Source organism: Urocitellus parryii, chromosome 6, assembly GCF_045843805.1.
Source record: "Urocitellus parryii isolate mUroPar1 chromosome 6, mUroPar1.hap1, whole genome shotgun sequence".
In the NCBI taxonomy this organism is placed as follows: Eukaryota; Metazoa; Chordata; class Mammalia; order Rodentia; family Sciuridae; genus Urocitellus; species Urocitellus parryii.
This window is the reverse complement of record NC_135536.1, coordinates 113,441,679-113,513,767: the sequence shown is the minus strand read 5'-3', so window position 1 is coordinate 113,513,767 and position 72,089 is coordinate 113,441,679. Positions and strand designations below refer to the sequence as shown.

The following is a 72,089-nucleotide window of genomic DNA, read 5'->3' as shown; positions in this document are numbered from 1 at the left end:
TCGGGGATGGGGGACGTGGGCCATGGGGATGTAACTGGCCCTGAGGGTGCAGCCCTCACGAATAGGATTTCCCCCCTGGTTAAAGAGGCCTCAGAGGACTGACTGCCTTGCCCCTTCAACCATGTGAGGATACAGTGAGAAGATGGCATCTATGAGCCAGGAAGTAGGCCCTCACCAGGTACCAAATCTGCCTGTACCTTGATCTTGGATTTGCAGCCTGCAGAACGATGAGAGATTTTTGCTGTTTGTAAGCCGCCCAGTTTCAGTATTTTGTTACAGCATCCTGCATAGACTAAGACGCCTCTCTTTGATTCAGAGTTCTGCCATGTGGTTTGCTTTGGCCGGCAGGATGTTAACAAAAGTGATGGGAGAGAAGCTTGAGAGAGTGCTTGCGTGACCGAGTCTGCTTGTCTTTGCGCTCTGCCATCACCATGACAACAGGCCTTCGCTAGCCAGCTGGAGGATGAGAACACAAGGACTGGAGCCGAGCAGCCCCATTTGTCCCAGACGAAGTCAGCCAAGGTCACCCGATAGCCCACCTATCCCTAGATATGACAAGAGCCCAGGCAAGGCCAGAAAGACCCCTCAGCTGGCTCAATAGGTCAATGAGCTAAAAAAAAAAATGTAAATATTTCAAGCCTCTGAGTTTGGGATGGTTTGATATATAGTATAAATTGGCAGTTGATAACTAACATAATCACAAAATAGCACATAGTAGGAGCTCAAGAAGGGCTTATCTCCCCCATGGCTCAACCACCCCCATGCCTTCAGGGGCAAACCTAGTCCTTCCAGAGACAGTGGGGAGACATAAATTGTGGTCCTGGTACATTCTGAGCTTCAATCTCATTGTTACTCCCGCTTCAGATTGATTACAGACGCTGACTGCTCAATTTTGATTAAATACTAAATCATAAGCTGCTTACAAAATGCATGCAAAAAGCTGACATTTATGAAGTCCAATAAACTACTTGTAAGAACAGGAGTGCTAGATTGGGAAAAAAAAAATAAAATGTTCATCCAAACAAACATCGGTTGACAGCAGACAGATGGTCAGAATCCCTTACTTGTAAACTAGAAAAATTAAGATTTGGCAAGGGTTGTCTGAAAATAACTAGCAAACATCAAAGTTTCCCCTTTCTGTGCTGGTGTTTTTCTGGGCCCGACTTCAATATTTTCACAGGCTACTGCACGGAAAAGGTGTTGCCGGCCTCCGCGTTGCTGGCAAAGAAAGGCTAAGAAATACCAGCAACGATTTATAGGAAGCAAGGTTGCCAACATCCCAAAGAGTGAGTGAGCGTTGAAAAGCAGCAACTGCACATTCCCATAAATCCCCATAACTCAGCCTCAGACCTTCCCCTTAATCTGCTGAGGTGTGAGGGAAGGGAAGGCGGAATTCTCTAACTCGATTTTCCACTTGGATCAGCTTTCACAGGGTGACTGTGAGTTAATCTTTTGAGGCCAGCAACAGTCTTAATAGAAATGGAATCCAGCCCTCAAACCTCAGGGCTGGGCTCTCCTCACCTTTGTGAAATGGAGGAATAAGGGCGTGAAGAGGGGCTTTGGCTTGGGTTCAAACCAGTCCCATGCATCCGTGGTGGGGGTGGGGGGGAAGGGAGGCTGGGGCTTTGCTCGCTCTGGTTCTCATTTCCTCCTGGTCTCTCTGTGGCCTCGGCAAGGCTTGGCATAAGCGTGTGCGGAGGAGGAGGACTGGTGGGACTGTTTGACGGTGTGCACAGCAATGCCAGGCATGGGCAACCGACATCACCCCAAAGATGGCCCTCGTGCCACCCCCTTGATGCTTTGAATGTGGTCTAAGTGTGCCCCAAGGGTCCTTTGTGACTACAGTCTTGGTCCCCAAGGCAGTGCTACTGGGTGGCGATGGAATCCCTGGAAACTGTGGGAGGTCCTTAGGTCCCTGAGGGAGTGCCCTCAAAAGGGATTGTGTGACACCAGAGTATCCCCCGCCCACACACACTTCCTGTTTGGTGACGTGAGCTCTTCCACCTAGACCTGTGCCCGCCATGATGTGTTAATGCCCGCTGCCCTCACCAGGGGCCGAAACAAAGGGGACTGCCTGATGGTGGACTTTAAATCTCCCAAACTGTGAATTAAACGTGTCGTTCTTTCTTCATAATGGCCTTCATAAGTTAATCTTGTAGTAATGCAGTTGACTAATACAATTACACAAACCGCACACAAGTCCATGCCTCAACAAAAGGCAAAATCTGGAGTCCTGCAGTGTCCTGTGGTAGACATAGCATGGCTTGGGGACCAAATCCAGCATCCTTTGCCTCCTCTTGGCAAGGTCCTCAGCCACTATGAGCCTCAGGCTCCTCATCCTTCAACTGGGAAAAATTAAGCCTATTTTGCAGGATGACGGGGGTTGAGGAGGAGAGTGTGACACGGGCAGGACAAAGTCATAAACAGGTCATCGCAATATATGGCAAATGCAATAATAAAGATAATCTGGAGCCTTATGGGAATACAGAGGTCACTTGTCCATTCTGGGGTGGAGGTGAGAGGTTTCAGGGAAGGGAGGAAATGATTCATGAGCTGACTCTCAAAAGTTGAATAGGAGTTAGGACTAAAAAAAAAAAAAGGTCCAGAAAGAGCATTCCAGAAAGAAAAGACCAAATGAGAAAATTATTGTCAATTTAGCTTCTGTGTGCTCCCAGGCTGTTGAAAAGCCCATTCCAGCTAAGCCAGCTCTGACTATCTGAAAAATCCGTTTTCACAGTTATCCTATGAATTCTGTCACTGGTCCTCGCCCACTCACAGAACTTGCCGTATGGGTGGGTCCAGGCCTATCTGACATTGCTTGTGCCTCTGAGGATGGAGCCCCACACCGTGCTGGCTTCCTTCCTTCGTTCTAAGAGACGGCGGTCAAAGCCCTAAAGATACCAAATAGACCCATTTGGTAAATGAATGATGTTGGAATTGGAGCTGAACTTCAGGGCAGGAGGCTTGCTCAGGGTGCAGTCTCTCACTCAAGGCAGAGTGTCTAGCTAAGAACAGAGGAGCCTGCTCAGAGAGGAGGGTCTCGCATAGGGCATAGCTCAGGATGCAGGGTCTAGCTCACGGTGGAGGGTCGAGATCAAAGCAGAGGCTCTGGCCCAGCTCTGGCTCCCAAGGCCCATCAAAACTACAATCTGAAGTCCTGACCGTGAGCAGGGTTCATGGCCTTTTCAAGTCAATGGCCCAGAGGGAAGAAGATGATGTGGCTCACCCAATCCTTAGGTATGGATCCCCACCTGAGCTGTGGGGAAGCCCCAGGCAGCCCCCTTCCAGGGAGCAGAGGTAGAGAAGCCAGGTCTCAATCAACACATGCCAAGCATCTGAAAGTGCACCTGGTCACCAGCAGGGGCTTTACCAGTGATGTGATCCTTATCACCTCCTGGAAGTGGCCAGGCAAAACAAACCGGAAAGCCACCCAAAACAGTGACCAGCCCTCATTTGTCCCCATCCCTGCCTGCTACAGCCTGAAATTCACTATGGTTAGTCCCTTAGGATGACACAAATTAGCTAGCTCTGTGCCTCCTCCCCTAGACAGAGGACGTAAGAGTACTTCATTCACAGCATGAGGATGTTTGGGTCAATGACGGACCACATACACAACGGTGGTTCCATTAGATTCTATCACTTAGTGACGTCTAGCCGTCTTAGTTTGCATAGGCCACACCCCGTGATGTTCACACAACGACAAAATGGGCTGACATCACACTTCTCGGAAAGTGTCCTCATCACTAAGGGACGTGTGTCTTAACTTCTATGACAATTAAATGAGCAGATCAATATAAACACATGTGGAACGGTGTTTGGAATTCAGCACTCCATACATCTTTGTTAAGATTATTTTTATTCATTATTCCAGGTACTCAGTACACATGAATAGCCAAGAAAGGGGGAAAAAAAGGGACCTGCATGGTAGCTCAGAGGGAGCACTAAGGTTGGCTTACGTACCATGTGCAGAAAAAGCACACTGTGAAATATCACTCTGTTGAAAGACAAAGTTTGTCCTCACCTCCCACAGTTCATGCCTCAGTTCCGACTTGGTTGTAACTGGAATCAACGGCTCCTTTTTGCCTCCCCTGAGAGATGCTGGAAGCCACACGATGAAAGGGCTCCGTGCTTGGTGCCAGGAGGCTTCTGTTTGAGTTCCTTTCCTGCCAGCTTCTCCAACTCTGCCCCTCCCAGGGTCTTGGTGGTCTCCTGTGCAAAGGGACAATGGGTGGCTGTGGCCACGATGATACTTAAACACACTGCAATTCACCTTCCGAATCTCTCAGTAATGTTTCCTAATTAATCACCTTGTGTACTGCATTCTAAATTAATTGAATTAAAAGTAATTAAATCCAGGAAATTGAAATTAGTCTAATTAGATTACAGGCACATTCAGAGACCGTGGTGAGGGGTGCCATGTAAATTGGCCAATTTCAGTGGAGAAGAGATAAACTTAGATTATAGGCAGGATGTTAAGAGGGGGAGACAGCCGTACAAAGAATAAGTCAAGGTGGGAGCGGTGAGGTCATTGAGGAAATGATAATCACCACTTTTATCAGGGCTTGTTTGTGCCAACTCAACTATTTGTCCCCACAAAACCACTCAGAAGCGAGTGCTGCTGTTATCCCTGCTTGACGGATGGGAAAACAGAGACTGTGATACGTGGAGAATTGTGGTAGAAATTCACACAGCTGGACCCCAGAGGCTGCCCCCAGCCCTCCCCAGCCAACCTCCCAGAGCTTTATGTAAGATTGACTGCATGCACTGGGCAGAGGAAGAGTCGGGTGGTGACTGCCCCATGCCACCCAGTTCAGGCTGACACAACTTGAGGCTGGGTCCTCTGTTTTTATCTTCCTGGGATGCCCACAATAGATAATGTCCACATACACAGTACATTCAGGGTGGCCCCAGCCAGACACAGCCTGGACCTGTGAGGTATTTGAGATATCATCCTACTTCAAACGAACAATGAGCTTGCTGTAGTTGCATAGAAGCTGGCGCAAGATATAAGGCTCCCGGGTCAGAACAAAGGTGTTCATCTGGCAGAAGAGACAAGGCTCCTGGGTCAGAGACAAAGGAGTTCATTGCTCATAGAAGTAGCAGGGCCAGAGTAGCAGCATTTTCTTGTATTGGTTCCCTAAGCCCCAAATTTCATAAGACAACACAATCAGGGCCAGATGACACCTGCACAGTGGGTTGCATCACAGGAGAGAGACCCCCCCACGAAGGGAAGGTAAATCTTTTCAAATGAACACTAAGCCTGCCTGCCCTTGGCTCTGATGGGAGACACTATCTGCCAAGGTTGTTTGTAATACAACATCCTTGAAAAGATCATCTGGAACAAAGGCTGTCCATGCCTCTGCTCCAAAAACATGCAGAAATGCAAAAGACCCATGCAGAATTGTCTCCCAACAATATCCACTCCTCGTTTTTACAGTCTTAGCTTCTGGCAAATTTTCCCTTTGAGTAATTCTACTTGCTAAGCCACTCTAATTTGACCAAAAGAGGGTGGGACCAAATCTGTTCAGTTATTCTCCTCCAGCATTTAATGAAGGCCACGGCCAACAGGACTCCAGCCACACCCTCAGAGCGTCAGAGGCCCAGTCATCTAAATGGAAGGCACATGCATTCAGGGTCTATCTTAAAGGAACAAAGTAGAGTCCTCCTTCTGTCACTGGGCTCACTTTTCCACTTGGACCAGGCAGGGATCCAAGCAGAGAAGGAGGGATTGCACAGGCTCCACGTTGGCCTGCAAGGAAAAAGACTCGGGACATTCCATCGACTGTGACAGTACTGACCAGTGAGTCCAGGCTGACATGACTGCCTTCTAGGACCTAGGGCCAAATGGGGACAAATTCAAAGTCCCCTTTCTTGTAGGAGGACTCCCATTATAGAGAAAACGGTCCACAGGGTGCACAGGAATGGTCGCCCCTGTGGGGAGCTCCCGGGGGAACCATGGTCACCTTCCAGGGCTGCTTGCTTAAGCACTGGCAGGTCTCTTGGGACGACTTCTAAGGATCAGGCCAGGAGACAAGTTCATGTCTGGCTTCCACAGAAGAAGTGGAGTCCCAGGGGTACACATGGTAACCCTAAAAAGAAGGTTATTATTTAGAATGGTTGGGGACCCCCCCAGTGGGACCCACATCAGTGGGGGGCATAGGTTGGCCATCTTCAGTGCAGCCTCTCAGGAGTGGCAGGACAAGCGGTCAGAGTTTCAGCTGGCACAGCATGGAGTGCAGTCCTGGTTTCTGGAGCCTCCCCCAGGGTGTCCATCCAACCAGTTCTGACAGTCCACACCCCTCGTCAAGTGACACCCACCTCAAGGAGTGATGGGGTAAAGGCACTAAGAATACGGGTGGGGCAGATGTCCAGACACCTGTTAACATGTGCCTTGCTTGGGAAGTGCAGGACAAGGGACAAGGGAAATGGGGACCAAATCACTATCAGAGCCAGCTGCAGGGGACGGATAGGCCCAACAGCCAGTGAATGGAAGGCACTCGAAGGTCTGGGAGAACCCTACTAGGGCAGTGTCTTCTGTGATGAAGACTCCAAAAATGGTTCAGAAAGAAAAATCTCATTCATGTTCCACCATCCCAGACCTCTAAGGATGAGTACAGGCCTGAGGTCTCCTTGCCTGGGGGTGCCAGGACTGTGGCCCATCACATCAGCCCAGCAGATCCCAATAATCTCTTTCCAATAATCTGCTGCTCATACTCCTGCCCAGGTGTAAGAGAGTCAAGAGCACTATCATAAAACATGCAGAGACACATTATATCCCCAACTTTGGCTCAAGTGGACCAGGGGTCCAGGTCCACTCATCCAGTGGTCACTCTACGAAGGCCAGAGATCATATAAATCCATAAACAGAATCCAGGTGGCCAAGTCTGAGCCAAGTTGACTCTGCCAGGCCTCCATTTGGAGGAGGAAAGAAAGCCACATCATTCCTAGGAAGGATCAGGGTAAAATCTGAATACTGAGTGAAGCGTAGTCAAAGGCTAGGAAGGAAGGAAGGAAGAGGTGGAAACAGAAAGGAGTGACCCAGCTGTGGCATAAAGATCTGCCACAAGCTAATCTCCCTCACGCCCATCTAAAATATCTGCATTCAGTTACTTCCCAGCTTTTCCCAAAACAGTAGGCGCCAACTTACTTCCTGAACCCAAGGGTAATCTCAACAGCATGAGGACAAGTCTTCCCTAGAGATGAAACTCTGCACCTCTGTCAAGAGAGGAACCCCTGGGGATTTTGAAATGACACTTTTTCCATCTTCTGCCCATCACGGGATCAAGTCCCTCCCTGTCCCTTCTCTGGGGCAGGGGGACATCCCGACAGCATGTGGCGCATTCAAAACAGCTCTACAAAGGCCGCGAACAGCACAGGCCAGCTTCCCAAATAGCTGGTTGACATTTGATGCCGAGGTACATACGAGACTTTCTAGAGACAGGTGTGCACTCACTTTCAAGGAAGCTGCCATGATGTTAATTTTTACAACTGAGTTGTTGACCAAAAGAAGGCAGCCGAAATAAGCGAGGCTTTCCTCCTGGGCCATCACCTGAGCCGCTCAAGTTGCAAATAAACAGCAGCGTCACAGGGAATCTTGCTGAATGTGTCAACATTTGCTGCTCCTGTTGCCCTACGTGGACAAAGAGAACCTATCTCCCCTGCCTCGGGTCCCCCTACATGCTGAGCACGGTGCAGGACCACTGGTGGTTAGGGCAAGGGGCCTCAGTTTGTAACAAAGCCAGCCAAGTTGGCTCTTTGAGGATGCCAAAGAGCCATTACCGGGAGCAGGATGGAGCAGATGGGGGAAACAGCACCACCCATAGTGTGCCCCATCTCCATTAGCTCCTCACCAACAATTAGCCTGACCTTTTCCTGGGAAATTATACTGACTGCAACTTCCACTGCTGCTCAGCCTAATTTGCCTCACTGCTGGGGGGAAAACAAGTCCTGAAGAGGAATAAAAGCAGCTGCTTTCTTTCGACCATCAAAGGCAGAACTGGATGCTGCGTGGTGATTTTCAAGGCAATTCAAAATTAACTTCAAATTAGCAAGTGCTGACTCTCTCCCTGCCTCGCTCTCATGTTCTCTCTGTGCCTTTCGCCTGACTTTGTTCACAAAGCAGAACGGTTCTCAGCCTTCCCATGCTCCACTTTGAAGCCAGCCCATGTTTTTCCACTTCACCCCGGCATCCCTCTGGGCAGTGGCTCCCGCCTCCTCCAGAGGCATCAATGAGAAGGTCACACACCAACTGTGTGCTTTTTCCAAGAAGCGGTTCCAAGGTGCCAACGTGTTTCCCAGCCAAGGGACATGGGCTCTGGTGTGTGTTTTGCTGGAGATAATCACACATCAGCCAGGTAGGGCGCTGACGGGGCACAGCAAGGCATTCCTGCGTGCTCCCCAGCTGGGGAGGGAAATGGTGGGGAGACAAGAAGGACAGAGAAACAGAGGCTGCTGAAGACATGGATGAGATGGCCCCTTATTCCGCTGCTGCTCGTTTAAAGCCTGCAGTTTCGCTGGAATCCATTCCAAGTCCATCATCTGCAGGAAGACTGTTCTCACCTCCGGGGCTCCATGGAGCCCACTGCTCCCTGTCTGGGAATTCTGCCCTCAACGCCCACCCAGGCCCTTGGTTTAAGGCATCCCAGGCCTGCTGTCTCTTTGTCAGAAGCTCAAATAAATAAGCCCCCCTAGCACAGAAACTGAGGCAGCATGGGATCCCCATGGGCGTGTCCCCAGGCCCCCTTTCCTCTGCACTATCTTCCTTCCTAGATATCAGTCCCTGACAAAAGGGACCTTAGCACATCCCAGTGGCTCCAAAGCCTCGTCCAAGTCCTTCTGGCCACAGCCAGAACCCAATAAGTACTTGTAAATTGGATGATGGTTTCCTTCAAACAGTGTTGGAACTTGTTTTTCTCTTTTAATGACCCAAGAAAACACACATGTTAAAAACATTTCCAACCTCATCTTTGTTTCTGCTCGCCCCAGGCCGATAGACCCGTAACCAAATTTCCCTCATTGTTCCACCAAGGGCTGGGCAGTTTCCGGTGCAATTATAGATTCGGTGGTGAAGGGCTATTCTTTTCCACTAGGTGACTGTTTCACTGGCAAGACAAAGCCGAGTTATGCCTCCTGATTCCTCTATGCAGTGTCCACTTGGGAAGTGCCATAGCCATCTCCAGACGACCCTGGAATCCTGAAAATAGACCAAAGGACACAGCCTGCTGTCAGACTGTGATGCCAAAGGGAGGTTTGGCCCCAGGCTGCAAGAGGGAGCCTGGCCCTTGACACCAGTTTGGACCAGGGTCTCCATAAGAGTTGAACTAGAATAGTCAGGGGAGGCCTGACTAGGAAAGTGATGGGAGAGCTGAGGCTTGAATGGCAAGGAGGGCCCAGCAGGCTCCGTGGAAGTTCATTCCAGGCAGAGGGAAGAGCTACAGCAAGGGTTCTGGGGCGAGGATGAGCCTGACATGTTCAAGGCATCAAGAGAGAGCTGGTATGGCAAGTCAGGAAAAATATGGAGATTGAGATGGAGCCAACAAAATCATTCATGGTAATAAGGTAGGAATTTGTGTAAAGTACAGCAGAAGTGATTCAAGAGCTTTGCTCAGAAGAATATTTGAGGCCGTTCTAGCTGTGGTGTGAACAGTAATGGATGGCAGGACATCCAGGTCGGAGAGAGTCAGGGAGCCATGACAGGCAGCCAGGGAAGACTGATGAGCTGCTGGACGAACATGATAGGGGTGGAGTGGAGTCGACAGATTCAGGGTATATTTTGGTGGGAGGGCCAATAAATCCCACTGATGGATCGTAATTCAGGAAAGGGAGAAAAGGGGAGGATTGAGAATGACACCAACGATTTTGTCTAGAGCCGTGGGGTTGGATGTGGGTGCCACTCACTGTGGTGGGAAGGCGTGGGAGGACCAGGGTTCTGCACAAAGCCTCCAGCTCGGTGTAGGTGATCAATGGGTGGCAACCATGGTGGCCCTTCTTCTTATTATCATTCCTGAAGTGGACACTGTGGTTTGCTGCCAAGGTCTCCTCCCCAGAGCCAACGCACCAACCTTCAGCGGACAGTTTGGAAGACTCTGCTTCTCTCACTAGAAACTGCCTTAGGCTGCAGCAAACAGCCCATTCCAAGGTCGCACTCCTCCTGAGGGGGCCACGGCCGATGAATGGCCAACCTTCCTACCTCATCTGGAGACGCTCTGAAGAGCCATCCTAGCTCCGGAGCTCCCAGAGCACCAGCCTGAGCCTTGGCTGTTGCCTCGTCCCTCGGGTGGACCTGCCTCCTCCCCTCCCACAGGTGTGTCTCCCATGAGTACCCCAGCTTCTCACACCCCCACCCCGTCTAGGTCTGATTCCAGAGAGCCTAACCTATCACAGTGATCACCATCCTCAAGGACAGATCAGGTCTAGAATCTCATCCCATCCAAAAGTTGACTCTGAAGAAATTGGAAAGTGCCTCCCAAACTTCTCTAGCACCCCTCTCCTGGAATTGCCTAACTCCCCACACTCTACCCTGCTCGGCACAGATTCCTTGGAAATGGCCTCCCGGCCTGGGTTCGCTGGAAGTGACGTCTCTGTTTTCCAGGAATCTGTCTGCAGAAGCACTTCTCTACAGCACCTGGATTTGTGTCTAACATTTACGTCCATATATCAGAGTGCACTGTCTGTCTGTAGCTGGGCAGATGCAGGGACACTACACAGGGGGTGGGGATGAGCGTGTGGGCTGTCCCCTGTACGCATGCATCTGGTCAAGAGGACATTGGGGACTAAACTCCAGTCCCTAGTCCCCTGCCCAGCAGGACATCCTGGTGTAGCTCAGCGCCTTCCTCTGATCACCAAACATTCTCCCTGACACAGGTCACTTTTGCCCAGAGGGGCACTTTTTTCTTGCTCAAAGGCTCTCAGTGAGAGGAAGCAGGCTAGCTGGCGATTAACCCTTGCCATGACGCTCCCGGGGGCCCTTCACTCCTTCACTCTGTGGCACTGCAGGGGGTTCCTGCCAACCACACTGCCAGCTACTCACCTCCTGGCTCCCTCCTCGTGACGCTGGGAGGACCACAGGAAGCAGGAGGAGAAGGAGGGGCTGCATCCAAACTGTTTGCTTCCTATTCCTGGCAGCATCGCCCGCCAGCCTTCTTCTCACCAGCAGCCACGGTGGATTCCAATTCAACTCTCGTGTCACACACTCAGAACCAACCATGGCACGTGCCCCTCAGAGACACCGGCACCAGTCTGCCGGCGCCCCAGCCTCCAAGTAGTAGCTCCAGCTCTGCACAGATTTTTTCTGTGAGCTTCCAACTTCTAGAAACTCCCATCTCTTTCTTTGTCCCTGGCTCTTAGGGTGAAGTTACCGTCTCTGTTCTCCATGGCCACTGCTTCTTTCCGGTCCTCAATTCTCTGTTTTAAAACCTCTTTGTTAAAATAATGGGTTCTGCTGTTCTGATTGGCCGCTGTGGATGGCGTCAGGCTTCATCCCCCCTAACTGTCCCCAGGCAGAGATTCCTGCTGGCTTTAGGTATTCGTTTGTTCATTTAACAAACATTCCCACTAAAATTCCTACATACAGAAGGAGGTTTTGATGACACATGAATGTCTGTACATAGCAGGATGTGTGACAGGACACAACTGGGAGAACATGGGAGTTGGGAAGCAGAGGTATCAGACAGGAAAGAGCGTGTTTCACATAGCCATCGGAAGTTTTTACAACGAGCCATTTCTTAGCCTTACATTTTGAAAAGCTGAATCGAGTCAGGTGTTATAAACCAACTGTGAGCCAGGCTGAGGGGCGGCCTCAGACACAGAGGCTTTACCCTCAGCAAACCCCTCGCTGCTCAGCCCAGGAGGTGCTGCAAACCGGCAGTGCCCGTACCTGGGTTTCTACTCCTCCTTGTCCACAGATTCAGAAGAACATTCTTGAAAGATTCGAAGTTGAGGGTGGAAATCTAGACAGTGGTAGGAGCCCCCGGACAGTACGCTAACCTCAACTAAATGAGTGGGAGGTAACCTTTGTGCTGAAGGATCTTAAATATCCCCAAAGTCTTAGATATTGAAGGCTTGGCCACAGCCTATGGTGCTGCTGGATGGTGGTAGAACCTTGAGGAGACGGGACATCCTTGGAGGAAGCTGGTCGCTGGGGGCACGTCCTTGAAAGGATATGGGGACACCAAGGTGCATGCGCTCACCGTCTTTCTCCTTATCTCTTTATCTCTTCATCTCTATCTATTTGTGTTTCCTGGACTCCATGAGGTAACAGGCCTCCTCTACCAAGGGCTTGTGCCATGATGTCCTATGTGCCACAAGCCCAACACAGCAGGGACAGCAAACACGGACTGAAACCTCTAAAACCATAAGTCAAAGGAAATCTCTTCTCCTTTTGAGTTGATTCCCTCAGGTGTTTTGTTGCAGTGGCGGAAAGCGAACACACTTTGCAAGGTCGTGCATCAGAGGTTCAAATGTAGAAGTGAAGAAGAGTGAGAGAGGGAAGTGGGAAAGATAAAAGGGCACATTTTAGTTGCACCCCTGGACATAATCCCCAAATTGTTGCTACCATCCATGGTGCAGTAACCACACAGTCTGAGCAGAACTCAGTTTTAGGGGAGGTCCCAACTGTTCTAAGCCACCTGGGGCAATCCTAACTGCCCCCCACCCCCAACCATGGGCACAGGTAACTTAGGATATGGCAGTCAGCTTAAAATCCTAGACGTTTGCTTGATGATTGCTAATGATACTCTCTTTCCAGGAGTGATGGTCAAAATATTTTATAACTTATCTAGGCCAGGCTCTGATTTACAGGAGAACAAACCTGTGAATCAGAATAGGCCTGGCTCTAAACAATACCTTTTGTAATATGCTTAATGCCTGAAATAGCTCTGCTTCTCTCTCCATGGCTGTGAAGCAGATGATTGGAGATGCCACTGGCAGCCTTTTTGTAATCATGAGGCAAGCCACCCTAAAGATTAAAAGGATTCCCAGAGAAAGTCTAAATCAAGAGAACTGTAGAGCCAGAGTCCTTGGTCAGACTGTGCCAAAGCCCACACTCCTTTATTGTTGAATCTTTGAGGTTTCTGCACTTTGTGATTGATGTGTTTTTCACCCTCTCAATTATCTTCTTACTTCACACATGGTTAAATGGAGGTCCAGAGCAGAGAAGGGCCCTGTCTAAATGCTTACAGCACCAGGACCTCAATCTTTTGTCTGTCCGACCAGTGCTCTTCTAATAAGCCATAAAACCTCTTCTACCACATTGTCTGCAGCCACAGGGACTCACTGAGTGCTTGTTGGATGAGTTAATTACTGAAGGAGAATAGGATCCGAGGGAAGTTCTGGCAGGGCCAGAGGATAAGCAAGGGTTTGGAGTGAGGGAGGGATGACACAAAAGCGGACAATGAGAAGGAATGCCCAAGAGCTTATTCTATTTCAGTCACATGAACATATTTGTGCTACAAAAAGCTTCATTAAACCCCAGGCTTTCTGTGGATAAATCTCCGCTTGCCACTGGGTCCAGGAACAATAAATACCCCAAACACAGAAAGCTTTCTGAAGTTCATTATAAAAATGACTGAACGGGCTCCATGAAGATCCCAGAGTGCCAGATCTAATGGGCCTCGAGATTGGCGGGTCGAGGAGTGGGTGGCAGTCTCAGTCCCGGGGCCATCACGCTGCTTCTTAGGACACGAGGATGGGACGGACTGTCACCGGGCAGGGAGCAAACACTGTCTTGCTAAACTTGTGAATCCACAGGCACGTAAGGAGCTCAGGGCTCATTCCTGGGTTGAGAGAGCGAGATGTGCTGGCTGAGAGCCCTGGGTTCAAATCTGCACCTGCCCTGGAAGCTTCCTGGTTCTGGGCTAGGTTTGTTCTTTAAGGAAACTCAGTTTTCCTTGTAGGTAAAAATGGAAATAATTCAGGGCCGCTGTGCTTTATCTTTGGACCAGATGTTTCAAAAGTCAGAAATGTTAGATTTTAGAAAAGTTACCTGGTGCATGCCATAACAGCCAGTGGGTTCTGGGGGGCACCCTGCAAACAAACACGTTGATCTTTCTGTAGGGAAGCATTCCCATATTCACAGTCCGTGGGATGATGAAGACCAAACACAACCTCACCTCAGTTCTGTCCTCACTTGCTACCAAGCAAGTTATAAAAATCTTTTGGTTGTCAGAGCTTTGCAGATTTGAGGAATTGGGGGTGAGGAACTCAGCTTATTTTGAGGACCCCAAACAGGTGGGTTTGGCCGTCAGGAGAATTGAATGAGAGGAAGCACGTGCAGGAGTCACTTGATGTGTTACTAGTGTGATCTTTCTTCTGTTCCTTCAGGAGAATGTCCCAACCGGGCTCCGGGGGGCTTCCCTTCCCCACCCCGAGGAAGGCCATCCTTTCCTGGCCCACTCTGGGGCTGCACAGAGGCCTGTTTCCCCTCTAAGGTCAAGGTGCTACCAACCCCCCACTCTCCCCAGCCAAAGCCCCCTCCACTCACCTCAGGGCTGGTGCAAGGGCCACTGTGAGGTCCATGTGGGGCGCCCTCAACTGGTGGTGGCCAACCCCTCTGTTTCTCCACCTGCTTTCTTAATGGACAGCAGGGGTTTACCTAACTCAGCCCTGCAGGTTCCTCCACAGTAAGGCAGGTGCACAGGGACCAGCAGCAGAGTCAGGCAGGGAGGTCAAGGGCAAGGTCACCAGGACTGGCCTTTTATGAGACTGTGCAGAAGTCAGATACAGGACCAGACGAGGGTGAGAAGCTCAGGCAGCCAGGGCATGAAACTGAAGGAAGCCTGGGTGCCTGCCTCCCCTGGCCCTCATCCTGGTTGCTCAGGTGTGTGGACACGAGGCCGAGGCCAGCCAACCAAACCAAAAAAAAAAAAAAAAAAGGAGGCTGGAGAAGAGAGAATTGGCAGAAGGGGCCTATGCTGTCCTCTACTGCTGCCTAAAAAATGAGTGGTCTAAAACAACGGCGATCACTTTTAATCTCCCACAGTCCTGACTCAGGGTCTCTCATGGGGTGGAAGCTAGGATGTTGGCCAAGATGGCCGACCCTGAGGGCTTGACCTTAGGAATAGAGAATGGAAAGTCATTCTCACAGCTGGCAGGTTGGTTCTGGCTGTCAGCTAGAGGCCTCAGTTCCTCTCCATGGGCTGCTTGAGTGTCCTCCTGACATGGTGGCTGATGTCCCCCTGGGCAAGTTATCCAAGAGACTGACATGCACATAGCTGTTGAGCCATCTCAGCTGTCACAGCTGCACCGTCTCCATGGAGTCTGTTGGTCACAGAGGTTGAATGCACTGTGGGAGGGAACAACAAAGGGAATGCGTACCCTGAGGCGGGCTCACTGGGGACATCTCAGATACTTGGAATCACGGTCTTCTGACCCCCAGTAACTTACATCTCTTCGACATTACAATCACCACACTCCTGAGGCTTCCAGAGCTCCCAAGATGGCTCCCCACCATATACGCTGCAGGTTCAGGGTCTCATCATCCAAATCACATCTGGGGGTAGCAATGGGCCTGCGGTGCCTTGAGGAGAGTTTCTCTCAAACTGAGGACTCTCAGCTTAAGAGACAAATCACCTGCATCCCACACACCCAGCTTCCATGGCGGGATAGGAATTGATGGTGGGATAGTTTTCTGGATTCCCTCTCCTTGTTCACAAAGGGGAGAAAAAGGAGGTCTGCAGGAGTCCTGGTCCACAGCAGTTCTGAAATCCAGCAGAGCTGATGTCCGCAGTTCCTTGGTTAGAATCCAGTCCCACTATTTCCCAGTAATGATACCCCAACACTGCCTGAAACTCCGCAGCTGGGTCACCCGTTTCATTAGGAGCATGCTCTGGGTTCCAGGTCACAAGTGGCAGCACTGCTGAACTTGTTACGATAGCAAACTAAAGAACCTTTGTCCTCCATTTTCCAATAACATGTCCTCACTTTCTTTTCTGTTCTCAGTGATGTTCATGGAGGCCATCAGGGTCTCTTGAACTCCCTGCTATGGTTTAGATGTGGTGTCCTCCAAAAGCTCACATGGGAGACAATGCAAGAAGGTTTGGAGGAGAAATGGCTGGGTCACATCCTTAACCTAATCAGTGTATCGATCCCTGGTGGGATTAACTGGGTGGTGACTGGAGGCAGGTGAGGTGTGGTTGGAGGAAGTGGTTCACTGGTGGCGTCGCTTTGGGGTATATACTTGTCTCTGACAATGGGAGACCTTCTCTGCTTCCTGATCAACGTGTGAGCTGTTTCCCTCTGCCATGATATTCTGCCTCACCTCGAGCCCTGAGGAAGGGAGCCTGCCGTCTATGGATTTAGACCTCTGAAACTGTGAGCCCCTAAAAAAACCTTTCCTCCTCTATAATTGTTCTGCTAAGGTCTTTAAGTCACAGCAGCAAAAAAAAAAAAAAAAAAAAAAACCTGACTAAAACACTCCCTTTAAAACACCTTTCCCTCCAGCTCTGCCCATGTCCAGTCCCAAAGCCACCCCCACATTTGTCACGGTAGCCTCCCACTTCCAGGCACCTGAATCTGCACTAGTTGTCTATTTGGTGTCACAAATACCCCAAACCTACTGCTGGAAACAGCAATCATCACATATTTGCTCTTAAGTCCAACGCGTCAGGAGGTGGAGTGGCTTGGCTGGGTGGCTCTGGCCCAATACCTCCAGCTGCAGCCATCTGAGGGCTTGACACAGCTGGAGGATACTCTTCAAGGTGGCTCAGTCACATGGCTGTGGGTGGGAACCAGCTAAGGGTTCAGTTCCTCCTGGGGAGCCTCGTGGTAGGGCTGCCTGACTGTCCTCAGGACCTGCCCCCAGGGGACAGGGGACGTGCAAATGCATGTAAAACGGCAGTGGAGGTGAGCACGGTGAGGAAGGCGTGCTTTGGCTCACGTGGCTACAAAGAAGAGTTGGCCCATTTGGAGGATCCCCAAGGGCTGCCCTGAGGAGGGGTGCCTGGGCTGAGCTCTCCCAGGCAGACATACAGAGGATAGAAGGGCAGCGCAGGAACAGGGGACCAAGGCAGGAAAGAGCACAGCTCATTCTACAGTCTACAGGCTGGGGACAGAGTAGCAAGGAGCCAGGGAAAGGATCAGACCTCAGGCTGGAGAAGCGAGAACCACGCGCTCAGGAGGAAGAGGCGCCGGCCCAGCCCTTTGCATGTGTGTGATAACCGAAGCGTCTCCACCCGGCTTCCTATGTTCTCACTTCAACTTTACACTCTGGGACGAGTGCCACCACATGACAGCCAGCACCCTGGAACTCCCATGGTTAAGCCAATAGGTTCAGGTCACACTGAGACAGCGAGGCCAAGGTCAGACTTACCTCCTCACCACAGAGCCACCCAGGGCCTCCTCCCGGTGAGACAGCAGCCCCTTCCCCTTCCACTTCCCCTTCCCCTTCCCCTCTGGTGCATGCGCAGTGGCGCTTCCCCAGCCCTCATGTAAAGAGCTCCCCTCTCCCGCCTCCTGTCTGGGCCCAGGCTGGCCCCAGCACCCTGTCTGCACCCAGCACCCAGGGACCCCCTTTCCATCGGGTGACAGCAGGTAAGGCCAGCTCCTGAGTAGGTCTGCTGGCGTCCTCCACCCCACTCCACAGGAGCTCCCGTTGTTCCCAGGGCTTTCTGGAAACCCAGACTGGGCAATCGTCAAAGCACATGCCAGCAGAATGGCGCTGTTTGAATGGCTTCTGAGGCGGTTATCTCCAAGTGGAGGAAGGCCAGCTCTCCTGCCCTGCCAGGCGCCTCAGCAACTGCTCCCTTGAGCTCCCAGGGAGCCTTCCAAGCAGATAAGAAGCAACAGTAAACAGAATGGAAGGGCAGCCACGGCTTGGCTATCTGCCCTTCACTAGGCCTGTGGGCATCGTGAGCCAGCGCAAGAAGAGCCCACTATAATTTCCTTCCTTTAAAAACTACCAGCTTGCTCTTGGCATTGCCCTCCCTGCTCCTCTCAGCCAATGGCTGCCGAGAGGAGACAGCACTGAACCCCAGGTCCCACTTCTGGGAGCACCCGCGGTTCTGACTTCTGACGATCTGATAGGTGAACACAGAGCTTTACCACTCTGCTGCTTTCATTCGCACTTCCTATTAAAGTCGAGCATCCTGTCCTTGCCTGTGTGTTGATTCCCCTTTTGCCAGTTGCTCTCCTCTCAATGGTTCCAGTCCTTCAGTTTCCCTTTGGAAGCATGATCTCTCCAGACACATCTGACCAGTTAAAGTGGAGCAGAACTCTCCTCTCCGTTGTTTGGAAGGCTATACTTCTGTTCATGCGACCTCATGATTGGGTACTGACATGAAGAATTTACAGGTGGATGTCCCCAGCTACACTTCCCAGGGAAATGGTGGAGCTATGGTCCCCAGCACCCTGTCTATGGGAGTGTCTAATGATGCGTCACAAAAATCTCGTGTTGGTGTGGCTAGTGGGTTAGTGGGGACCATTTTAAGTTTGGGGCCTCAGGGACTCTATCCCAATAGTGGGACCAGGACAACACAGCAGAAGGAACACAGAGAGCTTCTCAAACTTCAACCCTCACGTGGGCACAGGGGCAGGGCAGCCTCAAAACCCCTCCAGAGAAAGTTCTTACACACTATTGGTCAAGGCAAGCTTCAGCAGAGGCAGAGAAGTCTCTGCACTGAGCACGGAGGCCAACAAGACCCACCCAGGCCTGACTTCTAAGCAAAGCCAAGACCAGGCTAGTGAGGCACTCGGGGTGCAAAATTTAAGGAGTCACTCACTCTTGGTGGCTGACCTTGCTCTTGCACGGCCCGAGAGTGAGGGCCTCCTTAAACTTTGCACCCAGGCATTTCTGCTTCCGGACTTCAGTCCAGAAGGCAGGAACTGAGTGGCCCAGAGCAGGAGGGACAGTCCCCTCCATCATGAGAATACAGGGTCACCCTCACTCCTTAGCGAGGAGGAAGTGCTGACCAACTGGAAGCCACTCTACCCACTTTGTGGCTCTCTGGGGTTGAGAACTTTGTAGCTCTAAGTCCAGTGTGCCAGTTCAGTACTTCTCCCTGCTCCCTGGCTGCCCTGGTAAAGTCCTGTGTCAGTCACTAGGAAACGGAAATGGTGTGGCTATTGCCAACAGAAATTGATGCAATACAGGGATTTATTTTTGTTAACCAAACAAACAAACAAACAAGAATTCCATAGGAAGGCCTAGGGCAACTGGGTCTTGCCTGAGCCTCCAAGAATGTCTCTCTGAATACCCACAGAGCTGAGCCACCAGGAGATGCAACAGGAAGGTGCAGAATCAGGAGGCCCATACTCTGTCCCTTAGCTGTGGGCCAGGGATCCAAATCCAGACCTCAGAGTCACAAAGCCATGTTGACTGTTCCACTCCACTCAGACAAGGCCGGAGCAGGGACCCCACTGAGGCAGACGTGTCCCCCAGCTCCTGCCCACATAGCCACAGAAAGCCATGAAAAGTGACCTTCACTTCATTTCTACATCCAAATCTCAGCCTGATGGAATCTAATAAGCAGAACTAAGTTCACTGTCAGAGCTCTAGCTGCAAGGCAGTCTGAGAAAGGTCATTTTTTATCTTCCCAAACTTATAGTGTGGGAAGGCTAGAGGGAGGTGAGAATGAGGTTGAGGGCCATCCCTGGTACCCACCTCAGCTCCCAGCTAAAACCCCCCAGGTTGGGGAACTCAACCCAGTTTTGAGGCTAAGGACCTGGCCTGCAGCATGGGCGAACCTCAGGGCCCCGCCTCACAGCACTCTGTGTTCAGCAGGAGTTCACAGATCAGCAGGGCGTGCTGCTGACAGGCCTCTCACACCCAGCCCCTGAGTACCTGCAGGAGAACTAAGCAGCCAGGGCAAGATGCCATAAGCCCCGCCTCCTCTCACCCTGGCCCCAATTCCCACATGGGAAAGACTAACCCTGCCCGTGGGTGAGAAATCTCAGGAATTTTCCTCCCTGGAAGTTTGAGTCCCACTTCTGCAGCTGCGTCTGGGATCATCCCTTGGTGACTTTGTCTGCCTAAGATCCTTGGCTCTGCTTGGCCCAAGTGCTTTTCCAGTATCTCCCACCCCAAGCTGTGGAAGGAAGTTAGCAGCTGCTCTGACCATTTGGTGGAGTGTGTGTGGCTCCCCAACTGTCAGCTGGAGCCCCAGCCCCTTTAGAGTCTAGATCCACATGACCAGAACCGCTAACCCTGGCCTCGCGGGTGTCCCAGGCCTCCCGGAGACTTCCTGGTCAGGGACTAAGGTCCCAGCATGCTCAGCCTCAGGCCCGCACTCCACTGCACCTCGACAACACTGCGTAGATGGGCCCCAAAGCCCAGCCTCCTCCCTGGGCTGCATAAGCCCCGCCTCCTCTCACCCTGGCCCAGGTTCCCACATGGGAAACACCCTGCACATAGCACAAGCCAGCTCACAGGAAGCATCAGAGGGACAGGAGAGATGTCCTGGGGTGGTTCTGATCACACTGCCTGACCAGCTACCTACAGCCACCCTCTGGCTCTGTTATTCTTCTTTTATAATGAAAGCATTATACAGAGCCACACTCCTTTTTTTTTTGGCACTGGGGAAGGCAGTACTGGGGATTGAACTCAGGGGTACTCAACCACTGAGCCACATCCCCAGCCCTGTTTTGTATTTTATTTAGAGACAGGGTCTCACTGAGCCGCTTAGGGCCTCGCCATTGCTGAGGCCAGCTTTGAACTTGTGATCCTCCTACCTCAGCCTCCCGAGCTGCTGGGGATTATAGGCCTGCACCTTCACCAGCAGGCCAGCTTGTTAAGTGGCTTCCAGCTGACCATTTTGCCCTTTGAGTCTCTCCAGGCCAGTGAATCATCAAGGAAATTTCTCAATTACTAATTACTGTGAGGACAGTAGCTATTTAGCCTCATCACTAATGTGTACAACCGGTTGGATACATGTATAAATATTTCCTCTATAGCTATAAAATCAGGATCTTCCTAGAGAGACAAAAATATGTCTAAGCAGTTCTCTTACAGGTAATGTTTAAAACGATGAGCTGAAATTCATACCTTCCTAAGATGGGAAATGGCGGGCCCGCTCAGGCCCCCTTCTTGCCCCTCCTCGCCTCTCCTGGTGCAGCTCCCAGCCCAGGTGTGCCACACAGCATGCTAGACGTCATCGGCAGTCATCATCCTGAGGAACAAGCAGGACAGCTGCGCCTGACCCATGTGTGCTTTCAGGGAACACAGAGTACCCGAGACTGTCTCTCGGGGCCATGAAGGCTGGCCGCCCTCTGGCCTGCGACTCCTGGTTTCTCATCAACAGACAAGAGGAGCATGTTAAGTGCATCAAGCAGGCGCATGACAACAAGCGCTTGGGAGAAAGGAGCCAGCACCCCACGTCCACATACATATGCACCCCCCCCACCACACACACATACACACCCAGAGTCTGGCTTTGTGTGTGGACCTGGGACAGGATCTCTCCACCTCAGCACTGTTGATATTCGGGGCCAGATAACAAGGGCTGTCTGTGCACCGCAGGACGATCAGCAATATCCTAGGCCTCCCCCGGCTGGGTGCCAGCAGCACCCCTGCCCCCTGCTGGGATGATCAGACATGGCCAACCCTCCCCTAGGAAGCAAAATCACCCCCTCCCCGCTTGAGAACCAGTACTCTGTGTCTATATAGGCACATATTGTGCTACAGGAATGTATACATACATACAAACAATTAAATATTTATATGTCCTTATTTTAAGTTGGCATCTGGTATAAACTTTTCATTCAATCAGCATATGCACAAAACAGAATTGTGACATATTTTCTTCCTTTTCTCTTAAAAATTAATGTCATCTGTGATAATAGTGACATTTGTGGTGACTAAAAAATAGAACCATCTTATCTTTCTGTAAAGTTGGCATTTACCTTAACCAGTAAGGAAAGGGGCCTCTGGGAGCCTTTCTTGGCTTCCCTTTGGTCCTTCCCATTCTGAATCCTGATTCTTTAAGTGCCAAGAACACAGATGGACAAATGGGGTGTCCGATATGTCTTATACTCATCCCTCACCAAGCAAGACCTCCAGGGATTCCCATGCAAATCAAAACTTAAAAGGTGGAAAAGAAAGACAAGTTAATGTCCAATTCTACAAGATTACTTTCTCCATCAGCCCAACCATAGTATATCAGTCAGAATAGGCTAAGCTATGGTTCAAAAACAAATAATTCCCCCCCACCCCCCAAAAATGGCAGTGGTTCATGACAGTCAAGGTTTATTTCTCTCAGGCTTCATGGCAACTCCAGGCCACGCTCTGTGTTGCTGTTGCCTGGTTCTGGGTTCCAGGCTGACTAAGCAACCACACAGGGAACAAGGGGAAGTACACAGTCACTCTGAAAGTGTCTGTCCTCAAATGGATGTCACTTCTCCTCGTGTTTCACTGGCCAAACCAAGTCCCATGGCCTTGCCTGAATTCACCAGGCAGGAGGAAAATGCCTCCTACAAGAAGAAGGTCAGGAGCTGATGGACAGTCACAGAACCCAGGTCCCATCTGCTAAGTTCTCCCACTGAGCAGTTCCTCCTGTTCCTCCCAGACTCCCTCGCCCCAGCCCCAGCCCGCTTCGTGCCAGCCCTATTTATCTCCTTCAGCATGGGATTTTCCAAAGCCTCTCTCCTCTTCCACACCTACATAAAAACAATTTTCAGGATCTTCATTGTTTATTAAGCTATCATATTCCCGCCTGCTTTCCTTTCATCAAAGATAACCAAGAACCAATTTCAAACATTTTCCAACCCAAAATCCAATTTTAACTGAGATTTGCTCTGATTACCTTCAAATTCCAGTCTCCTAGGATTTCTTTCTCTGAGATATTTAAAAAGAAAGTCCATAGCAGTTTTCCTAGTTGACATGTTGACATTGGGAGCCGCACACTTCCTTGTTGTGGGGACTGTCCTGCTCATGATAGGGTCGTGAGCAGCATCCTGAGCCCAACCCACTGAATACCTGCAGCAATTCCCATGTTAAGACAACCAAGGATGTCTCCAGAGGGTCAAAAATCTGGATGAAATTGCCCCCAGTTCAGAACCACTAGTCTAAGGAAACCCCAGTCCCATTGCTACTCACTTCTCCAGCAGGAAGTAAGTGCCCACTCATTCACCAACAAACTTATACCAAGTTCCTGTTCCATGCCCAACCCTGGCTAAGGGCTGGAGATGCCCAGGTGAAGTAGGTGTGGACCCTGCCCTCCAAGTCATCACGTCCAGGGCAAGGAAACAGCAGATGCATTAAGTAAGTTTAAGTAAGTTCAATACAATGCAATACTTGCAGAGCTCTATAAACAAATGGTCCTGGGACACCAAAAGGGAAGCATTTGGCAAGAGTTCTGGAAGGCTGCACCATGAAGTGCTCATCTGAGTAAACCCTGAAAAGTAAGGCTGCCTTATGTTCCAGGATGCTTTGTAGTTTGATAGATGTCATCTCCCTTGATTCCAAAACAACCCCGAGAAGTTGTCACTCTCCTCATTTATAGGTAAGGTAAGTGAGGCTCAGAAAGATTAAATGACTTCCCTAGATGGTGCAATGTTAAGGTCTGTAAATAAGTCAAAAATAACACCTGGTATTTTGCCAGAGAAATGTTAGAGTTCGTAAACAAGTCTGGATGGTGCCTGGCAAAATGTCAGAGGGAGTGGTTTGAGAAGTAACAAAAGCGAGCCATTAAGTGTGGAGATTCCTTATTGGTTGACTGATGTATCTAGTTTATGCTAATTAAGATAAGCTGTGCAAAATGTATAAATAGCTCTGTTGCCCTACAATAAACGGCTCCCATTCCTGCTGCATCAATGAACACAAGTTATTCGTCACCCCCCGGTTATTCTGCTGCAGCCGGACCCCGGCAGAGCAACAAGTAAACAGCAGAACTTGGGTGACCCAGCTCTATAGTTGGTTCTTCTTGGAGCTGTGCAAGAACCTAGCAAGATCTCTGGCACCTGAGAGTATCACCAATGCCACTGCAGGATGATCATGGTTCCCCTCCGTGTCCATTCGGTCAAGGTTCCTTGACTCCAAGAAAGATCATGATTGTCATATCAAGAATGCAAAGAGAAAACAGTCAACACTTTTCATTTAAAAATAGGTTTTTGGTTCTCATAGTGAGACAAATTCCGGAAAGTTAAGCCTCTTGATTTGCAAAAACATTTTTTTTTTTTCACATATAAAAGCGTCATCAGGAGCAAAGCTAAGATGGAATCAGAGTTGCAGAGAGTAGACTGGAGAGGGATAGCTGGAGGACCAAGCTGTTGAGATGGGTTAGACAACAGGGTGGGAAGGCAGAGGGGAGCACCAGGGAGAAGGGGCTGCTGATGTGTAGGGCTGGGGGAGGGAGTCACATCCCTAGTCCTCTCATGGCTCAGATCTCAGTGGGAGAGGAAGTCACAGAACCAAAAGTCTCTGATGAGATTGAGAAATGAGAAGGGAGGTTACTGGGGGTTGTAGCTCAGTGTAGAGCAATTGCCTAGCACATGTGAGGCACTGGGTTCAAGACTCAGCACCACATAAAAATAAATAAATAAAATAAAGGTATTGTGTCCAACTGCAACTAAAAATTTTTTTAAAAAGAAAGAAAGAAAGAAATGAGAAGGAGAGGCCTTGGGATGATAGCCCTCTTTGGAAAGGGTTCCCTGTCCAGTGAAGGATCCCAGACATTTGGACCCAGACAGCCCCACTCACCGAGCCTGGTGTAGAGAGAACAGATGGGTTTCTCCATAAAGAAGTTACATGAGAAGCAGAGCCTCCCAGGGGACTCACAGAAACAGGAGAGGATGTCATACGGAATCGGATGAGGATACTTACTGTCACTTCTCAGCTGATGTCAGCAAGGCTAGGGGGAAAAAAAACGTGTAAAGACCAGACTGGATGGCAAATCTCAGACACCCCTAGGAACAGATGCTGACAAGAGGATGCCACTGGAGCAAGGATGCAGTGATGGATGACAGTGGAGATAAAGAACAAGTCCAGCAAAGATCCAGAGACTTGTTCTGATTGTCCAGCCCGTGTCACATACTCAAGGTCAGAGCGGTGCATGTTCTGACTGGGGAGGCCTCGGTCACAGGATCCACTGCAGTAGCTGAGGCTTGAGTCTCAACCAGACCTCGTGGACCCAAATAAGAACCTGGAATAAAAGCAGAGCTGTTGCTCAGGGCCCGGGGGGGGGGGGGGGGGCTGAATCCCTGGATGATGGACAAGTGTCTATGAAAGAAGGCATTTGAAAAAGTCTCGGAAGGAATGCAAATATTATGGATGCTTAGCCGGTGTCCTTTCTCGTCGTCTTCCTTGGCTCACATTATCCCTAATCAGGAGGAGAGCAGGCGCTTCCCTCAATTTTCTGTTGTAATACTGAAGGATAAAGTGGGAAAAAAAAAATTGCACCTGTCGGATTTGCCCAGATGAGAAGTGATATTCCTCCATAGGCTGACTCTCCTTTGAAGATGAGCCGATTTCAGACAGACCCATTGTGTGTCACTGCGGCCTTGGACTCTAAATTCCAGCTCCTGCCAGCTGGCAGGGTTCACACAGAGAGGCTTGGGCTGGGAGACCTGCACGGAGGCCTGGCCTGTGTCTGTCCTAGAAATGCCACCGTCCAATCTTTCCACTCGCGAGGGGAAAGGAAAGGACACCAAGGCAGAGCCCACATCCTTCTCTCCAGAAGGCCCTGGGCTTGTGCTCATCAGTCATCCAGCCAATGTCTTCATCTCTGAGCCCTGGGGAGACAAGGATATCACCCCAGGACACACCACTGGTCCTAGAACCAGGATTCGAACTCAGTTATGCCATCCTCTTCCAAGTGCTTGTAGTCTGAGGCGTCATCCAGCCCCTGAATCTCACCTCTACCCAGTTGTATGGGGTGCTGTGTGGATGCCCCTCACCCAGGGCAGGCCCACAGAGGAAGGCAAGAAAGTCATCAAAGCTGCTCAGAGTCACACATGATCAGTGGAGCCAGGTGGTACCAGGAGAACCCAGTGCTTCTCCTGACTCATGGTCCAATACATGTCCTTTGGCCACGCTTGCCCAGCAAGCCCAGCCTTGCGTATCCAAGACAAGGTCAAGAAGACATGGAGCCAGGTGCCCACCATCACAGCACCTGAACCCAGGGTACATACACAAAAGTCTGGCCCCAACTCTTCTTGGAAGAATGAACCTAGTCTACACCCAAACTACCCAAAGTGGGGGTCCATGGACCAGCAGCATCAGCCTTGCTTGCACACTTCTAGAAATGCAACATCTCAGGCCCGCTCCAAAACCAGGGCTTTATCTTAACAAGGTCCCGGGGGGACTCTTGAACATAGTGACGTTTGAGAAGTGCTGCTCTGTCTCCGAGCCTGTGGACTATTCCAGCCCACTGGCTTCAAATCACAGGTTGTCCCCACACTTGGCTGCTGCTATAAATAATCACATTAGCAACACACTGGGTGTACACTTAGGAGTTCCCAAAACTCATCTGACCCCTGTATACATGAAGATAAAAGCTACCAGCTCTCCAGGATCCTAGGAAGTGAGTTAGGAGGTCCTCCTCAGTGACCAGAAGAGGAGCTCCGAGATACCTCTTAGGCATTCCTGCCCTGGAATCACCTCTTCTTTTGGTACCCGAGGCCCACTTGCCTCTTCCTTAAATACCGTTTGTAAACAGACACACACCCCGCCCCCGTGTACACCCATAAAGGGAAGTCCAAGTGACACCCCAACTTCACCAGCACCCAGCATCTGCTAAGTGACACAGCCATTCTCTGAGTCCCCAAGGAGCCATCTGGGACCGTCGGACCTCCCACCTGAAGGTATTTTGTATGAAACACTGCTTGCCCGCTTTTACTATGGTTCTTCTCTCTCTGTGCAATTTAACTTTTTAAAATAAAACGTCAGGTGCTATTTTAGGGTAACCGGTAAAATATGTGTTCTCTCCTCCTCCCCCTTTCTCAGCTGAGTCGCCGAACGTGGTACAATCACGTTATAGAGACTAGCAGATAATAGGCCATACAAAATCGTAGCGAAGAATAAAAAAGAAGATAGAAAGCTTTCATCTTCTCTCTGTTTAGCATGAAACTATAATGGTAGGAGAACTTTCCAATTCCACAGCCAGGGAACGTCTCTGCGCACCATCTGAGTCCATGACGGTATGTGTTGACTTTTCTGGGAGTGGGGGAGGGAGAGGCAGGCCCATTTGACCATTTGTGCTATCACCAAAAAGTTAAAATTAAAAACAAAGCCAAACAAAGTGTTGTGCCCCCTCCTCATTTCTTGTTGATGGGACGTGACATAAAATAGTGCTGACCCAGCTGAAATCTTCAGAATTTGAAGTCGACATCAGATCTCCATACACCATATTTTTGACTTGCAAATGCCTTCCAAGAATAGCTGGAGTGTCCTTATTAAGCCCGGCTTGTGAAGCATCCCTCTTAGCGCCGTCTGCTCCGGCACTGTATAATTCATGGACTTGCCTTATGAAGTTAGGGAGGGATCGAAACCGTGACCAGCCCATGAACCCAAGCTGACACTTCAATTATTTCAAAAGGAACACAGAGGAAGCTGAAATCTGACCAGCCTCTCAGCTCCATCCTCCAGGTGCCATGTCAGCCTTCCGGGTCCGGCTGTCCACATCCACACTGAGGGCCTTGGGTTCAGAGCAAGGGAACCGTCATCTTGGTCAACAAGTTTATGCTTAGCTGTGACCCGGCATCTCCCTTAACAATGGGGCCAACTAGAAAACAGGCTTGAGGACCTTGGTATTTAGAGTTGAGGTTCACTGATGTTAGCAAGAAAGGGTGAGGCGGATCATAGTGATAATCACCGTGGTTACCATGCAGGAGCTAGTCCAGCCTGTGAGCCCTGCTCCAGACCCCTGGCACATATCACCTCACTCAAGCCGCAGCAAAGTAGGAGTCATTATCTGGCTTTCAGAGGAGGAAACCGTGTCCCAGCAGCTGGCCTCCAGCCATATGGTAATGGAAGAAGGTCCTGGGTTTGCAAGCAGGTCTGCCGGCTCCAGAGCCGTGTTCCCTCTGGACACTCTCCCCAGGGGTTGTGCAGACCCCCCAGGGCAGGGCGCAGTGGTCTAAGGGAAAAGAGTAACAGAAAGGCTATTTACATTTTAACATCTCATTTCAAAATTTCTGTATCTACATTTTCACAGTATAATAAAACGTACATCATGAATAAACAAATTACGCACACGCACACTTATGTGGCTGACTGTGACCTGAGGGTTTGTTTTTCTTTTCTTTTTTTTTTTTTTCTTGATAGTGAGAAGAAATAGAAAAGCTTCGAGACCACGGCTCTTAACATTTTCCCTGTCCTGACCCACGTCCAGGAATGTTTCCCAAAGGGGCTCAGGACAGCCCTCTCTCCTTGGGACCTTTTCTGAGACCCTTGTCTAGACAGTATTAGCACCACGCTGACGGTGACATCTCCACCCCCTCCACCGCCCAGCCTGGAGTTGAAGCTCCGTGGAGCGTGGAGGGCCTCTGGCCACCCCACTTGCCGGGGCTTCTGCCTCCTTTGGAAGCAGTAGGGGCTTTCCCATGGCGGCCTCACGCCTTCTGAGTTGGGAGCCTGAGGCTGCAGGTCCCAGGCAGGATCTTGCCCTCCTTATGCCCTATCTCATAAGCCAGTTCTGAAGAACTTTCTCTTTTATTTGTTTGTTTGTTTGGGTACTAGGGATTAAACCTGGCGTGCTTAACCACTAATCCACATCCCCAAACCTTTATACTTTTTATTTTGAGACAAGGTCTTGCTAAATTGCTTAGGGCTCCCTAAGTTGCTGAGGCTGACCGAATTTGTGATCTGCCCGTCTCAGCCTCCGAAGCCACTGTGATTCCAGGCGGGCCCCACGGTGCTCCTAGCTCAGAAGACCGTTTTAAATGAACCTCAGAGTCCCTGCTTCTGTCCTCATGCGTCCAGCTTAGCTGGAGGGCAAGAGCTCATATTAATTTGGGAGGTGTTTACTGAGCACTTATGGCTAGCACCAGGGTCTGGGCAGAGAGTGAACATCCAAAGTCAGCTCCAGTGTGACAATGAGGGAATGAAAAGAGGAGCAAGAAACCATGTCATCAGGGTAATAATCCCCATGAGAGATACGGACCGAGAAGATCATAAAAGGTCATATAGAGTGTACCCCTATATGCCAGGCTCTGTGCTGGGCCCCTGACACCCATAACCCATCACCTAACCCCACCTTCATCGAGAAAGCCTGCAACTCCATGATTAATAGCAAGCCCCTCTGCCCCTCTCTGCTTCTTAAGGGCTGGAGTCTTTGCTGACCCTCCTCCTAGGCCAACCCCAGGTCAGCTTCAAGCGCGCTGGCCAGGACACAGCTTTTATAGTGAATGAACTTGGAGCTGAGCTGCAGAGACAAGGGACTACCCAGAAAATAATGCAAAAATAGTAGTAGGTGAAGTTGAAGAAGGAAGCAAAGCACATTGAAATTGGGATCAGAGTCCTAGGCTGGGATCTGAGCCCTCATCTTTGTTTCCTCATCTGCAAAATGAGCATAACCATGAGTCCCTACAAAGTGACATTTAGGATCCATGGGCATCTGCAACGTGTCCAGCCCAGAGTGGGTGCCCAAGAATATGTCCTGGCATCTTCTGATCCTCATTTTCCTCTCCCTCAAAATAAGCACAGTTGGCCTTTGGAGCAGAAAGGATTCCTGTGACCTGGGGATGTTCCAAAGACCTCCTGGAGGAGAGGCACCTGCACCCCCACTGGACCCAACAGGGTTGGTCTCTGCAGAGTAATCATCGCAAGTGTAGATCACTGTCAGAGCTTCCGATTCCCCGTCTACATCGTGGAGACAAGCATGACAACTTAGATTGTGCACAGCGGGATGTCTGGCAAGGGTTCTAGGAGCCCGGAGATTTGGGTCCAAGCAGAGTTGTGTCACCATGGTGCTCTCTTGAGTAGGTCACATATTGTCTCTAGACTCCATGTCATCTGTAAAATAGGACTGTTAAGTCACAGGGCAGGTCACCTAACAGCCCTCTAAATCTCTGATTCCAGTTTAATGGCCTGGTTGTAGTTCCCAAAGATTTTCCTCTTGACCTGAAAGTCCCTTGAGGGTTGAGTTCCAAGCTAGGGCCCACCCTGTCCCCATGTCTTCCCCACCCCCTGTGCCAGCTGAGATCCCACACTCCTGGGAAATAGCACGCATGTTTAGTGGGGGAAGGAAATGGTCCTGAGCCACATCCTCTTCCCAGGTGCATTCAAGAGGAATACGAAGAGGCATAGGGAGCAGCAAGGAAGAAATCTGCCATTAAAACCACAGGAGCTGGGCGGGTGGCGCACGCCTGTAATCACAGAACCTCAGGAGGCTGAGACAGGAGGATCACGAGTTCAAAGCCAGCCTCAGCAACAGGGAGGCGCTAAGCAACTCCGTGAGACCCTGTCTCTAAATAAAATATTAAAAAGGGCTGGGGATGTGGCTCAGTGGCCAAGTGTCCCTGAGTTCCATCCCCAGTACCTGCCCTTCCTCCCCCCAAAAAAACCCCACAGGACACACAGACTCTCCCAGCGTACTTCCTGCCTGAGACAGCGCCGAACTGGCCAGGATGTTGATGGAGACCAGACCCAGTTAGGGCAAGGGTGCTCTGACCACACACTCGGTCACAAATAAGGGCAAGCAGAGAACAACATGAGACCAAGGGTTAGGAGCTGGTGGCAGGTGACAAAACCTGGTAAGCAGCCACACAGGGGCCTCTGGCTCCTGGCGTGAAACTCTCCCACCCCTGGTCTCCCACTTCCTAGTGTTACTCCCCAACAGCTCCACCCACACCAGAGGTGAGCTAACCTGCAACAGGGACGCTCACCAGGGCTTTAGAGTTGGTAGTATTCACAGGTGGAAGTTGAATGCCTGGCTTTCAGCACCTCCTGCTCCCCGGTAGATTCCTCAGAGAAGAGGGTCTGCAGAATTCTGGCCAAACTTTTCTATTTTGTAGGGAGATTTCACTAGTGCTCACATCCCTTGCAAGAAAACCTCCATTCCAGGATGAGGGAGAAGGACATGGAGGGACACAGGAGCTGGGCAGGAGCCCGCCGATGGAGCTATATCACAGCCTCCTGCCTATTTTCCTTCTCCTTCCTTCCATCGTTCTTCCTTCCCCTCCCTCCTGCCCTCCCCCATCCAGACATTCATTGAGCATCTCTCTGTGCCAGCCCTGGTGGAGTCACTGAGCGCAGGGTGGTGAGCAGAGCGGTCTCCTGTTCCAGCTCCGCGTGCCAGCCCTTTCTCCTACAGAAGCAGAGGGCCCCGTGAGGATCAGTGCAGAAGGGCTCCTCGGCCAAGGAGTCTGGCCAACACTCTGTCTCATGAATGTGGTCACCAGCAGCCCAGAAGGAGCCTAGCCCCAAGGCTGCCCTCTTAAGACCAGGCCTCCTACTGCTGGGGCTGCGAAGGCTGCGGTCAGGGTGCCTGGGCTCCAGCGGATGCAGGTACAGAGGGTGGGGGCAGGGGTGAGTAGGTCCTGATCTGGGCACAAACACAGAGCTGACACACTGGCCAGTGCCAGCCTGGGCGTGTGGGTGGAAATACCAGCCACCCTGCCCGAGAGGGCTGCTGCAGCCCAGCTGTAAAGATGACCACTGCTCTTCACATTGTGTGGGGCACAAGCAACCAGAAGCCCAGGGGACCACTGCTGATTTGGCCCCACACCCACATGTGGACATGGAGCCAGGAGCTGATCTGTTTCTGAATCTTTGGCTCCTGAGCTGAGATAACAGGAAGTGCAGTTTGGTCCAGCTGCTGGGCCTCCCCCCTCTGCCTAGCCATCGACCTTCCCTGGCATCACCCTAGACTGCAGTTTATCAGGACCCCCAAGAATGGAACACTAACAGTGCAAGGTCCTTCCATGTGGTAGCCCAAGGGCATTGACAAATCTGAAGGTGAGAGTCCTAGTGCTAACACCCAGAGAGGTGAAGTGCCTTTCCAAAAGCCACCCAGCAAGAAGGGGCAGCACCAGGCCCAGAGACCCGTCTCTGGTCTCGCATCTCAGCCTCCGGCCCCCACGGCAAGGCACATTCCAGTCCCCACGCCATGTCCAGGCCTGGTGTTCCTCCAGCTCAGAGAGCTCGTGGTGGGGGTGTGCAGTGCAGAGGGGGAGCAAGAGAAAACAGAAAGTGCCAGTGATTCATGTTTCTAAATGTCATGTTATTCCAGGCGCGTTCTCGCCTTGCCCCCACCTTCATCCACCCCCCACTGCCATCTTGAGGACCGGCTGCAGAGTGGGGGAGGAGGCTGAGACACCATCCTCCTGGGAGGCTGTGTTTGTGCGCTGTCCACAGACAAGCCCGAGGGTGAATGAGCATTGTGTTGGGTGCTGAGAGACCTGGGTGTCAGGGTTCCAGCCTTGGCATTGAAACTGGTGACAGAGAGACCCCTAGCAAGTCCCTTAGCCTCTCCCTGCTTCCGTTTCACACTTCCCCTGTGCTGTGGGGGCTGGGGAAAGGTTTGTGGCTCCCAGGACAGGTTACATGTTCTGCCTTAAGACCAAACAAAACAGACTTCTTGGGCTTCACTTCTAGAAATTCTGATTCAGTAAGTTAGAGATGAGGCCTGGGGACCTGAATTTTTAATCACTTCCCTACCCAGCTACCCAACCTGGTGACTCTGGTACGTCAGTTTACTAAGGGGTAGTTGAAAATCTCTGCGCTCCATGTTCTATTCACATTCTAACTGTCTTCAAAACTCATTAACCTCCTCCACCAAGCCCTCATGGTTTATCCACCCCATCTGCCAGCTCTAGACCTGTCAACCTTGGCCTGGCCTCCCTGCCCATACTTAGCTCCTTCCCTTAATTCATTTCATCATCTGTGCCTGTGTGTGTGCAAAGGTGTGTGTGTGTGTGTGTGTGCACATATGTGTGCATATTTGAGCTCACCGATGAGCTCCACACATTGCATAGAGGAAGTTGCTCAGCACTGGAGACAACTGGCCCCAAATTCAGAACTGAGATCTGCTGTACAAGCCTCCATTTCCACAGTTCTTAGATGGGCCTAAGCAGACATGGCCTCCTAGGGTGGCATATGAGGCTTTCCTGAGGTGAGACATTCAAAGCTCTCATCATGGGACCTGGAGGTAGGATGGGGGTGGGTATTAAGGCCAGGAAAGGGCAGCTGGGTGAATGGCAGGCTGCACCCAGAGGGATGCCATATTGTTGTGGGAGATCTGGACACTTACCCTATGTGTGCCTTCAGGCAAAGGACTGGACCAGCTCTCATTTAGGATGCCCATAAGAAAGAGAAGTCCCTTAGACAGTCCAACGGAAGAGACCAAGATGGAGCATGGAGCGGCTGTTGACAGAGGCTGGCCAGGCTAAGGGAAGCTGAGAGGGACACAAAGGCTCCTAGGGACCAGCAGCAGCAGGCATCTGTTCCCACCCCAGAGTTCAGGGAGCACAGGGAGCTGGAGCCATGCAGAAAGGGCCCCATAAGAGCAGCAGCCACTGAGGGAGGCAGCTCTTCCTGGAGACCTGGCATCTCACAGGGAGGAGCAGGGAAGAAGTACCAGCTCTCTTCTTCCCCGACTCAGGCTGGTAGCACCCATTGGCTAAGCCCAGGTAGTAGCCAGATGTGCCCTCTGGAAGCACAAACAGGGAGGGCTGTGAAGGCCAAGCTTTGTATGGCAGATTGCACGGACCGGGAGTCAGCAGGGTGTGACTCCTCCACCTCCCACTCTGTGTGGGTCAGACGCATCTATCAGAAGACTCGAGTTTAAGCCCCATCTCTGTGGCAAACACACAGGGTGACAGCAGGCACTCACTTCTCTCTGGCTTCAGATCCCTCTTCTGGAAACCGCAGGGGTTAAATCAGCTCTCCGGAGCTGCACGCTCCTGTCCTCACCTGAGATTTTCCTGCCTTGCCTTTGGAAGAGGGGAGCCTGCCAGGAAAATGAGCTTGGAGAGGAGGGAAGCTGAGCAAATGGGAAATTAATTCCGGGCGGTGAAGGGCAGAGGCTGTTGTTTGTGATGTATAACTTACTCTTTGTGTCAAACTGTGTACTGTGTATATCAGTGGGATGGCAAGAAAACCGAGATCTATTACTTAGAGTTTAATCTGTTCTCTGTGCTGGAGAAGGGAGAGGGAGGGGAAGAAGACTACAACTTTAATCACAGGCCCAACTCGAGATGTCAAGCTGCTCTGGGGTGTGTTAGTAAAATGATGTCGTATTACAGGTTTCCCAGACAGCTCCCCACACTGCGGCTTTATCTGCCGAGCCGTAAATTAGCACACCTACTTTACGCTCTTCAGGTAAAACCAGTAATTTAGCTGAAAAATACACACACATGCACACAGAGCATGTGTGTGGGGGGGTGCTGAAGAGAGGGGGACTGCCCCCCTTGAGCAATGAATAGCTAAAATGAGCAAACGGGGATGGAAATGACACCTCAGCTGCACCTCCTGTCATTAGTGCACGGGCTCCCGGTGCCAGCCCCACCGCCAGCCCACCTTCCTCTCTACCTGCCTCAGTGCCTCCCCCACACCCACCACCCCTTTTCCCCATGAACCGTAAATTACATGCTGACACCTTTAATTTGTGCAAAGTATGCCTGGCTGCGCCTGGCACTAGCAGCCGGCTGCTATAATAAGGTCAATCTATATTCATTGTCGCAGCGCTTGATGTGCCAGATAACACAGGGAGGCAGCACGGTGGTGGCTTCTCTGGGCCGGGGGGTGAGGTGGGGGTGCCCACTGCCGATCATCGCAGCCTGGCACCAGTCCCTCATCACTTATGCATGCCATGAGCGGCGTTATGATTTAGCTGATCACCATCAGTTATTCATCCTATAGCTGCCTGGAGATGGTCACAGCACACTCCTGCTCGCCCTAGGCAGAGGGATAGCCCCCACCGCCTGACATCACCATCAAGGGACCACCCAATGTGAAAGATTGTCCTTTCCAGAGATTGGCCCCAAGAGGGTGTGTGGCTCGGGAGTGTAGATGCCCCAATCTTCAGGAAAAGAAGCTATTGGGAGAGCCCCTGGGGAAGGGTCACTAATATGGTGTCTCTGCATCCTGGGCCACAGCCAGAGAGAAATCTCAGTGACATGTCATGTGGCATGAGCCAGGCTTTGAAGCCATAGAGTTCTGGGTTCAAATCCCAGATCCACCACTCTCAAACTGAAAGTTTAGTGAAATCACTTAACCTCTCTGGGTAGCTGGGTCTTTTTTTTTTTTTTTTTGGTACATTATAATTATACATAATAATGGGATTCATTGTGCTGTTTTTTTAATCTGTGAAGTAGGAAATTCCATTTCTGGCAGGGAGAGTGGAAGGATGCAAGCTAATATATGAATACAGCTCCCAGTGTGCACCTGTGCAAAGTAGGCACTTGGTTGATGGGGCCTTAGCGGGCCCATCACATGTGTGGGTGGGTGAATGTCTGTCTTCAAGGGGGAGTTCAGATACAAGAGGCTCTTCAGGGGTGGGCTGGGGCCAGCACCGAGCCCATTTTGAGACAAACTGCACTGGCCCCAGGCTGTGTTGAGACAGATCTCAGGTCCTGAAATGTCTGAGCAGGAGAAGCTCCAGGAAGCATGTAATCCACCTCTGGAGAGGGTCAGAAAGGCAGGGATGAACCAAGTTCCCAGCCTTGTACAAGCTGATGGAAAAAAAAAAAAAAAGGACCGTGGCCCCATCTTGTAGAGGAACTTGGAGATTGTCCAGCCCAGCCCTTCATGCTAAACTGGAAGGCGGAGAGGGAAATGACTCTCCTCCCAGCCAGGGAGGCCAGGGAGGGGGTCCTGACCCAGGTCCCTGACTCCATAGCTCCTCCCCCTGCCCACAGGACAGTCCCCCAAAGTGGGCAATTTGCCATCAGACTCCCAGGAGGGCTGCCTAAGTCTCATAGAGAATGCTTCCCCTCTTCATGATGCCAGGAGGGTACAACAAAGGTCCCTACCTTCATCCATAGCCCTGAGGGTGGGGGAAAGATAGGGCTGAGTCCCAAGGCCTTCAGCCAATCCTTCGTTCCCTAATCCAATGGCTTCTGCTCTTCCAGCAAATGAGAAAATTAAGTGAGACCAACTTACAGAAAGCACAGGGCACCTGGCAGGCCAGACAGGGGCTCTTTCCCTTCCTGTCAACAAGTTCAAGTTGAGAGGGTGGCTGGACTGACACCAGTCTAAGAGGTCACCCCAACCCAGCTGCACAAAAGCATCCAAGTTAAGTAGTGAACTCTGTGACTGGTGACACCTCAGTGGCCCAGCAACATGCTAGCTCATCCTACTGCCACATGTTTATCCACCCCATTCCCTCTCCCAGGAGTGTCCTTCCCACTCTCTCAGCTCTCTAAATGAGTGGACCTGCCCAGACCCACTCCCTCAAGGAAGCCAACCCTGCCACAGCCCTACCACCTTCCAGACCGCAAGTGGGGCTTCTCATCCCTCCACAGTGACTTGGCCCCTCATGGGGAACAGTGGCAGGTGAGCCATTCCTGTGGACCTAAGCAGCCCTGACATTTCTGCATCTCTACCAGCTCATCTGCAAAATGGGTGGGCCAAGTGGGTCACGGGGTATTCTTGGCAGCTCCAGGCATCACATTCCTGGGGAAAGCTTCCCAGTTAAGGGTTGGCTCTGAACAAGACCTCAGGGGCCAGGCCAATGGGCATTTCCATGGAAACCAGCACCCAAAGGCTGTTTTCCCCATCTCACTGGTATAGGACTCAGAACCAAAAATCATTAAATTGAGGAAATGAAAATATCCTTGCCCACCTAAGCTTGTGCCTTGATCTTTCTTCCATTGAAAGAAGATGAAATCATCTGCCCACCTCCTCCCAGCCCCTCGGCGCTCCTGCCTGCAGAACCAGCCCAGGGCTGACAGCTCTGAGCTTCTCCCTGTGTATCACAATCACCCACACACCTGTGCTGCGGGCGCCTGCCAAGCCTCTGCGCAGCTTCCGGTGCTCAATTGCCCTCGAAATGCATTTCATTTCTTACCTGCAAAACTTGGACAGCGTGGAGGGCGGGGCCTCACATGGCGAGAGGGGCCATCAACCTCCCACGCCAAGTGGTGGGTTTGCCTGGCTGGACACTCCACGCCCACCGGCCCAAGCTTGACTGGACAGCTCCTGCCCAAGCAGGCCTGAGGCTGGGCCCCGGCCCCTCATCACTCATCACTCACCCACAGGTGACTTCAATGCCATTTTGCTGCAGAGGCACCAGAAGCTACAGGGTCTTGGGGCTGATGGAGTCTGGGTTGTCCCTCAGAAACTAAAGCCCCCATCTCTCATGGGCAGCCCCTCTTAGCATTCAGACACCCAAGTTCTCAGCATCTTTTCTGAACTCTTGTCCTGGCTCTGCCTGCCTCCTCTCGAGGCCCCCAGGGGTGAGGCAGATGTTCTAACTCTCCATTGCACCTTCCAAAACCTCCTCCTTCCTTCCTCTCCAAAAGCTCCAGCTCCCCTGAAGTCCATGTCCTAGCCCCTACCTTTCACCACAATCTTTGTTTCAGGATCATCCATTGTACTCTGTGTCCCACCCATCATTCACGCAGACTTTACCGACACCGTCCCCCTCTGCCTTCACCTCCATCTGGAGCCATTTTTGGTGACTTCAACATCTACTTTAAGAACCCATTCAACACTGGGGCCTCTATGTTCCTCTAACTGGTGGGCTCCAGCTATCGGTGGCCCACCCATGCCCATGGGCATCACACCCTTGACCTTACCCTTGCAGAAACTGCTCCAGCTGTACAATCTCTACCTCAACACCCTGTCAGAAAACCACCTGCCACCTATCATCTGTCCAGATGACCAGTCATCCCTGCACCTCACTGAGTCCTCCATCCACTGCCTACAGTCATTAGCTATCTGCTGTCTCATACCCATCTTTCATTTTCTTCTTTCTCTCTCGTTTCTTCATACTTTGAAGCCATGCCCAACCTTGGTTAAATCCAACTACCCACCTACTCCATGACGGCTCCCACGCAGCAAAATATAGCTGGAGAAAAAGCCGAGGAGCCTCCCTCTGCACCCATTGCCTTGGATCTCAGTGGTGCTGTGTTGCTTCACAGCACTGCTACTGTTGTCTTTGTGGCCTGGCTGCGCACTTTTTCACTTCCCCAGCACAACCATTACATCCCTCTCCTGTCCTCTACTCCCCAGCCTCGCTGGCTCATGCTTTGTTCAGAAAATAGTATCAACCAGAAGGACCATCTTCCCAGTATGGAGCCTGGGACTATCCCTAGACCTACACCTGCACCGCCCTCCTCCTCCAAAAGATGAAGGGGGCTTCCCTATCCAACGCCACTCCCTCTGTGTGGGTCTTGGATCCCACCTCTGTCACTAGAACCATTGGTATCTCCTCTCTCTGCATGGTAACCTTCTTCCTCTCTACTGGATCATCCATAACAGGACATTCTGGGACCTCCTGAAAAGTTTCCTTTCGTCTGCACACCTCCTGCCTCCAACCTGCACTGCATGCGTTTGAAGAATTGGTACAGCTCCCAACTGTCCTTTCTCAGTGGCACTTTGTCCTCAAGGCATCACTGACTCAGCATCCATCAGGTCACTTCTGATCCCTCAGTCACAGGTCCAACAGTCCCTTCTCCCTCTTCCTTGGCCTCGGAGAGTGCTGAAGACAGGCTCTCTCCCTCTTTCTGCGACATTTGTCATCTCCACTTCCATCCCTTTGTCTTCTCCTTCCAGGTCTGTTTTGCCAACTCTGCTGCCATTTCCCAGCCTCTCTGTGTAAGACTGTCTCCAGCCTGGGTCCTGGGTCACTTCTCTTCTTTTCTCCCAAATGTCCCAACATAACCTCATCCCATCTGATTAAATATCAAATATCAGCCCTCTGCCATCGACTCCCTCACATCCACGTCCAGTGGTCGTCTCTCCTTGGGACTCCTGGCTCATGTATTTATTGAACCACACACTTGCCATCTACAGAAAATGGCCAGAAGCCTTCTCGACACGAATACAACTAAAACCAAACTCAGGTTCCCTATAAGTCTGCTCCTCCTCCCCCATCCCGTCTTCCCAACATCCATCCACTCAGGTGCTTAAGCAAAAGAACCCGGAGTTAGCTCCAGGTCCTCCTTATGCCCACACAAGCCATAAGGGAGTCCCTGATCAGCCCACCCACTGTCCACATCTCAGTCCATCCATGTTCCTCCATGTCTTCTGCTGCCACGCCCCCTCAGCCCACACCACCTTGAAGCTGCACTAAAGGACCTCCTAACTGTCCCCAGGCTTCACCCCGGCCCCTCCGGATGCTCTCCACACAGCAGCCAGAGTCAGTTATTTATAAAGTAAGTTGGATGATGCTGATGCCCTAAAGAAAGCCCTCCAATGGCTTCCACCACATTTAGAGCAGAACAGAAGCTCCTCAACCCCTGGGGACCCAGGCTCTTTCTCGCCCGCTGCACCGTCCTCTTCCCTGCTCACAGGATGGCTGCTGCCGCTGTCCCCTCAGCTGGCCAGGAAGGAAGAATGGAAAGGGCCAAGAGCAAAATGGGGTCTAGCCACCAGTTTATCCCTTTTCACCCCAAAGGTAATAGCTTTTGGGGATCCCCATCCAGGAGACTTCTGCTTACAGTTCATCGGCCAGATCGTATCACATGCCAAACAGCATCAGGGGAATCTGGGAAATAGACTGAGTTAAGATGGATCTGTGACTGCCCTCAGTGAAAATGAGGTGATACAGGAAGGGAGAAATGGAGGATGGGACAGTTGGTGGCAAAGGATTCCAAAATCTGAGCTGGACCAGGAAAGCAGGCACCGTCCCCTCTGCTGAAGCTTCCAGGTTCTCTAGGCATCATTGGAGCAACTGTTCCATCCACCACGCCTCCCTTACTAGGCCATAAGAAAGGAACTGGTATCACGTTGGTGTTTTAGAAAGAATACTCTGCCACAGTGGGTAGAGGGGGCTGGACGTCAAGAGATGGAATCAGAGAGACCAATTAGGAGAACGTCCAAGGGATGCAGGTGAGAAATCAGGGAGGCCTTGATGAGGCCAGACCGGTGAAGGGGACAGGATGGATCCACAAGACATGGCCAGAGAGTATCACCAGGACCAATGGCTAATTGGCAATTGTAGCATCAGGAAAGCTCCAGTGTGGACCTTTCCCTCTGCCTGGGACTCTGCCTCCACCCACTTTCCCACTCCATCATGCTCATTTATCACAGGTCCTTTGCCATGATGCATCTGGCCCAACTGGGGGACTGTACTGTGGTGACTGTCTCTCTCCCTTACAACCTAGGAGGGCAGAGCATGTCTGATTCCTCGTGGCTGCACCCAGTCAGCCTCCCACACCCCATCACTGGCGCATGGTAGGCAAGCGGTACACTTTCATAAAAGAAAGGACCATTGGTGGGGAAGATGGAGAAGAGAAGGAGCCAGGGCCAGGCTGTGGGGCGAGAGCCGTTCTCAGAGCTCCTGTTTTATCTACAGGTAGCAGAGAGACACTGGAGTGCTGTAAGCACAGAAGCACAGGATTAGCTCTGTGTTTGAGCTCAGTCCATCTGGCAGCCAGAGAACATAAACTTGAATAGGGCAAGACTAGAGAGGAAAGGGGACAGTCCAGAGTCAGAGAGATGCTCGTCCACGCCCACGTTTACAGGAACATTATTACAATAGCCAAGAGCCAGGGGAGACTCAAGGGCCATTGATGCCTAAATAGATAAATAAAAGGAGGTCCACACATACAATGGAGTATTTTTCAGCCTTTAAAAGGAAAGCCATTCTGATATATGCTGCAATATGGATGCACCTTGAAGACGTTATGCCAAGTGAAATAAGCCAGTCACCAAACGACACATACTGTAGGAGTCCAATTATCAGAGTACCTAGAATAGTCAAGTTCACAAATACAGAGCCGAATGGAGATTTCCAGAGGTGGAGTGGAGAGGGCAACAGGGAATTATTGTTTAATGGGTATGAGGTTTCACTTTTACAAGAGGAAAAGACTTCTGGAGCTAGGTGGTGGCGATGGTCACACAAGTTAAGTGTATTTAAGGCCACTGAACTGTACACTTAACAATTGTTAAAATGGTAAGTTTAACATCATATATATTTTATCTCAGTAAAAAATAGACATGCACAAAGAGAAAGAAGACTATATATATATTACAATGTGGGCTAATACTAGGATTGAACACTTCATTATGCTTGAGTTTTCTGGTAACCAAGATATGCAGAGAAATTTTTGAGTCCTGCTGTTTAATAAAGGGAAAAATACTACTATTTCCAGAGATCCCAGTGTCCGCCCACCCCTGCCCGGCCAGGACTTGCCTTAGCCACTCTCAAACAAGAGGACTTGAATGGCGCGGAGGGCAATGCAGATACCAATTCTTAACTTAGGAATCCACAGATTCATTCTGTAACCATTTGTGATGGAAGAAATAGGAGAGAAAGTTTTGTGGCTGGAGTGAAGCTAATGAGGACTAGACATGAAGATTTCCCGGATGTGACCTGGAATTCCCAAGAAAACACATCCACTGAAGGTACCTGTAGGGCTTCCAGGAGGCGGTTGGTGATTTGCTCCCAAGTGCAGTGGAAAGATCTGGTTAGAGGTGGGGACCCAGTGCTACAGCCCAGGAGAGTATGGCACCCCTGGGGAGGCCACTCCATAAACCCCCACTCCCAGAAACCACCCCTGTCCTGGAGAAGCAGGCTTGGCCATGCAGATGCAGGACGCATCCAGCCTGCTGGACTGGCTGCTGCCCTGGGGCACTTCTTAAAGAGCACAGTACTTGACATCAGAAGACCCAGTGAGAAGCTCATGGTCATCACTTCCAGCCTGGTGACCTTGGACAAGCTACATGGTCTCTCAAACATTGGCTCTTCATCTATAAATGATAATAAAAATGTCACAGCCCCTTTCCTGTCCTCCTCATGAGGTTGTTGGGAGCAAAGGGCTGGCTTGAGAGGGTTTTGGCTCCTGCTTCCTGCCTCCCTCACCCTTTCAAATGCACATCAGCCCTAACAGAACAGTGCGCTCGCTGAGCAAAAGCTTCTCCGGCAGTCTTCCAGACTCCTTTCCAGCTCACTGACCTCAGGCCAACTACATGGGTCTTCAGAACCTGCCCCCGTTGGAAGATCCATATGATGAGCCATAGGACAGAGAAGTGTGAGCTGCAAGCTCCTAATACACACGGGTCACTGTGACTGTGCCTGGAAGCCCATTCCAACCGCGGAGACAACAAGGGTGGCCTTGCCAAGCCAGAGAGCTCGGGAGGATGAGCCCTGGGAGGGGAGATGGAGTCCAAAACACATACTGCTGCATTGGAGGAGCCTAGGAGCATTTTAGGTGCAGAGACCTGGAAGCCAGTTCCAGGAAGAGACTGAGAGTCCCTGTAGGTCTGGGAGAGAGAGAAAAACACTTGCAGTCTAGAGGTGGAGGTGGAAGCCCTTCCAAAGGGAAGCTTGGAACTGAAAGTGTGGCAGACTTTTTAAAGTGGCAGAGGTATTATGCATCAACTCCAGGAGGGCACCATACCACAGGAAGCCTGGCCTGGTTTGGACCCTCACTGTGTGTGGCTCAGGGCGCTTCACAGAGCAGAGTCTGCGGAGAGCAGTCTTGCATTAGTTTGGAGGGACTTGTTGGTTGGACCCTTGCAGACGCATCATCTCTTAAAACCGCAGCCTGGATGGCTGTGCTCAGCAATCATGTGTTTAAAAAGCAATAAGACTAAATGCTTTTCCGTTTCCCCTTTGAGAGACCATGTATGATAAATGATAGGCAATTTCATGGTTGGAGTTTCAATTTCCGAAAATATTAGTGCTATTCCCCAAGCTCCACTTCCGAGATAAATTCTTTTTGGCAGTCTCCTCCGTGGTCTCCTAATTCCCTGATTCTGAATATATTTGGAGGTCTGGTGCAAATTTCATCAACCCAGCCCCAGCATCCACCTGTCCCGTTGGCTCTGGAAAGGATGATACCTACATCCCTACTCTTTCAGATTCTGTTTACATGTGTCAAGCCCATTAGTATTTATTAGGCACCTTCTACATGCCCAGCCCTGCACTGAGTGTTATTACAGTGGGCATACGGGAACTACAATCTGTCATTCAATCAACAAATATTGATGGCACAATTAGTCCCTTTGATCTCAAAATAACAAGAATTCTGCAGTGATTCTGCAATGCCTCATGCTTGTTTCACATTATCCTCATTTTATAGTTGGAAAACTGAAGCTCAGAGCTAACCTAGTAAACTCAGAGTCAACTGGAGCGGATGGGGCAAGGTTCCGCAGAGTACGCGAGTCTTAGCAGCTCTGATGGTCAGGCCTGGGGCTGAGAACATGTTCAGCCCCCTAGGCAGGACTGTAAGGTATTCATCCTCATAAAATCCAAGGGAGGTGTTGTTGACCCCATTATACAGATGTGGGAACTGAGGCCCAGAAAGGCTTGCTCAAGGATTCTCCCTCCATGGGAAGTACCGTCTCTCCTGATGTCCTGAAGACAAGCAGGCCAGGTGGTGTTGCGGCAGCCATTTCCAAGCCACGAGAAAACATCAAAGCACAAGCCAACCTGTAGAAAGAGACTACCCGCCACGTGCTTCCGTCTCCCATTACTCAGCCCCCTCTGCTGACCAGCTCTCGTGGTCTCCCAGGCTGAAGTCTTCAGTGTCGTGGACACCCAGGGCTATTCACTGCTTCCTCTCCTGCCGCCATCCTTCCTTCCACACCAGACTCTCCCCGGCACAGGTCAAGTAAGAGCAGACATCAATCCCCCTCCTCTCTACCTTTCACTCCCCCTTTAGAAGACAAGAGAAAAGAAGAGAAGTGAGATGGTAAAACCAGGGTAGAATGGAACTGAATAGAACAGAATAGACGATGACGATGGCACCGACCAGACAACCCGAACCAGCCTAGAATAGGCTGGAACAGAGTAGAACAGGGTGGAACAGAACAGACTTGGTCGGAAGAGAACAGAACAGGAGAGAATAAGGTGGGACTCAGTGGAGCAGACTGGGGTTCTCAGACCAGGTCAGGGAGGGGCAGACTTGACGAGTCTGAGCAGGACACAGTGCCATAGGCTCACGGGACTGTCGCAAAGGGGAGCATAACTGGGTGAAATAAAAGTCCCCCCATCCAACACGCTGGTCGAGTCCTCTTCTGTGTTAGGTAAGAGGGAAATAGATACAGTCCCTGTGCTCACAGAATAGACCATCTTGTGACCGGGACAAAGAAGACATTAGTAAGCATTGATACATACCTAATTGCAAATTATGAGCTTCTGTGTAATACCATAAGACAATAATCAGGTTGCCATGACTAAGAGTGATGGGATGGAAGTAATAATATTAATAATAAAAAGATCAAGAAGGCTGAGATCTGAAGGATAAGGACAAGAAGGAGAAGCTTGGAGAACCCGGGAAGAGCATTCTGGGCAGAGGGAACAGCATGTACAGACGCCCAGTGTCAGGAAAGAGTTTGTCCCATTCAGGAACGGAAAGAAGTTCTGTGTGATCGGAGCTCAGAGAGCAAGGCCCGGAGTGTCAAGGGAAGAAAGGGAGAGGTGGGAAGGGGCCAGATGTCACTGGGCCTAGGAGGCTTGGATTTCATTCTAAGTGTAATGAGAAGCCACTAAAGAGAGCTGCAGACATAACTTATGTTTCCTCCTTACTCTTAGCTGGTGTGAAAGAATGAGCAGGGGCAGGAAGACCATTCAGGCATGTGCTGTGGTCATCCGGCTAGTGAAGGTGCTTGGAGCCAAGTGGCAGTAGGCCCTGAGCAGGAGGAATGCAGCCCACATGGAGAAATACTCTGCAGGTTGACACCACTGAACAGACCTGCCCCTGGCTGAAGGGAAGGAACTGCTGAGGGCTGGAGTTTCTGTTTCCTGAGGTGGGACTAAGGGAGACAGTTGGAGGAGTAAAATTGAGAGTTTAGTTCTGAGGATTCTAAGTTCAGGTGCTTGAAAGGTGTCCAAATTAGAGAGGTCAAGTTGATTTGGGGACCCAAGCCCGGAGCTCTGAGGAGGATCTGAGATGGAGACAGATATAAACTGGAGATTGCACACAAACATTCTGCAGTGACTTGGAATCGGAGACGACTTGTGCAGAAGAACACTGCGTGGGAAACTTGCCAATCATGCCCAAGTCAGGCCCACTAAGCAGATCCCTAGGGGTGAGGTTCAGGGGTCTGTATTGTTTAGCAATCATCCCAGAATGTCTGGATGCTTCTAACTTGCATGGACCACTGGTCTAAGGAGGGACTAGTGGGTGGAGGAGGCCCCTCCACTGCAGATGTGTATATTTGCAGATGGGCAACATCAAAGGAGACACAGAAGTAGCTGGAGAAATCTAGAGACGATCAGGACAGGAGGAGTCTCATAGGCCAAGAGAGCAGGGACAGCCGGAACCAGGTGATCAGTCATGTCTGGCTGCTGAGTGACACGTGACAACATGCAAACCTCAGGCAGGACCGAGAGGGACAGAGGAGGACACAGACAACAAAGCCAGGGAGTGGCCACAGAAGCCAGAACAGATGACAAGTGAGGATGACATCCCCAATCAATGGGAAATCTGTGGACAGACCCTCAAACATATTTCACATGTGATTTTTTTTAAGACTATTTGATAGACCTTTATTTTACTTATTTATACACGGTGCTGGGAATCGAACCCAATGCCTCACACATGCAGGCAGGAGTGCTAACCCTGAGCCACAGCCACAACCCCTTATGTGTGGTTTTATCCTTTGTGGCACCAGCTTCTGTGAGGCCAAGGAAAGTGAGCAGGCTGGGGGGTGGGGCGTTCCTTCACATACGCCACGATGGCTCTGTTTTCCTGCCTCCCCACCACCCAGCTCAGCATCCTCAGACACCCCTCTGTCCCAGAAAGATAGTGCTGTGAGGCCTTCCAAAGCCCCCTCCTCCCTCCCCAGGGACGTTCTCTCCTTCCCTCCTCCCCAGAGCAGTTTCCTGGCTGTGGCCATCATGCCACCTGTGCCTCCTGGCCTCACCCCCAGGAAGCACCTTGCTAAGGGTGCAGGGTCTTACGCCCAGCAGCCTGGAAGGCAAGTGGCCCTTCCTGACGTGGCCCAGAGCATCACGGGCCACCCACTAAGGCAGTAGCCTGGGCCACCAGGAGCCCTGGTTCTTAAGGGGCTAAGGAGATGAAATGAGCCCATTTTAAAAGACACATTCAACTTCACAGGAGTCTTTCATATGCATGAAACAGAAACCGAAAACCCAAGGCTTTCATAACCCAAACCTCAGAAAGCGAGGCCGGCAACATCTTGGTGGGGGTACTGGAAACCAAAAGGGGTTTTCAACCAGGGACAAACCTCCGGGGATCTTTCAGAATCAAAGTCAGTAAGATGCTGATGTGTTTCCAAAGGTCGAATACTACCGATAGGCTTCACCCAGGTCAAGATTCGATTCTGTTCCACGTGCGTTTCCTGTCCCTGGTCCCTTAAGGGGTCACAAGCACCTCAGAGAACTGAGGAGCCCCTGCCCTCCATCTGGAGCCAAATTCCTGGCAAGAAGCTGCCAGCAGAGACTTCCCAGACATCCCCGACCTCTCCAGAAGACTCGGCAGGGAAGGGATTTTCCTCCAGAGAGCAAATGACAACACAGCGCCTGTTTGTTTTCCATGCAGGAAGGAACAGGGAACATCTGCTCCAAGAAGCCACTTGAAAGATAATCAGGCAGCGATGTTGGCAAAACAGCTGTGTGGCAGGCGGAGAAGGGGGCGGCCTGGAGCGGGAGACAGGGGATGGGGGTGGAACTGAGCTGGGAGCTGGGAGCAGGCCTGCAGCCCCGGCCCGGCCCACGCCTGCCAGAACTCAGGGCGCTTCTACCCGCTGAGGGCAGCTCCCGGGGAAACCCATCGTCCACGTCCAGCTAGGGTACAGGTCCCAGGACCAGCCGGGCCACATTGCATTCCACTTGAGTCCATGATGCTGGAAGACGATGACAGTTAAAGACCTCTCCCCTCCTCTCAGGCTTGTCACCTCGCCCTCTTCCTTCTCCATGTGACTTAGGACTCCCAGAGGCCCCCTGGTTTACTTCTGCCAAGAACAGACTCAGGCCCTTCAAATTCCTGTGGCCTCAGACATGATTAGTTAATGGCTTGTCCCTACTCATCAATGCAGGGGAGATGCTCATTCATCAATCATTTTCCCACCACCTCACCCAGGCCTCTGGCTTCCCCACAGCCTGTTCTTTCTGCTTTGTTTACTCCTTGAAAAAGAAGAGCCCTTTTCTGCCTGACCTCCAAGATACTTGCAGAACTCACGGTCAGGACATTTTCCCGATTACCATAGTGCCTTGAAATAATCCCCTCAAATAAAGTCTGTCCCTGCTAGAGTCTGCATTTGTTTTTTGTTTGTTTGTGTATTTGTTTTTTATTGACAGGGCTTGAAGGTCCTCTGACATCTCCTCTTGCAGGACAGCTTGCCCCAGAGCCTGAGATTCTAGCCTAACAGACACAGTTTGGAATCAAGAGCTGAGATGAAACCTCAGAAGACTCAGGATTCTGTCTGCTACCCACCTACAGGACCAGTGATGACTCAACCAACTGACACTGGGAACTGAGCTCTGCAGAGTGGGCTTTACAATTTCCAGGACCACACGAGGGTGGGAGTCCCTCAGCCCCCGGCATCTACTCACTTTCCCTTCTCCGGCAGAGCAGGGCCATGGGGATTCCTGATGGTAAGCTGTCCCTGGGAGCCTGCAAGTTCCTCAGACAGCAGGAAACCTCAACAGTAGGTTGTCAGAGATTGAGGCCCAAGAGAGGGAAGCAGCCCACAGCACTGGGAAACTTTTCTGCAATTACAGCTTTAAGAAAAGGCACCTTCAGAGTAAACCAAAACAAACCAACCACAAAATCCCATTGACAAATATCCCTGAACTCGATTTTATTGTCTATTCCTAACCAGCATGATCTCAGAGGCAGGCTAGGGGGTGGGAGGGGCGGGCCTAGGTCAGAGGACACTGCCGCTGGGAGCAGCCACTCGGTGGAGTCAGAAATGATGACAGGACATGCACTCAGAGGACGGTGCCGTGGAGACAGATTGCTTGTATTTGTCATTTCCAAGTCAGCTCACCACTGTGGCTCTCCCACACTGCGCTGATTACATTGATTAAATCTGTGCGCATCTTAGTCTGGTTCCCTCCAGACAGAGACCCTGAAATAAGGTTTTGGGTAAAAGCATTTGAGATGTATTTGCAGGAATCCCCGGTCAGGGAGAGTGGAAGTGAGAAAGGGAAGAGAAAGAGGCCAGTGAGAGGCACAGTGGAGCAGGTGGTGCCCGTGGGCGACGGGGGCTCATTGGAGGCAGCCAGACAGCTCCACTCGATCCACCCAGGGCCACCCACCAGGCCACCAAGGCTCACCTCCCCCTAGATTCTTTCCCCATGGTTGTGTCCCAGAAGATAAGGAGAAGGGGTCTTTTGTGCTGCGGTTTTCAAGCCACATTCTTTGGAATCCCAGAACTTTGGGAGATAGGAGGCCAGTGGACATGGCTGCAGGTCTCAGCCCCACTTCAACTGGAACACATTTTTCTGCTTAAATGTTGAGTTTCCACTTATAATATTTTTGAAGGGTTCAACAGCTTAAAAGTAAAGGCCAGATCTACTTCTGTCTCCAGGAAGATGGAGTAGATACCCTTTCCTTATTGTTCTTGCCAAGCACAAACAAAATCTCTGGACATTATATATCAAGCCAACATAAGAAGGCTCTGAAAAGTGGACAGAAGGCAAATAAGCCAGAGACCTCAGGACCCAAGGAACTGCACGGTGATGAGCCCTTTGGATTTTCTTTGTATTCTGTGCAACTCAGACTTGAAGCTCAAGAAGTCAATAACCTAGAAACTCCAACTGGTACAGATAAAGAATGGCCCAACCAAAGCCTGCTCTCTCTAGCCAAAGGACAAGTAAAGGGGCAACCTAGCAAGACAGAAAATTTTTAAGCTGCTTTATTCCAGCCAAACATCACAGAAAAATACTGTGGCCCCATCCCCACCCATGCCAGCCAAGGTCCACTGGGGAACTTCAACCCTCGGCCCACCAGGTGGCAATGAGGTACTCTCCCCCCCCCCTTCCACTCAGTGGTATTTAGAGGAGACCTGATAGGGAGCCAAGACTTTTACCATTACTCATCAGTAACAAGCTATCAGTGGAGACTGCTGGAACTCCATCCTCACCCAGCAGTAAAGAGAAATTACATACCAATGTCATCTGTACTATCATAGCAACTGACATTCCATACCAATGGGGCTGAATGGTGAACTTGGACTCAAACCTCCACCTGGCACTCACAGGCAGTACTCCCCCAGCCACCCCCAGCTGGGGCAGAGTCCAGGAAAAGCCAGCTACACCAGAAGGCTTGAAATAAGATCCAGAATCTCATATATAATGTAAAAATACCCAGGTTTTATTTTTAAAGGTAACTCATCACTCCAAGAAGAAAGACCTCAAACTGAATGAAAAAAGACAAGAGACGCCAGTACTGAAATAACAGATGTAAAAATTATCTGACAAAGATTGTGAAGCAGCCACGGTAAAAATACTTCAATAGCAATTATGAAAATGCTTGGGGAAAAAAATTAGAACATAGAAAGCTGGGCAAAGAAAGAGAATATGAAACAAGAAACAAGTGGGAATTTTAGAACTGAAAAATACAATGACCAAAATAAAAAAGCTCAGTGAGTAGGAACTTGAACATATAAAAACAGCAATTACCCACTCTGAAAAGCTAGGAGGAAAATAGACTAGAAAAAATGAACACATCCTCAGAGATCTGTGGCCTTATGCCAAAAGATCTAGTTTCTTGTCATTGGGGTCCCAGAAGAAGAGAAAAGAGGGAGGATTTACAAAACAGTAGAATTAATGACTGAAAACTTTCCAAATTTTAATGTACCCTAAACAGGATAAAGCCACAGAAACTCACACCAGGAACTCTGGAAACTAAAGCCAAATAAATAAATAAACAAATAAATCTTAAAAGCATCCAGAGAAAAATGATGCCTTCCCTGTAGAGGGAAAACTATTCAAATGACAGTGGGTTTTATTTTTTTTTTCATCAGAAACCCAGACAGACAGAAGTGTTCCAATATTTCTCAAGAGCTGGAGGAAAGACATGTCAACTCAAAATTCTATACCTATACAGAGAAGGAAAAGTAAGAGAATTAGTTTACAACACCCCTACTCTAAGTGAATACTTAAGAAATTACTCTAAATAAAAAAGAAGCTATAAAAGAAGGAAACTTAGAATAACAGAGAGAAATAACAAACATTTTAAGCATAAACATGGGTAAAAACAATATATCTTCCTTCTATTATTGGGTTTTATTATTTATATTTGATGATTGAAACAATAGTCTTATAGTTATGCTTCAAGCAAATTGAATTCATATTTCTTTAATTCCCAAAAAGAATGCTCCAAGCCCAAATGGTTTCACAGGTGAATTCCTGTGAAATGTTTAAAGAAGAATTGACACCAATGCTACATATACCCTCCAAAAAATAAAGAGAGAACACTTCCCAATTCTTTATTAAGCTTATATCAGCTTCATACCAAAACCATACAAAGATACCATTATTCCTGATGGATACAGATGCAAAAATCCTCAACAAAATATTAGCAAACAGAATTCAGCAATATATACAAAGAGTTTTAACCATCACTAAGTGGGGTTTATCTCAGAGATGCACATAGTTAAGTATTTAAACATTAATCAATGTAATTAACCAGTGAGGTTTTTAAAAAAAATCACAAGATCATATCAACTGATGCAAAAATGTTGACCAAATTCAGTAACACTCTATGATGAAAATTTTCAGAAAGAAAAAGAATAAAGGAACAACTTCGTCCACTTGATAAAAAAGCTTCCACAAAATATCTCTAGCTAACATTCCACTTAATGGGGAAAGATTAAATGTTTTCCCTCTAAGACCAAGAACAGGCACAGTCATCCACTCTCATAGCTCTTATTCAACATAGTGCTGTAAGTTTTTAGCCAATACAATATGGCAAGAAAAGGCAGTAAAAGCCATACATATTAGAAAGAAAAAACTGTCTCTATGACAGAAAAACATGGCTGTGTACATATGAAATCCTAAAACAGCTACAAAAGCAAAACAAAAACCAAAACAAACAAAAACTTCTTAGAGCTAATCACAGGATACAAGAAAAATATACAAAATCCAATTGCATTTCTATATACTAACAATGAACACGTGAATACCAAATTTGAAAATATAATACCAAATAATACCATTGCTCAAAAAAAAAAAAGACACTTAGGGTACAAAGCTGTACTAGTCAACTTTCTGTTTCTGTAACAAAAATCTGAGATAAGTGCACTTATAAGAAAGAAAATTTTATTTTGACTCATGGTCTCAGATTCCAATCCATACTCACTTGGCCCCTTCCTTTGCAGCTGTGGAGCGGCTGTGCACGATGGTGGGGAGCATGTGGTAGAGGAAGCTTCTCACCTCGGGGCAGCAGGGAAGCAAAGAGAGAAAGGAAGGGGCCAGGGTGCAAATATCCCCTCCAAGTGCACACACCCAATAACCTAACTTCCCTCCACTAGGCCTCACCTACTGGGGTTTCCAACTTCTTCCAACAGCACCATGGACAGGAGACCAAACTTTCCACACATGGATGTCTGGGGGCATTTGAGATTCAAACTATATCAAAATCAATAACACATATATAGGAGTTGTATGCTGAGATCTACAATGCCAATCAGAGACATCGGAGAGACTTACTGTGGATGGGAAGGCTCAACCCAGCAGAAGTGCCAACTCTTCCAAATTGAGATCCAGGTTTAACACAGTACTATTGTAACCCTTATATGAAAAAAGCAAAGAACTAATGAATCTAAAACAGTTTTTTTTTAAAAAAAGAAGAAGAAGAAATAGGGGAAATCAACTTAGCAGATCACAAGACTTATGTGCCCACTGTGATCCAAATTGTGTGACAGGGGCTGGGGCTGTAGCTCAGTGGTAGAACACTTGCCTAGCACATGTGAGGCCCTGATCCTCAGCACCACATAAAGATAAATAAATAAAATAAAGGTATAGTATCCATCTACAACTACAAAAATATATTTTTTAAAAAAAAAATTAACAATGGCTGATGGACAGGCAATAGAACAGAACAGAGGACCCCAAAAGAGACCAAAGTGCCAATTGATATTTGACATAGGTGCAGAGATAACTGGATGAAATAAAAATAACCTTTTCCACAAATAGTGATAGAACAATTGGGTATCCATCCAGGGACACTCCCCTCCAAATGAGCCTTAGTATCTATGAATTCAAAATGGAAAATGCAAAACTCTAAAACCTCTAGAAAAGAAATAAGAGAGCATCCTTGGGATCTAAGGCTAAGCAAAGAGTTCTTAGATTTGATTCCTAAAGCATGATCCATAAAAGGAAAATTGATAAATTGAACTTCATCAAAATTTAAAATTTTGAGTTCTGTGGAAAAACCCTGTTAGAAGAATGAAAAAAAAAAAACAGGTATAGAATGGAAGAAAATGTCAGCAGAGGACACTAGTTGACAACTGTGCAGGACTAGTTGTATTAATACAGGACTAGTAATATCAAGAATATATAAAGAACTTTCAGAACTCAACTGTAATAAAAAGAAAAGAGCAAACCAATTTAAAAATAGACAAGACATGAAGAGATAGTTCATCAAATAAGATATACAGATGGCAAATAAGCACAGGCAAAGATGTTCAACATCATTAGGCATTAGGGACATGCAAATTTCCCTAATGCACAAAGATGCTACTTATGGACCCATCATAAAACACAGTGAAAAAATATCGACAGCACCAGACACTGGGAAGCATGCAGAGAAACTGCTTTGCTCATCCATTGCTTTGGGAATGTAAAATGGCACAGCCACTATGGAAAACAAGTTGGCAGTTTCCTTCAACATTAAACATGCATCCACCATAGGATTCAGCAATCTCACTCCTGGGCATTTATCCCAGAAACATGAAAACTTATTTTCACACAAAAAAACTGTGCAGGAATGTTTATAATCGCTTTATTTATGTTAACCAAAAACTGGAAACAACCCAGATGTCCTTCAGCAGTGAACGGTTACACACTCTTCAGTATGTTGGTACCATGAAACACTACACAGCAATAAAAAAGAAAAAATTCTTGATATATACGACATCCTACATGCATCTCGAGAGAATTATGGCGAGTAGGGGAAAAGGCAGCCACAAAAGTCTATCCCGTATGATTTTGTTTACATAACATTCTCACAGTGACAAAACTATGCAAATGGAGAAAGAATTGATTAGTGGTCAGCAGGGGTCAAGGATGGGCTGTTGTGATGTGTATGAAAGGGAGGGATGAATGGTCCTTGTGGTCCTGGAAGTGTCCTGTCACTGTGTTAGTGCTGAGATCCCAGTTGTGACAGTGCGCTATAATTTTGCAAGTTTCTGTAACTGGGGAAAACTAGGTAGATTGTTTATAAGATCTCTTTATATCGTTTCCTAAAATTGCATGGGAATTTACAAAAAATATTAATTTAAACTAAAAATATTGATTTAAGAAAAAGCACAGTACAGGTCATAGATCTCATCTAATTCCTTAAATTTCCATATGGGGGAACTATATCAGCAATGAAGATTTGTCCAGGGTTGTCCCACTGGTCGGTAGCCTGCCAGGGCCACTGTACCTCACCCTTCCCATCTCCACTTCCCAGTTCATCCCGGTCTCTTTCCTTTTAACTCTTACAACTATTGTTGTCCCTTGGTATCTATGGAAGATTTGTCTCAGGACACTCCTGGCCCCCTTGGATACCAAAATCTGCGGATGCTCAAGTATTGTACATAAAATGTCAGATATTTCTATAAATTTATGCATATCCTCCTGAATGCTTTAAATCATCTCCAGATGACTTAAAATCCCTAATACAATGTAATTTCTACTAAATAGTTATTATACTGCATCATTTAGGGAATATGGTCAAGGAACAAGTCTGTACATGTGCAGTAGTGGTGCAATTTCTTCTGAATACTTTCAATCTGCAGTTGGTGGACCCTTGGAGGCAGAACCCCGTAAATGTGGGACCTGTGAATGTACTTCTTTACTTTTTGTTCATTAAGAAGGGCTCTATTCCATCCCCACTGTTTGGGTTACAGAGAAGTAGAAGACATGGTTCCCACCCTCAAAGAGCTTGGAGTCCAGCTAGTGAGATCAGACTCACACGCACGCACACAAGTTGACCCAGGACAGGTGTGTGGTCAAATCAATGAGGGACATAATCAGCAATAACAAGAGGACAGAGAAGGCTCACAGAGGAGATGGAAAAAAGACAGACTTGAGGTAGGGAGAAACAGGGAACAGCACCACAGAAAATGCCCTGACACCGGGGGTAGTAGGCAGGGGGATCTGGCTGCTATAAATGGGGTCAGTGTGGGGACCAATTAGAATGAGGACAAGAACAGAGTGTTGAGGCGAGGGGCCCTGAAGGCCAACTACAGGGGTTCAGCCTGGACCCTCCGAGCCAAGCAGGGCCCTTCAGCAGCAGTGACCAGTTCAGAGCACGTGCCAGGCACCGCATGAAAGTGGTGCCGCGGTTCACACCCTCCGTTTCTAGGCTCATTCTTGCACCAATTGTCTGACTTCCATTTTTCCTCTGAAATAGTCTCTTTGGAACCTTCCTGGCTACTCATTTTGCTATTTTCCTGTTATACTTTTTCCTTAAACCCCATTTAGAGCACGCATGGACCAAGGGCCAAAGTCATGAACAGCAACCCAAACAACCCAGGTGGGCCCCAGCCCCAGCTTCCAAGAGGAACCCACATGCTTGCTGGGCCAGCCTCCAGGCTCCCCTGTGCTTTCTAGGGGACCTAGATCAGGGCTGCAGCCAAGAGGATGAGCTGCTCCTCATAACAGAGGGACCTGCATATGGCCCCTGGAGAGAATGACGAGACAAGGTGACTGTGTAGCTGGGGACAGTGGAGACCATGAGGTTCTTCAACACATGGAGAAGGCTAAAGGGCGGCAGGTGGAGTGTCGGAGTAAAAATGTCCATGAGCAGCAGGACAGAGGAGTGCTGAGGGTTGGTGAGGCAGTGTGGAGGATCCTTCCCACCCCGGCGGCCTCTGTCACCAGGAAGGCAGAAGGAGAGGGGACTCGGTTGACCACAGAGGCCCCAATGCCTCTGTGGAGAGACAGAGGGGTCTCCACCCCTGGCCCACACCCTTCCAGCAGCCCCACCTTCCACCATATCCCTGAAGCCCCTGGGGAACAAGGCCTCCATGATCTGCACTGGCCCCAGAGCTGGGCTGCCCAGGTTGCCTCCCCACTCCCCGCTGCTGTTCTCAGTCTCTTGCCTGAGCCGCCATTCTTCCTCCTTCTTCCTGCCTCCCGGATCCTTACCTCTCTCCTCTCTTCCCTGTCTACCATCTTTTTCCTCCTCCTTCCACCCCACCTCTTCTCTCTCCTCTCTTTTCCCCACTGTCTTCTTATCTCTTTCCTTTTCCTCCTCTCTTCCTTTTCTCTTTTCCTTTTCTCTCTCTTCCTGCCTCTCTCTTCTTACCCCTCCTCCGCTCCCCCGTCTCTCTGCCTCTACCTTCCTCTCTCAGGGTCTCTCTCCAGGCACTCACCAACTTCCAGGCGTGAATTTTTAAGAGACAGAGAACTCAGGGAGAGACTCCCAGAAAGTGCTCTTAGCTCCCTGGCTACCGGCAGTGGGTGATGAATTACAGAAATACATTAAGGGGCCGTCCCCCTGACAGCAAGCTAAGGTAATCTGTCAAGGTACCAGCCCTGGGATGATGAACACCCCCTCATAGATCAGAACACCATCACTCTGATTACACTCCAGCACTGCATGTCAGGGTGCGGCAGGGACATGATGGACGGTGGGGATCCGTCACCATGCCAATGGCCCATTCCCAGCACAACATTCATATCCCAGCTATGATTTAGGGGCAAAGCCTGACTCCTCCCAAGATGCACACACAGCAAAAGTGGATTCTTTATACTACAGAGAGAAGTTTAGGGAGAGAAACACTGGGAGAATATAGCTTCAAGGTCAAGGGCTTGGGAATCAAAGAAACACTGTTTCAAATCCTGGCTCCTCTACTTAAAAGATGTGTCATCTTGGGGCAAATTCTTCCCCTCACCTGAAGTGAAGCTTTTAGAATGAGGATGATCTTAGCTTCCCAGGATTTTGATTTTTTGTTTTGTTTTGTTTTGTTTTTTGCTTTGTGGTGCTGCGGATGGAACCCAGGGCCATGTGCTTGCTTAGGCAAGCTCTCTACCACTAAGCCACACCCCCAGCCACAGCTTCCCATGATAAAAGTGAGATTCGAATAATAGAATGCAGGTAAAACAGCAGCATGGATCCAGGCTCAGCCTCCTGGACTTACCATCCTGGCTTGTCCAGAGCAAGAGTTCAAAGCCCCAGCCTTCACCAGGCTGTCGAAAAAGGACAAGGGCTTGTGGCCTCTTTTCCATGCATTATCTTTACCTTCACCTCTCTGTTTCCCTCCCTGACAACTCCAAGGACAGTGGAAGAGGTTTAGGGATACCATCTCAAGTTGGCCAACCAGCCTGTTTTGCAGGCAGCCTGTCTGTCAATCTGTGTCACCATTCCATTCTTCATTCAGTCAACAGGTGCTGAGTACCCATTAGATGTCAGACCCCACTCTGCAAAGTGGGTATTCAGAAGTGGAAAAAATGGATGAGTACCCCTGCTGTCAAGTGCCAACGTAGTTACTCAGCCTTCCATTGGTCCATTCATCTGTCCATGATCAGTAGCCAGGCCCAAGGGCCTTCTGAGCCCAGCCCTAACTCAGACACACTATGAAATGACTGTGACTTTTAACTATGAGGTTAAAATAGAATTGAATCCTACTGTTCTTAATAGACCATCATCACCACCACCACCATCATCATCATCATCACCATCATCACTACCATCGACACCACCATCATCATCAATCTTAAGGATTGGACAAGTGAAATGGGATCTTGTCACTGTTTTATTTTGCATTCCTTTGGGCTAACAGAAAAATTAGACATTTTCTCATATGATATTCATTTATATGTCTTATTTTAATGTTTTTGCCAATGTTTTAGCTGGAATATCAATCTTTTTCTTTAAGCTTTGCAAGAGCTCTTTATATATTAAGGGTATTAACCTTTTGCCGTATCTGCTGCAAATATTTTTCCCAATTTGTCATTTACCTTTTTAATTTTGTAGTTTCTTTTTTCAAGTACATGTTTAGAAGTTTTGTGTAAGCAATTCTACTGACATTTCCTTTGTGATTTCTTCGATTGCTTTTAAGCTTAGGTAGGTATTACTCACTCTGAGATCATTTAGCTATCCACCTGTTTTTGTCTATCATGATGGAATTTTTTTTCCTGTTCAATGCTCTAATTTATCTGGAATTTACTCAAGAAAGAGGCAAAGCTCTAAAATGACTATCTCCCAAGGAGTCAATTTTCTCAATAGCATTTATTAATCCAACCGTTCCCCAGATATTTGTGGTGCTTCTTTTCGTTTCTTATTGCTTTTGTACCTGGTGAGACTGGCTTCAGAGTCCTCAGTACTACACGCCATTGCTGCTGGCTGGGTCTTGAGCCACGGCCACGCTGTACAATTGCTGTGGCTTTAAAATACATTTGAGCATATGTTAAAGGAAATCCTGTCTTCTTGTTCTTTCAGAAATTTCTTAGTTATTTTTAACTTGTTATTCTTCCAGATAACGTTGTAAAGCTGTTTTGGTCAAATTACCAAAAGTTTCCATTGAGAGCTTAATTACCTTTTTTTCCCTAGATCGATAGATTAATTCAGGAAAAACTAGCATTTTTCATTGTTCCTTTTTCCAAACCCAGAACACATTCTATCTGTCCATTTATTCAAATCTTCTCTTACACAAAACTGACAACTTTGTGGTTTTCTTTGTGAAAGTCCCACACGATTCTCACTGAGAGCTATCCAGAGGCAGAATATTTTTTCACTTGCATTGATCTTCCAACTGGTTAGTGTGGGTACATAAGAACATTCTCAGCTTTTTATATTCGTCTTGTGCATCAGGACAGAGAATATATTGGCTTCCAATGTGCCCAGTAAGTGATTATTCACAAGAAAAGGCCATCAGGGGTAAAGATGATCCCTGCTCTTCAGGACCTCAGTCCTTCTCTCTGGGTGGGTGTGAGCACAGCCAGGAATCACTGGGGTCCCTCCTCAGACTCAGGGCAGTGGGATCTACAAGGTGAAGGACAAAGGGTAGGTAGGAGCACAGATGGCAGGCACAAAGGAACCCTTTGAACAGAGACGCAGCAGCGGATTAGCCACAGCCATGAGTATGGAGCAGAGGAGAAAGTGTCAAGAGAGAATTTCTGGAGAATTTGGTCCATAAAATCTGTGGGACTTGACAACCCCTTGAAGAAAGCCTATGATAAACATCTGCATTACTCTTCAAGTTTTCTGGAGTCAAACTTAGGTTTCTTTTTAGTACCACCCTGTACTGAGTCAGAACCATACAGCACCCTGTGACTTTTAGGACCACTTTACAAGCCCCATTACAGATCCCAAAAGTTTTTCTGTTGATTCTTCTCCTTTTCTATATTTGTGATTCCATTACCTAAAACCAAGAACAGTTCTCTCTTACTTTCAACAGTTAAGGTGCTTCCCCCCCCCCCTCGACTTCACAAAATTTTGCATTGGCTAGAAGTTCCAGGAAAGTGTATAAAAAGACATCATTGACAGAGAATCTCTTTGTCTGATTCCTATATTAAGATTGGTCTTCAAAATCAGGTTAGGGTGATATCTTTTCTCTCAAGTTTTTTGAGATGCTGGGGGAGGGTGTGGTTTTTTCTCAACAATTGTTGTCTTCATTGTCACTTCAGTGAGACGACAGAGGCATTTCCATGACAACTGCTGCCTTGCCCACCTGGACTCTGCTGGTGCCAGAGTAAGCACGGGAGAGGTTCTGACCCACGTAAGGCCGTGCTCAGGGCAACGCACCCCTGCGGGAGCCAAGGGAAGGAGAAGACCCCAGACGGCTGCTGTCTGCCTCCCTGCAAGGCAGGTGCAGTGGACAGGAAAGGTCACCGATGCATTAGGGAACCCCTGAACCTCGGTCCTCCGTGGCATTCAGTTCTGAGGAATACGGATATTTATCCTGAGTAGTTTTGTCAAGAAATAGTCAAAACTCTAGGGAGGATTAGGAAGGGGACATTGAAGAAGGCCTGACCTGGCCCCCAGAGCCAGGAGGGGGCCTGCCTCCCCACCTCTCTGAGCTGGAGGTGTCGTGGGTGCCCACAGGGGTGCCTACCGAGGCTGGGACCTGCTCCTGCCCCAGGTGCATGCCCTGGATGCTGAAGGCCTGGCCGAGAACTTTGGTCTCCACCACATGGCCCACCAGATGGAAGAGGTGCAGAATGTCAGTAACCAACAGCTGCTTGTGCCTGATCAGACTGTAATCCACAAAGGTCCCGTCTTTATGACTAAGAGCCCCCTGAGGCTCCCCTGTCAGAAGGAGCTGGTGGGAGCCATGATGAATCTCAGCGAGGTCTTCGGCTCGGTTCCCAGAAGACTGTCCCTCCTCAGCTCCACGTCCAAATATAAAGTGACAGTGGCTGAAGTGCAGAGGCAATCGTCACCACCTGCATGCTTAAATGCCTCGTGGCTGGGAAGTGTTGTCAGAAGAGCCAGGTCCAAAAATGGAAGCTGATCATTGTGGGAGAAGTTGGACAAGATTGGGCTGAACCTTCTGTCTGGGAGACTGGGAGACGGGAAGCCACTCCTGTGACCCTCCTGACATTGTTCGTGGAAGGCGAAGCTGCTCCCTAGGCAAGGGCGCCAAGAATTCACAGACCTCCTCAGTCAAGACCAAACACCCAAGCGGAGCAACAGGCCCTCCCAGTCTTGGAAATGAACATACAGAACTGCTTGTCTCATTTCAGCCTGATTACCCGCGGGTTTGGCAGTGGGGCCCCCTGCGACACTGTGTCTGTGGTGCAGAACTCTATCCAAGAAGCCCTGATGGTCATAGACAAATCCAACATGAACCTGGAGACCAGAGTCCAGCAGATTCTAGTAAGACCCTGGAGAAAATGAGAAGCACAGGAAGTAAGATGGGGTGAACAGAGGACAGGAAGGGAAAGGACCAGGAGTCCTTCGTCCCTGGGACAGACTGGAAGGGCTCCTTCTGGGGGAAGAGCTTCCAACCTCCCTTACCCACCTATCCACAAAGGCCTCTGTCTCCTCAGGCTTGCACCACCTTGATCTGCCCTCCTGGATCCCTGAGCTTCTCCAGCCTTGGATGTCTGAGTTTGGGCACCATTCCAAGGTGACAAGTACTGGCTTTTGTTTCTTTACTTATGGAGCATTTATTTTTGGAATCCCATCCCTCCTTCCTCTGAAAGTGGTACTAGGAGTTTTAGAACCTTTTCATTAAGTTCCCCCGGCTGACACGAATCCATGTGCCCAGCTGCTGAAACGTTGGATTGATGTGATTCAGATCAACAATCACTTATTTTATTCAGTGTTAAAATATAGCTGGGTTTTATGACCACTAATATATTATTTTTTTCAAAAATCAGTCTTTATCAGCCAGGTGCAGGGGTGTACGCCTGTGATCCCAGCAGCTTGGGAGGCTGAGGCAGGAAGATCACGAGTTCAAAGCCAGCCTCAGCAACAGGGAGATATTAAGCAGCTCAGTGAGACCCTGCCTCTAAATAAAATACAAGATAGGGCTGGGGGTGTGGTTTATGGTCAAGAGCCTCTGAGTTCAATCCCCAGTATTGAAAAAAAAAAATAAAAGAGAGAGAGAGAGAGAGATCAGTCTTTATCTACCTTCCTCAGCGATTGTGTCCTCCAGGAGGAGGCGAAAGTATCACATGCGCAGCAGCTAGTGAGCAGGTGGTGGGTGGGTGCAAACCCCATGCTCCGAGGGGCCTTCTGGTTGTAGGGAACTTATAGAAACAATGCCTGCTGACAATTTCATTTGTCTTTTCTTGTCTCTGTCTCTTTTTTTACCTTATGAAAATTAACTCTTTACATGGGCGACTCTTTGTAATGACAGGTAAGGTACTGAAGCTTTATTTGCACATTCATTTCAGATCTTGATTTTTTTTTTTTTTGAGTAAACTTGAAAAGGGTGGACATGAAGCATTTGCTGCTTCCTGCCACTCCCAAGTCCCCCTGGAGGCTTTGTATTTTGAGAAACAGTGTGTTGAGTGTACAGATTTTATTTATGCATGATTTAATGGGGTCTGAAAATACTGATGCACTTGGCGACTTTTTAAGAAATGGGTTTTGACTTTATTATTAACTTTTAATGGTGGTGGGGTGATCTATAAGATGTCTTTAGATTTTATTCATCTGTACACAGGATATGAAGAATTAAGAGAATGCAGGGCTTTGTTCTTGGTTGGGAAAACACTATTTAATTGGAGCTCTCTGTTCAGGAAGCAATAACTTGGCATCTCATTCGTGTGGGGCTGAACTCTACAGTGAACGTGCGTTATAGTTAGTGTGGGTGAAATGGAGATTTGGAATTGAACTCTGGGCCTGTAAATGTTCCCCAAATGATTGTGCGAGTATGTTACCTATATTTTAAAAGTATTCTCAATAGGAAAAAAAGAAGATGATGACATTGACTTAGTGGGGTAATGATAATCCTAACAATTTATTGTATTTTTCATAACAAACTAGAAAACAAGAATTCAAAAGTTCCCAACTCAAAAAAGTTTCGATGTTCAAGGAGATGAAATGCTCATTACCCCGACGTGACCCTTCCACATTCGGTATGGCATCGTGCCATCATGTGGGACCCCATAAATATGGGCAGTGAAGGTTGTTTTGGGGACTTTCTGAGTATTGGTAAGTGTGAATCAGGCCTCAAGGTTTCCAGCAAAAGTTCAAAAAGAAGCTGCCACCGGCCTTTCTCGTTCTTATTCCTCTCTGTTCCCGTCTTCATCCTCTCTCCTCCTCCTCTTCTGTTTTCTCTCTTCTCCCTGAAGACTAGCTCTCACCCACACTTCTCCCCCATTTCCTTTTCTGGCCCCTTTCACTGCTCCTTACCATCCAGTTTCCACTCCCTTCTGTCCTCCTTGTTTCCACCCATGGTTCATATTTTCTCTCTCTCTCCCTCCCTCCCTCCTTCTCCCCCTCCCTCCCTCTCTGGTGCTCTCTCCCCTGAGAGAGGAGGAAAAGAATGTAGTGATGCTGTCCTGCCAAAGGCTGAACGAGGCAGAGGCCATCTTGGGCACCCAAAGAGCAGAGGCCACGTCCTCATCAAAGCTGAAGGACAAGTAGCCCAGAGCAGCTGTCCCCCAGCACTATAGGTTCAACAGAAGCAGATTCAAGCAGTCAAGAGCTGAAGAGCTGGAGGCAGGTCTTCCACAGCCCGGGGGGTCAGCAGGGGCAGGGCCACACTGGCACACTGCAGAGCCAAGAGCTGGTGCCGCCTGCACTGTGCCCGGCTGCTCTAGAAACTTCAGACCCAGGAGCCAGGGAGGGCTAGGGCTGACCAGGGAACTGACCCTCCAAAGGGCAGCAGGGGTAAAGCTTCCACCCTCGGCACGCCGCCCATAGGGGAAATAGCGAGTGCCACCTGGGTCCCGCCTCCGCGCCCTTCCACACCTGCTTTGGATCTGTGGGACTTTTAGCACCTGCATTTTGCCAAAGCTTGTGCTTACACACACTTCTGAAAGAGAGTGTTGGGCAGAGGAAATGGAAACCTTGTGGCCTGATTCACACTTACCAATGCTCAGAAAGTCCCCAAAACAGCCTCCATCATGGCAACCCACCTACTCACCCAGCTGTCCCCAGGTGCCTCTTGATGGCTGTCCCCATTTGCTAATAGTGGCCACGTGGAAGCCACAGCTGTTTGTTTGGAGCCCTGCTGAGCAGCCCGCCTCACCACAGCCATGAAGGTTCACGGGTGACTAGAGCACGGACCTCAAATGTCAACCAGACCAGAGGTTTCCAAGTGCTTTTTAGGCAATGGTGGAAATCTTTCCTTGACTAGAAGCTCTTATGAAACACACATAAGTAGAGCTGCCCCCAGTAAAAGTGGGGTAAAGAGCCCTGAGTCCCCTCCTCCAGCTCCAGCCACATATGAAGTCATGTGTGCCCCACCTGAGACATTTCTATAAATTTCTAGAAAGACCTAAAAACAGACCTCTTTATACAAGTAGGTAAACTAAGACCCCAAAAGAAACAAACTCATGGCCAAGATCAAGTAGAATACTGATGGTAGAAGTAGGACTGGAACCCTGGCTCTGCCTGCCAGCCAAGGCCCATGTGGACAGAGAAGAGTTGTGCCCTTGAGCATCAACCTCTGAGTCCGAGAGGTGATGGGGAAGCGCCAGGAGGTGTGAGCAGGTAGTCTGGGTGGACAATGGGGCCCCACCCCAAAGACTTGTACCCCACCAATGCCCATGTTAAGAGGACTCTGGCATCCTGCTGCACTCACAGAATCAGCTGACCACAGGAGCACTAGCATAAGAGCCAAGGGCCTCTGTCTTAGCTTCCATACCATCTCTCACCTGCCAGTGACCTTGGACCAATGACTGACTTCAGCTTGACTCTCCATCTTGGTATCCTGCCCAGCTTCAGTGCTCCTCCCACAGGTGGAGAGGTGACAGCTGTACTACCCACAGCTAAAGCAAGGACTCCTCCAAGGAGGAAATGCTCTCTATTTGGAGAAATTCCTTTAAGAGTAGCCCAGAAGGTCTGAAGGTGTGGAACAGCCAAGCCCTGGGGCAAGGGCCAACCTGAGCTGTAGGGACTGAGGAAAGGAAGATTGTCTCAAGTGGAAAAGGGGAGACAGAAGCAGAGAAGGAGGAAATTGGGGAGTGACAAGTTGGTACAAAGCTGTGGTTACCTGGAGTGAAGGCAAGAGAGACACATCCACTGGTGACATGGCCAGAGGGCATTTTAGGAATGAGACCCCTAATGCCAAATGAAGTGGTTTGCTTTGCAACAATGTCTGCTCTTCCCACTCCCACCCTCCCACCCCTTAATTTCAAGTAAATCTGCCTCACCCACCAATGCTTTTGCCAGCAGACTGTTCTATGGGAAATCAGAGGAGGCTGAGCTCTCTGTCTGGGTCTGTGTGGGGTGAGATGAAGACTGTGTGAAAGCAAGAGCCAAGGCTCCAAGAGCCCACCAAATGTGTGGCCCCTATAGGGTGTCACCAATCCTAGAGTCCCTGGATCCCCATAAGGAGAAATTTGGGGGTTTAAGTCAAACTCACCCCAATCTCAAGGATCAGGGAAGATCCCAAATGTCATATAATCATTAAAATTAAATGACTTTAATCCTCTAAAATACTAATATATAAGAACTCAAAGTGGAAGACAGTGGTCATTAAGTTGCGGCGTACCTGAGCAAGCCCCTAGGAGTGTGTTAAAAATGCCATAGACTCATCCATGAGACTTTGGCACATGCGGGGATGAGGTTGTGTGGTGTGATTTTAGCCATCAAAGAACACAATTGAAAGCAGACAGCTTTAGTAGCAGGACCCACCTGCAGATCCCCAGCCACTGCCAGCTCCTGTTGGGCAAGAGCCATAGACCTGGCATAATACAACTCATCCTAGCTGAGAGCTACATCTTTGCCTTAGGATCTGAGCTCTGACAGCCAACACCACTGTCATGGGCACAATCGTTCTCTGTCAATGCCAGCCATTGGGTCAGCCTGGCTAACTTGAGATCTTAAACCCAGGGTGCATGCCTGAGCTCACAGTCCTCACTGTGCCAGCATGTTTCTAGGACCTGAGTCTTTTGTTCCCTGGACTTGATTCTCCCTCTGTATATCTACCTCATCTGGCCCTCTGGACGTGACTTGGACTAGCTTCCCATGAAGCTTGTCTGTTTTCTGCAACTATGATAGAATACCACAGATTGAGTAATTTACATATAAAGAAATTTATTTATCATAATTCTGGAGCCTGAGAAGTCTAAAATCAAAGTGCCAGAGTCTGCAGAGGGTCTTCTTGCTGAGTTGTAACATGGCCAAACCTCTGGCCTTCCTTTTGTTACAAAGCCACTAATCCCATGATGGGCGTCCCATCCTCATGACCTCGTCTCGCGATAATTACCTCCAAATACCATCAACATATGAATCAAGTTTCCAAAACTTGAACTTGGAAAGGACACACTCAAACCACAGCACAGCTTTTCTTTCTTCTTCTTCTTTTTTAAATATATGATAGCAGAATGCATTACAATTCTTATTACACATATGGAGCACAATTTTTCATATCTTTGGTTGTACACACAGTATATTCACACCAATTTGTGTCTTCATACCTGTACTTTGGATAATGACCATCACATTCCACCATCATTAATTACCCCGTACCCCCGCCCTTCCTCTCCAACCCCTCTGCCCTATCTAGAGTTCGTCTGTTCCTCCCATGCTCCCGCTCCCTACCCCACTATGAATCAGCCTTCTTATATCAAAGAAGACATTCAGCATTTGGTTTTGGGGGAATGGCTAACTTCGCTTAGCATTATCTTCTCTAACTCCATCCATTTACCTGAAAATGCCATGATTTTATTCTCTTTTATTGCTGAGTAATAGTCCATTGACAGCACATCTTTTCTTCTAGGACATTCCTTGGACACAGTTTGTTTGGGAGAAAATAAGACAGTGTTAGAAGACAAAGAAAAGGATTCCTCCAAAATACCCAATGATAGCCCAGGATGCTGAAGCCAGATGGAGGCCAAAGAGTGAGGAGCACACGCTGGAGTCAGCCCAGGGTGAGCCTGAGAGTAACCTGAGAATCTCCTAAAATAATATCGAAATAGGAAGGAAAAAAGAAATTGGAGTTTTCTTCATTCATTCATGCCACACACAGGAGCTGAGCCCTCTGGCCAGGCACTCAAGCTCAGCTTACTTCACCCTTTTCCCAAATGAAGCGTCCCATCTGGAGCAGACTGGTCCTCGAGGGCTAACAAGATTCTGAGCAGTAGGAAAGAGCTGGAAGGGCATTCCAGGCAGAGGGGAAAGATTGACCAGAAGTGCAGGAGCAAGGCCAGGTGCGGCAGCACATGCCTGTAATCTCAGTGGCTAGGGAGGCTGAGGCAGGAGGATTGCAAGTTCAAAGCCAGCCTCACCAACTTAGCGGAGTTTGAAGCAACTCAACAAGATCCTGTGTCTAAGTAAAATATTTTTAAAAGGCTGGGGATGTGGCTTAGTGATTAAGTGCCCTGGGGCTCAATCTCTGGTACAAAAAGAAGAAGGAGGAGGAGGAAGAGGAAGAGGAGGAAGAAGAGGAGGAGGAGGAGGAGGAGGAGGAGGAGGAGAGGAGCAAAAGACTCCACAGTGAGTTGACCAACCTGAATGGAGCAGAAGTCCATGGGGACACATTCTAACCTGACAGGACTTTCCTGTGCTCTGAGCTGGACCAAAGGGAGGGTAAGAGACATAAAGGGGAATAAGTCTTCGCCCTCAATTGCTAGAGGCTCTTTGCCATGTTATAATTCTGGAAGGGATGCGAGTGCCACATGGAGGATGACACCTCTCACAAGTCATCGATGTCCAGCAAAGGGACAAAAGGACCTGAGGGAGTCTCTTAAGATCACCAGCAGGTTAGATCCAGTGAGGAGTGAAGTGCAGGCACAGGAATTCAGTGATTCCTGGGCAGAGCCTTCATGAAAACAACCTGAGAAAAATAACTAGCAGGTTGGCCCACTGGACACTCTAACCCCCACATGTGAACCTACAGCCAACAGGTGGGCACAATGCCACACAGGCTGCTTTCCCCTGCAGGAGGGCCCTTATCAGAGCAGGCTGTAGGGGGAGAAAGGAAAGGAGTGAGGGGGAGGAGTCACTTCACTTCTTGAAGACTCAGTTTTTCATCTGGAAAATGGGAATACTGCCCCCTCCATCAGGCTTGCTGTGTGATTTGAAGGCCTAGCTTCTGGGGAACCCCAGAACAAAACTGGCACCTCAACAGTGCCGAAGAGGTGAAGTAGCTGCCCAGGGACACGAAGCTCACCACTGGTTGAGCCGGCTGGAACCCAGGGGAGGCTGACTCAGAAATTAATACTCTGCACCCCAACCTGTTGCCCCTCAACCTGGGCCAAGAGAAGGTCATGGACTCTAACACTTAGTCACATTTTGTCTTCAGATAATGTAGTGGCTGTCACTCAGGGGTACTCAGAATTCCCCTCAGACCCTAAATAACAACCCAAGGAAAGACCAGCCCACCCTGGGATTCACAGAATGATATAAATGTCTCTCTGAAAAACTGGACAGCAGCCAGGTGCAGTGGCACACACCTGTGATCCCAGCAGCTCAGGAGGCTGAGGCAGGAGGATCGAGAGCTCAAAGCCAGCCTCAGCAAAAGTGAGGCTCTAAGCAACTCAGTGAGACCCTGCCTCTGAATAAAATACAAAATAGGGCTGGGGATGTAGCTCAGTGGTCGAGTGCCCCTGAGTTCAATCCCTGGTCCCATTGCCCCCCAAAATGGACAGCGGCCTTTGAAGAGATCAGGAGGGGCTGGAAAAGCCTGGTGAAGTGAGCCCCAGTGTTCTCTTCAGGCTGATGCCACCTGACTTCAGGGCCGTGGAAGTACCTCCAGCCTCCATCTCCAGAGCCCCCAGCCTTCACCACTTCTCTGGCCCCAAGCACTACCTCTGTTCTCACATGGTTTTCTTTTTCTTTTAAACCGTCTCAGTGCCAGCCCCGAAATCCCCTAGGCTCCCTGGTGTCATTAGCCAGGACTTGACAAGCAGACCCTCTGGTCACTCACGGCCACCTATGATAGGCAGAGGGTAGAGAGCTCAGCGCCCAGCTCTGGAGGAGGCCACAAGGAAGGCCTGGGTTTGGCGTCTTCTCTTTCCTCTGAAGCTCTAATTTATATTAATATATGCACCAGGAGATGAGAGATTTTATAATCAAGGTAAAAATTAACATGATTAGCATAATTTCCTGGACATGGCTTTCATTTCTTTAAAACAGTGTGATTAGGACAATATGAGCTCATCTCTTTTGACTATCGAAGAGATCAGTGTGACCCGGAAGCTTCCTTGGGTAGGGGATGAGAGTGTTTGCTGAGGGCACCCATCCAGGCACTGGGTGGGTGTCTTAGAATAGCTCCACTCAGTCCCCCAAACCAGCCCCAGTTTGTTTTCTCTTTCGGTGAAAGACACTGAAATTCCAAGAGTATAAATGACTTGCCCAAGTACACACTCGTGATGGCCACCTGCATCCAAAGTCAGGCAGAATCCGGTTACTTTCTGATTATAGAGTTTCCCCAAACAAGAACCAACCTCTTCTTACTCCACCTAAGAGCCTGGTGGTCCTCAAATTTCCTGAAAGCAAAGCCCTCTGCAAGCAATGCACTGAATTAAAGGCAGAGATGGAGCAGTAGGACTGGTTTTCAAGACTCCCATTGAGGAGCAAAGGTCAAAGTCAAAAATCTGCTGCTGAACACATTTTAAATATTTTTTTGTTGAAGTTTATCAAAATCTGTGTGCCCATTAGCAAGCATCAGATCAGACCCATGCCAGGAAGATTGCATGATTCAAATGAAGACTAATATGATACTCTTAATGGCCTAGGTGGGGAGATAAGACGGAGGAAACAGCAGAGAAGAATGTGTGAGGGGTTTTAATCACAGTGAGACACTGGGCTCAACCACTGTCTGACATTGAGCAACGGTTTCAATCTTGTTGTGGCTCTGTCTTCTCATCTGCAAAATGGAAGCAATGATACCATCTTCTTGCAGAGTGAGAGCTGCAAGAGGCAGTGGCAGCGAATCTTCTAGCCAGCAAGAACCAGAGCCAGCGAGAACAAGTGTCCACCCAGGCTAGTTCACATCACTACTGTGGCAAGGGAGGTCGGGGACCCAGGCTCAGTACAGAGCTCCTGTCATGTCTCTATGGCCATGCAGACACCCTCGCCTCCTCAGTCTAGGTATCTTCTGTTATCATTCTCATTTTCTAGATGAGAAAATTGAGGTTTAGAGATTTGTCACACAATTATTCATTAGCGAAGTAAGTATTTAGACCTGGGGATGGAGGATGCCAGAACAAGTCAGTCCAGATCCAATCACACAGACAGGTTTTCTGTTTAGGGGTTTTTGTTTTTGTTTGCACTGTTGGGACTCAAAAATCTCTAGAATGTTCTGGACTAAGCTGTACAGAGGAAGGTTCTGTGATGACGGTAAGGCCCTCATCTGCCCTGGCCAACACCAGAAATGTGCCTGGTGTGGCTTAGAAACTGAATCCTTAGTTTCACTTAATTTTTGTTCATTTAAATCTGAACAGCCAGAGAAGGCTGGTGGCCCCCCTACTGGTCGGATCTGTCTGGACTAGAGTTGACACCCTCTTTAACCTTGAATCCAAGTCCCTTCCCTTGACTCCCTGATGTGACCCACTTGTTCAGGTCCCCTAGTCCTGCTCTCCCAACCCACATTCCATTTCGATCCCTGTCGCTGCCCCTATGGTTCTAGGGAGGCTCCCCTCCCTCAACAACTGCTCCATAGGGTGACCTTCTTCTCCCCTCTGCCTCCTCCTGTGCTTTTTCTTCCTCTTGCATCTCGTGAAAATTCCCCCAAACAGGCCCAGAAGCCTCAGCATCCTTGCCCTCAACTCCATATGGAACACCACCGCCCCCCAAAACCACCAGCTCCCCAGATCCTGACACCCTGGAGGTGTTAGGGAAGGGAGTGGCGATGGCAACTAAGAAACAGAATGACCCAACCAAGACATTCCAGGATATTTTGTTTCCATATGAGAAATACAGAGAATAAGCGCAGGTCTTCACCTCAGAGAACTTACACAGTAGGCGGGATCCGTGTGCAAACTGAAAACCTGGGAGAACAACCAGCTTGCGTCACAACACTGAGAAGCATCAGAGCCACTCAGGCCAAGCGTGTGTTGAGGCCAGAAGTGCTCCCACAGTTCAGAGACAAGAGGTAGGCCGGGAGCTGGGCTCACTGCTGAGGCCAGGCCATGGGGGCTTTGGTCACCAGGCAAGGAAGATGAGCTACCCAGGGGCCCATGTCAACCTAGGGCGGTGCACTGTTTCAGGGCCGTAAGGTGCTAGGGACCCTGGGTGAGTGGAAAGTTTCTATGTTACTAGAAGTGGCTATCCCTTAGGCAGAGGGGTTTTAAGGCCATGACACCATTGGAGAATAAGCAAAACTGCCCTTCAGTTATCCAATGAAGGCCACCCAGGAGATTACACTGGATGAAAGGGTAAGCACTCAGACTTGGTTTATTTCAAATTAAAGTATTTCTTTTTTTTCCCATTTGCAAACACATGCATATCCAAGAATTCAATAGACATTCTTTCTAAATTTGAGGACTTTTAGTTTCTCATGCTGTCTTTTTGGCCAAATATTAAATATATGCTTGCCCAAATGGTTCCCACATCATGAGGGGAGTGTTTCTACAAATTCCCTCTTGATGTTTCATTATTGAAATTGGTTAAGCACACAGAACTGTTTTTGTTGGATGGTTTGAGTTATACGAATATATGATTTTAAATGAAATCTGATAAATGTTTCAGTTAACATACTTTTGTGGTAGTTGTTTGGAATAAAGTTTGTCTTAATAAATAAATAAAATGGCCCTGGAATGGAATTGCACTCAGACTTTCATGACAATCGTGTGAGCAAAACACCATTAATAGTCAAGGGTACCTATAGAGTGACCTATAGAGTACTAAATACCTCCACCTGTTAGAGAAGAACGTTCAAATGAGAGGACTTATTACATAGTACACGAGTATAGACATATCACAGTGTAACTGTTCTTGTCAATTTTCTCCCTGCATAATTCAGATTTTCTCTATTTTGGAAAAAAAATTATGTTTCTAATACATATTTTACACCAGATGCCATTTGAACAGAGCATGGCATGCTGAAATGCTCTATGCGCTGAGATTGGGGCTATTCTTTGGCAGTTCCTAGGATAGCATATTGACCTCTGCTGCCTTTACAGCCAAGAGAATGTGGGCGCCTTGGCTGGCATTTGCAAAGACGGAGCTGTTGGAGCGGCTGTTGCTCCCTTAGCTGAAGGGATACAGAATTCTTAATAATAGAATCATGCATTTATGCATATAGAACTATGCTAATACTGTATAGTTGAAAATTTCTACATTTCTCAATTTTTTTAAAAAAGGACCACTTCGACTGAAATTTTGCCAACGTACCATGAAAACAAAAATATCGTCACATCATTTGCTTCCACCTGTCAATTTCCTGATTGTCAGGATGACAGTACTTTGACCTTCAACAGATTTTTTAAAAGATGGATTTGATATTGCTTCTCCCTTTCACAGATCATTGATGACATTAATTACTTAAATAGACCTAAGATTTCAGGGTTAAGCGCAATGGCTGACTTGTTTGCGTTTTTCCTGCCATCCTAATTAATTCATGTAGATGAAAAGTCCTCTGTGAAGAACACACAGAAGGTGGAAAAGAAATATCCCAGAGATCCATCGGCAGCATAGCCGGTTAATTAAATTACTGCTCCATGAAGATCATTAACAAGTGAAATTGACAAAATTGAAAGTATCTATTCGAGGCAGAATAGAATGATACAGCAGATCTACACGTTTTTCTCGTAGAATATGATCTGTTCGTTTTATTTTTGACAACTCCTGCCCCTGTATCTTAAGCAGAACATTTTTTCTCCAAATTAAAACCAATTAAAAACTATTTAAGGAACACTCTGTGACAACAGCGTTTAACAGAATTAACACCCCTCGATGCAGACACAAGGCGGCAGAAGTTGCGAAACTTATCGATGATTTCACTAATGCCAAGTCACAACGGAGACATTTGAAGTTTGCTTCAAATTTTTAAGTTTATCTGTGTTGCCTGAATAGCTCTTGGTGCTGACGTGTTTTTGAGAAAAAGTTTTGAAGTTTGTTTTAATGGTTATTTTTTTGTGGTATCAGGAAAGCATGCCACTTAATAATGAGTACAATTTCCAATTTTATCCGATGTGGGGAAGGCATCACTTTAAATATCAAATCCATTTTTATGGATTATGCCAGTGCATCAAGGAGCATCTAAAATGGTTACATTTGTGCAGTGGATAGCAAAAACCAGCCCATTACAGTTCTTCAGAAGAGCAAAGGAGGAAATTGAAAACTCCAACTGTACTACACACCGTACCAAGCATTTTACCCCTATGTTTATTTTTAGTTTACCAACCATTCTGAAAGGCAAGAATATTTATCATCACTTTTTCACAGGTGTAAGGACTTTGACTCAGGGAGGT

The 72,089-nt window shown here is 48.9% G+C and overlaps 1 pseudogene; it reads left to right on the top strand.

Moving 5' to 3' along the window:
• Positions 1-54,852: 54,852 nt before the first annotated feature.
• On the top strand, positions 54,853-59,972 carry LOC113182008 (transcription factor AP-2 gamma pseudogene; annotated as a pseudogene).
• Positions 59,973-72,089: the final 12,117 nt, after the last annotated feature.